The sequence below is a fragment of the Benincasa hispida genome, chromosome 9 (genome assembly GCF_027475165.1).
Source record: "Benincasa hispida cultivar pf3 chromosome 9, pf3_genome.v1.1, whole genome shotgun sequence".
NCBI classification, from domain to species: Eukaryota; Viridiplantae; Streptophyta; class Magnoliopsida; order Cucurbitales; family Cucurbitaceae; genus Benincasa; species Benincasa hispida.
The window spans coordinates 51,120,838-51,192,926 of record NC_143486.1 but is presented as its reverse complement, the minus strand read 5'-3'; the positions used below and the strand labels follow the sequence as shown (position 1 = coordinate 51,192,926).

At 34.5% G+C, this 72,089-nt stretch overlaps 1 protein-coding gene and 1 pseudogene across 1 annotated transcript; one reads left to right on the top strand and one right to left on the bottom strand.

Moving 5' to 3' along the window:
* Positions 1-17,596: 17,596 nt before the first annotated feature.
* SRT1 (sirtuin 1) lies at positions 17,597-44,718 on the top strand. Its single transcript, XM_039044107.2, has 14 exons — positions 17,597-17,955; positions 21,891-21,920; positions 22,127-22,219; positions 22,390-22,509; positions 31,494-31,594; positions 36,678-36,786; positions 38,109-38,188; positions 38,668-38,746; positions 39,317-39,370; positions 39,616-39,712; positions 40,456-40,538; positions 41,846-41,913; positions 42,369-42,471; positions 44,001-44,718. The coding sequence occupies exons 1-14, from the start codon at positions 17,623-17,625 to the stop codon at positions 44,301-44,303; spliced, it is 1,653 nt and encodes a 550-aa protein (XP_038900035.2). The 5' UTR covers positions 17,597-17,622; the 3' UTR covers positions 44,304-44,718.
* LOC150033888 (uncharacterized) lies at positions 25,307-30,949 on the bottom strand (annotated as a pseudogene).
* Positions 44,719-72,089: the final 27,371 nt, after the last annotated feature.

The following is a 72,089-nucleotide window of genomic DNA, read 5'->3' as shown; positions in this document are numbered from 1 at the left end:
AACGTTTAAATTTAATGCCCATATAGCAGAATTTAGATTGAAGGAATTTTATTTAATAATTGGATCGAAAGGCCACAAATTCCCTTAATTAGATTTAGGAGAAAGAAAAGTGTCTGAACTTAGAAATGCATTTTTTGTTCATGATGATCATATAGCTAAGAGAGATATAGAGAGAACTTTCAAAGCACTATGCAATGAGGAAGACTCATTGAAAGTTAAATTAGTCAAACACTACATCCTAGAAACTCTTTTAATCCCCAAACAACAACACAACCATGTCAATTTAAAATATCTAGACATTTTGGACGATGAACAAGTCTTCAAAGACTATCCTTGGGGAAGATTGTCTTACACCCTAACCTATCAATTCTTTAAGAGAACATCATATACTGAGACGGATGTTATCCACCTTCGAGGATTCTCATTAGCATTAGTTTATTGGGCTTTTAACACAACCCTAAAACTTTTTGATTTAGATGTTGGATTCGGAAGAAAACTTGGAATTGAAGGTCCAAGAATCATCACATGGGAGTGCTTAGAGTCAAATAAGTGGAGGACTCTAAATGAGAACATTTTCGAAACAGAAGATGTAAGTAATTCATTAAATGAGAACATTTTCATTGTCTATCACTTTAAAGATAGACAGTGATAGAGTTTTATCTCTGTTTCTCACTGATAGACAATGATATACTTTCATTGTCTATCACTTATGATGTTAGTTTTTTCTCTAATAATTTAACATCTGTTTACTTGTAGTTTTGTATGACATCACTGAGTCCAACAGAAGAAGAATCTCAATCAACTTTCAAATATTTCATAGAACTTGAGGTAGAGGAGGAGAAAGATAGGGAAAAATAGAGGGAGAAAGATAGGCAAATGAACCAAGAAAAAAATGAACAAATTGAAGAAAGAGGAACAAATAGAATAATGAAAGAAATTAGTGAACTAAGAAAAAGCCAACAGATAATAGTAGAATAACAAAGTCTTTTGAAACAAGGCCAAGAAGAAATCAAAAGAATGTTGAGTTCAATTATGGAAAGTCTGAATGGTAGACTTCCATTAGAAATCTTCCACAATAACAACAACATAAAGAAAAAGAGCATGAAAAATGTGTGGAAAAAAATAAACTGCCTTCTTGTAGCCTTCGATTTTTGGAAGAAAGTGATGATATTGATACAATGGTTGATTATGCAACAACATATTTATATGGGGTAGGTATTTACATTGTTGTATACTATTTTATTTTGTTCAAATATAACCATACATTTATTAAGTTGTAGATTTAAGTTGAAAATGAGACACACGTAAGATAGACAGTGATAGAGTCTTATTAGTGTGTATCCCAGATAGACAGTGATAGTCCTCTATCGCTGTCTATCTTAATATTATGTTTTTTAAGTTTCTTACTTTCTTTCTTTCTTACATTTAAATAAATGACATTTACTAACTAAAATTTCTTTTCCTCATAGGTCCAAGTTCAAAATGAGAGACAAAGATGAAGAGAGGTTTATATGTATATTAGACAGTGATAATCCTCTATCACTGTCTATCTTAATATTATGTTTTTTAGGTTTCTCACTTTCTTAGATAGAAAACAATAAATTATTATATAGAAAACGATAACAGATTGTTTTCTAGTAGGAAACTAAGATGCAAATACAACAACTTTAAACACAAGATAATTTGGATCTGATTGCAACTATAGATTTGGAAACACCCAAAACACAAGTGTTGTCTGAGGTTTGATTCTTTTCTTAAGTTACTTTTTGTTTAGACACAAGAGTTGACAGAAGAGATAGACTATTATTAGTGTCTATCGTGGATAGAAATTAATAGTAGCCTATCGGTGTCTATCTGTGATAGACAATGATAGTCCTCTTTCACTTTCTATATGAGATAGACAGTGATGGCCCTCTATCCCAACCTATTTGAATATTAAGTTCTTTTTTAAGATTCTTACTTTCTATCATATGCTTGCAGGTAGATGAAGTTGAGAAGACGCTGGAACTGAAACAAAAAAGGAAGAAGATGCTAAAACTGATAAAGAAGAAAAATAAGTTGAAAAAGAAGAGAATCAAAAAAAGAGGAAAAAAAATCAAAACATAGAAATAAGAAAAAGCTAAATATCATTGTCTATATACATGATATCATTATCTATCATTTAGTGTTCTTTTTATGAACTCTAATATTTTCTTGCAACAAATCAATGAAGAAAAGCAAATTGAGAAAGAGAAAGAAGATGAAAAACAAGAGAAAGTTGATGAATGGCAAGTAGAAGAAGACCAAGAGAAAGTAGAAGAGAAGAAAAATGAGGAGGAACGGGTTCAGAAAGAGCACGATGAAGAGGAAGATACTGATAAGGATGAGAATGAAGAGATTCTCTTTCAAAAAGAGATAACAAGAGAAACCTAAAGCGAAAGCAAGTTGTTGATGAGGAAGTCAAAATAGAAGAAGAAACTGATAGTGAAGAGGATGCAGATGAAGAGATTCAAATAAAAGGGAAAAAGAGAAAACAAATAGGAAAGCAACAAAAGCAGGGGAAGCATAAAAGGTTTAGACCAAAGGTGCTAGAAGACACATATTTTCAAAAGGAGAGACCAAAGATACGACAAAAACCAACCAAAAAAGCATTAGACAACCAAAATAAGAAAAATGTCTCTCTAAAGAAGAAATCTGAAAAGAAGAAAGAAGTACAACCTCGAACTTCAATTCAAGAATATGTGAAATTGATGATGGACACTGCTTCAAGCTTCAGCTTGAACATTTTTCAAACTCAACGTCACCAAATCCCAATCTAAATCTCAGTCTCAATCTTGATTGTAGAATTACTTTGTACAATTTGTAAGGCTTCAAGTTGAACATTTCTTTGTACTTGGTTTTCTACTTTATACAGTTTGCAAGTTTCTTTTTACTTGTTGATAATGAACTACTTCTGGAATTTATAAAATTAACATGTTTTGTTCATTGTCTTGTTGTACATCGATGCTTATTTTATAATGTACTTGTTTGTACATAGATTCTGAGTCTATCTACTGATACATGGTGATAGACTACTATCACTATCTGTCTTAGGAACTTTAACAACTATAGAAAAACTTTAACATCAATACATGCTTGTCTACTTCGAATTGAGATAGACAGAGATAGAGTACTATCATTGTATATCTAGGATAGATAGTGATAGTCCTTTATTAGTGTCTATCTGAGATAGACAGAGATAAAACATTATCAGTGTCTATCTAAGATAGACAGTGATAGAGTTCTATGATGGAATACACAAGTATGCAATAGAAGCAAACAAAAAGCACTCTAATTATATTTAATTTGAGTTCTAAAATCATGCTTCAATAGGAAAAATGAAGAGGGTTTCAAGTTCAACATACCTTTGATGATATCTCCCAAATCCAAGCTGCTTTTCACTCCAAATCGACAGTGAACCACCAAAAGATCTTCTCTATTATTCTCAACCTTGAATTTGAGTGGTAGAACTTGAATTTGAGTGGTGGAACTTGAATTTGAGTGAATTTGGTGAAGGATATTGAGGGTTCTTGTGAGGAAGAAGATGAAGTAGCATAAACTCTTTTTAGCTCAAAAACCACTTTTTAGCCTTCTAAATTCAGCAAATTGTGGGAGTTTTTTATATTTCTTCAGCATGCAAGCACCTTCAAACTCATTGATGGCGAGCAGCTACTTCCCAATTCAAGTGGGATTTGTGTTTGTGCATGAGAAGCACCGCATGCTTTAGAAAAGTGGGAAAACCCACTTTCTCAAAATTTCCAATTAATTTCTTAATTTCCAATTTGTTTTAATTAATTCTATAATGAATTAATATTTGATTTAATTAATTCTCAATTAATCAAATCTAAAAAAAATACGAAATCCAATTTCTTAAATTGAATTTAAATTTGAAAATTAATTTTATTTTTAATTAATTAAAAATAAATAAATAATTAATTAATTTAACATATTTAATTAATTAATTAATTTAATATCAAATATTAAATTAATCACACAATTAATTTTAAACATGGATCCTATTCATGCAATTAATATTTAAATCGATATTTAAATATTATATACTCTCCAATTTCATTTAATTTCACTAAATTAAATGTTAATTATATCGAATATAATTAAAGAAACCCTAATTTGATTTTGAACTTATTCAAATTCAAACCCTAATTCTATTTGAACAATTCAAATTGATATCATTCTAAATTCACTCAATTTAATAATTCAAGATGTTAATGTTTTACGAGCTATTAGAAGGACCTTATGGACCTACAAATCATGAGGAGCTCCAACGATCAAGATTAATTGGCTAAAACTCTTTAGACCAAATTAATCAGTATTCGTTAATTATCAAGTCACACCACTATAGTTCAATAGTTGCACTCTCCTTACTGTAGATATATTTGTGTCCACATGATTTAACCATAACCAGTAAGTTGACCCTTCACATGTTGTTCGTAATAACGGATGGGTCAATATGATGTTTTACCCCCAATATTACGTCTTGTTCCTTAAGTTTCTACTGATCCTCCAATGAACAATTGGTTTATGATCTAATCACTAAATTGGATCCCTCTCAAGCCAGTGAGAGGGTGGGGCCCCTTATTCAAGACCTGGATTCAGTACTTGAGAGAACAATCTTTCTCCTATCCCTAAATTGGGCAGGCGTGAATTCCGTCTTGCACCCTATGTCCCCAACTGTCTACTCGGTCTTACACTTGAAATAGGAGGCTTGTTGAGCCGACGCTATTAAGCCAACCCTCACCCATGCAAATATAAGAATAATCTCAAATAGACAGGAGTTCATAGTTAGCTCAGGATTAAGATCGAATTACCTAGGTCATCTAAGCGAAATAATCAGTCTTAAACAGTAAACAACATTATAAAGTAAGAGTGACTTATTTCTTGGTCCGATCTTATGCAAACTCATTGCATAGGATGCCTCCACTCTGCATGTCAATACATGAACGAAGTATCTTTACAACAACTTATAACTGAAGGAAATCTAAACCGAGATCTCCATGAGCGGAGTAAGATCTTTCCAAGCCCATTGTGCAAGAATACAAAGCATTCACAAACATACAGAATAGTTATGCATTTTATAACAAATTACAACATGTTATCTTCAATAAATACAAAAGGAGAGAGACATGCCTTTGAAGTATTCTTCTTCTGGAAGTCTCTCGCTGTCGTTGTCCAGCCAAACCTATGGCTCTCGTGGGCAATGGAACAGTGATCTCTCGCTATCGCTCCAATCGTCTGGCCAGAAATCTCTTGTTGTCGCTTGCACTCACAAACAGACTTCTCCACGAACAAACACCCTTCGACACTACCACTCGGCAAACTTGGTATTCTCGGAGTGAGAATCCAGGAGGTGTGGGCTCTATGTGAATTTGGTAGAGGGAATGAAGAATCCAACGACCGAACTACATGACCAAGCAAATGGGAAAAGGAATCTGTCTATCGCATAGATTGAGAATGCTTGGTCGTTTAGTAAATCTCACTTACGTGAGAATCATCTAGCCGATTTTTTAGTCTCACGCTCAATCGTTTACACGATCGCTTAGTATCTCACTTATACGACCGTTTAGCAAATCTCGCTTACACGATTGTTTAGCAAATCTCACTTGATTGCTTAGAATCTCGCTTACGCGATCGTTTAGAAAATCTCGCTTACACAATCGTTTTGCAAATATCTCGCTATCGTTTAGTCTCTCGTGAGGGCTATCGTGTAGGCTCTCGTGAGTAAACGATTAGTGAATTACTTAATAAAGCGATCCTTAAACAAAAATAAAAACTCTTTTCATTTTATCCTTCAGTTATCAAAAACTGAAATTAACCTCCTACTTATATGGTTAATGGAGAAAAGAATAACCAATTCAACAACTATGTCATAATTGTTTAGATATAAATAAATATAATAACTAACTTATCATATTATATTTATAACTTATAGTTTTAATATCACATCATATGTAATATTTAAACCATAGTTATTTTCTCCTTGATATAAATCATGCTTATATCAGTTCCTTCAATTAATGTATCTCATACATCAAATCAATTATATCACATATAATTGAACTAGTTTAATTATATCATATATAATCAAACTTTCTCTTGTCAATTCGAATACTTCAAACTGACCCAAAAACTAATTCTCAGCTTGAATCCATTGAGCCCTTATAAACCTGTAGTTTGTAGCTCCAACAGTACGTAAATAATTGACTAAATTCTTTAGTCACGAGATCTACAAAGATAAAGTATTATCAGTGTCTATCTGAGATAAACGGTGATTGATTTCAACAAATGGGTTTTTAAAGGATGTGTGACTTCAATGAATGATAAAGTTCTATCATTTAAGGATTTGACTTACAAGAGGGAATGGGGGGAGGGAGGACGGGGGAAGGGCATTATTGCAATGAATGTGTGATGTACACTTAGGAAAACAATCATGGTCTGTATATTTAGTGATAGACAATGTTTCAGCTATTTAAATTTATCTACTGATAGATTCAGATAGATGTCATATCTATATACATAGTGATAGACACATATAGTTGTCTATCTATGTCTATTTTTATTTATTTATTTTTTTTTGCTGAAATTCACCTACCTGATATCAGTAGATAGAGTTAGATAGACATTGTGTCTACCAGTGATAGTTTTTGTGCTTCTTCCAATTCCATTGAAAAGTGAAGGTGTTATTAAAAATATTCACAACTCAATAACAGAATACATTAGAAAATATCATTCATAAACTCTAATGTCAATCCATCTGTCTATAACATTACACTGCAAAAATAATGATTACATTATTTGATTTACTTATACAAGTTTGCAAGTCCTACTATTGTGACCTTTACGATTACAACAGGTACATTTTGATGAACTTTTAAATTCACCTACAGATGGAATTCTTTGTTTTCTAAGTCTTCCAGCTTGACGTTTAACAGTAGTAGGTAATGTTTTCATGACATTATCTATAGCTCTTCAATCCAAATGAACTCCAACAGGTCGAACACAACCACTGTAAAGGTGGTAATTCAAACCGCAAAAATCGAACCGAACTGAACTGAAAACTCAAGGAAACTGAAAAATACGGTTTCGATCCGGTTTAAAGAACTTTTGAAACCGAATTAATTCGGTTCGGTTCGATTTCACTTTCGAAAATCGAATTTGAAACCGAACCGAACTGTTTTTAATACACACACACACACATATTTATATTTATATATTTAAAAAAAGAGTAAAACCAAATTTAAAATCGAATCGAACCGAACCACATATATGCGGTTCGGTTTGGTTTGACCACCAAATCGAACCGTTTCCACCCCTGTATGTTACAAATAATGTTCTTTTATAATAAAAGTCAGTCACATAAGAATAGGTATCTAAATTAAGCATTCGGAGAACAACAAGTGCATGTGCACATGGAATTTCCTCAAAATCTCATACTCGACAACTACAAGATCCCAAGTCTAGCTTCACTACGAACTATTTATCTCCATCCATTGTCTTGTATTCAGAGTTGCTAATGGGATTAACCTAATAGATAAATACCAGAAAGGTAATTAGTATCAACAAGTATTCAAGAAAAAAGGTAATCACTATCTATCTAAGATAGACACTTTACATACTTGTCTATTTGAGTCTATCTAATAATAACTTTGAATTGAGATAGACAAAGATAGAGTACTATCAATGTCTATCTAGGATAGATAGTGATAGTCCTCTATCAGTGTCTATCTAAGATAGTCAGAAATAGAGCACTATCAATGTCTATCTTAAATAGACAGAGGCAAAGTACTATTTGTGTCTATCTGAGATAGTCAGTGATAGATAAACAATAAGAAAGAGACAGAATTCTTACCAAGAAGCTTATTGAGTTTTTATGTTCTTGTCGTAATATATTCTCAACCCAAGAAGTCAAAAGAGTTTTCATTGCAAAAGCAACTTTACTTCGATCATAAAACCACTTTTGTAATATATCTCTAATTGAACTAAGCAAACTAGTCACAAGTAATTCTCTAACATCCTTAATATCTAAGTTTATACTTTCTGCAACATTTGATGTTATATTCCGTACCTTCTTCTTTGTGAATATGCTCGCAGTGATAGATGTCTATCGTTGTCTATCTAAGATAGACTGTGGTAGACAACTATCACTATCATTGAAAGACAGTGATAGTTGTCTATCACTTTCTATCTACGATAGAAAGCAATAGAAATTTGCTTAGGAAAATGGATCATACCTGGATCCATACCATTCAACTTTTCAAAAAAATCTTGGAATCAAGGTGTATGATTCAACTGCATCACCTTTTAATATCTTTACTATGTGTTCTTTTTTCCTCCAAGCTTTTTGATAACTTACATTAACTCCAAGTTTTGTACAAGGCTTATGGATCACGTCTTTAGGAATGGATTGATCAGTAAACATGAACCTAAACTCATCTATCAAGCGATTGCGAATTATGATGAAGAAGTTTGCCTATGACAACTCGAGTTGTATTCAATAGACAGTCATAGTCAGAAATGTACTTCCTAAGCAACTACAACTCACTGTTCTTATACTGAGATACCCTAACATACCATTTGTATAGCCTTCTTGCAAACATTTAAACTCAATAGACTTCGAATTTGATTTTCTAGTCCTAAATTGAAAATTATTCTTCACTGCATTTGTGTAAAAAACACTTTGAAAGTACTTCTTTACTTCCAAATACATTTTTTTCCCTTCAAATCACCATAAAAAAATATCTCTTATAACTTCATCATTTGAATAAGAAGAAGAAGAACCTAAATATAACATTCTATCACCATGGTCACCTACATTACTAATAGCAGTAGAAGACCCTTCCAAAGAATAAACATTTACATGAGCAACTAATGGATGTCTACTGATTGCATTTTTAGTCAAAGTCAGATACCAAAAAAACATTTTTGTCTTTTTTTTTATTGGAGCCATAATTTGAATACTATTTTTACCAAAATCCAATAAAACTGACAAATTTACCAACTCATTCAATTGAATCTCTTCATATATTAAACCAACTAAACCATTGAAGTCTATCTGCCATCTACCAAAATTCCACCAACCTCATAATTCTCATAGAAGTGATGATCATTCCACCATCCTCCATAAAAACAACTACAGAAATAAGCATTTTATTATGCCAAATGAAAAAAAAAAGATTTTATAAGAAACTCATGATGAAAATACCATTAAGATTATGTAAGAAATTCATAGTGAAAATATCCAATGGTAATAGATAGAAATAGAGTTCTATCTTTGTTTATGAGTGATAGACAAAGATAGAACTTTATCATTGTCTATCAGATAGATTGTTATAGACTTCTCTCTGTCTATCACCGATAGATTCAATCATAATGATGAGTGATAGATAGAGATAGTGATATATGTCATCTATCAATGAATAGTTCTATCTCGCTGATACAATACAATACAAAGTAGTGAATTCAATTCAAAACAAAGAGATAGGTAAAGATAGTCGTCTGTCTTTGTTTATCGAGGATAGACAAAGATAGAGTTCTATCTTTGCCTATCACCGAAAGACAAAATGATGAGTGATGGACAGAGATAATGATATATCATTGTCTATCCACCACTGATAGAAGTCTTTCACAATGATACAATACAAAGTAGTGAATTCAATTCAAAACAAAACAGGGACAAAACAAAGAGATAGACAAAGATAGGCATCTATCTCCGTCTATCTGTGATAGTCAGAGATAAAGTTCAGTGATAGACAGAGATAGAGTTCTATCTCCGTCTATCAGTGATAGACAAATAATAATTATTTTAAATAAAAATACATAATCATTTATTGTCAATATCTGGAAAGAGCCCTAATATATCCAACAAAATTTTGTGAAGAAAAAAAAAAGAATATAGTCACAAAATCCAAAAAAAAAAAACTAAACAATTGATATGAGCTGTGTATGCAATCGCATCTTGTGGTGTCTTATCGTGCAAACATCTGAGCTGTGTAGCAATATTCCAGGATGGACGCTTCGTGGCTGCTTGAGAGGTGAATTCTATATATATATATATGGATCGAAGAAGAAGAAGAAGCGTACTTGAAGAATGAAAATCAATGAAGAAAATGGAAGAAATTGGTGATCAAATCAGATGCAAGTTGCTGTTGAAGATATTAGAGATGCGAGCATGGAGGCGAGAAATGAGGGGTAGTCTTGGAATTTTCAAAAAAGTGGAACCTGCTTTTCCGTTGGTCATTTTTTATGCTATAGTATGTAAATGGTTTGCATATTTTTCCATTTTTGACAATTTCCTGTTGAAATACAAGTGATAAAATGTATAAGAAAATTTAAAAAAATTATGAGAAAATAATATAAATAATTTCCATCAAAGATAAAGTGAAAAAAAAAATCTTCCATCGAAAACAAAGATCCTACAAATTTGTTGGATTAATGCTGATAAGATGTTGCACCATTTAAATTAATAGTATATTCATATTCCTTCATATACTTAACGATAAAAAAAACTCTTCACTAAAAATTGATAAGAGATACAATTTCTAGATGGAAACAAATTTCTCGGCTTTGAAGAAAAAAAATTATAATATTCAATTTGTAATTTGTGTTGTTTGACATAAATGTAATAAGTGTATTTTGTGTTCATATTTTTCTAAAACGAAGAAGAAGACAATTTATTGTTTTTTAAAAATGGACTATTTTTAATCTTTGTTTTTTAAAATAAGTCTAACAAACACATTTCAATTGTTGTTCTTTTTTTTTCTTGTTTTTAAAACATAAAAATGAAAATGAATCACGAACCAAACGTTTTCATCAAATGTATGTTTTATTCTAATTTTAAATAGTGATCATGTTGGTGAGCTAATGAGTTTTAAATTGTTTGGAAATAAATTTTCTTTGGTTACAAGGTGAATGGTTTATTCCCATCACTTGCCTCATTGTGTACCCTCCAAAATAAGTTAGCATACTTCAATAATCAACATATGCTTTGAATTGTGAGACTAAATTATTATTATTATTGAGACTAAATTACTTGTTAGAAGACTATGTTATCGATCTTTGGACCATGATTTACTACAAAGTTATAATATATAATACTTTAACTACCTTCTATCTATAAATTTTGAGGGAATATTTAGGGTTCTAAACTGGAAAATGTTGAGTAGGCTATTATTAGCCCACTCAATGTTTGGGAAGTGTGTTAAAAAAATGTTCGATAATTGTTATTTTAGCCCTTATTTTGTTACAGTAGCACTATTTATAAATCAGTTGTTAAAACAATGTACTTCCTTCCATTCAGTGACTCCACCCACCATCAACCACATCTGTTGGCCACCCTAAACCTATACTTAGGAATTCTATGTTAAATAAATCAGCAATCCAAATTATATGCGTACGCAATATTCTCGTGCTTACTGTTTTGTAGGTAGAATTACATATATTGACATTATTGAGAAAAGTTTACTTTAAACATTATATATATAAATAAATGGATGGCACATCTTTTTTCCTTTCATGCATATGACAACCAAGCACAAACATATCTCCATTGACCCTTTTAAACTATCAATAACATTGATAATTGAAAGATAGTTCATTAGGTTATTAAAATTGGTTTAAATTATACCAAATAACCTCCATCATTGAATAAGTAGCTTTTAATTATGCCTTTAAATTTAAAAAATTTACATTTAAAAAAATCCAGAAACTTTGAAACTATTTCAAAAAATAAATTTTCTATTAGAATAACAAATGATGCATAGAAATTAAAAGGTGTGCATGATATATTTATAAATATGTAGAATATTGAGATTGTTGTCAACTCAATAAATGTTGTTTAAAGTACTCACATATGTAATGTTTACCTATCTATTAGTTGCCACATCAATTCATATATGAACAGGTTGTTGTGAATGATGTCATATTTGCCTTTCATTTTTACATATTAACCGTTCCATCAATTTTTATCTTATTTTAATGAGAAAAGAAAAATACGTGTCAATAATATATTTAAAATTAATATAATTTCACAATTCAAAGATTAAAAAATGAATCTTTTCAAAGTCTATAAGAATATTTGAAACTTGCACCAAAGTTCAAGAGAATTTTGTACAATTTAACCAAAATTCTAACTCGTCTTTTATCACTAATACTAGCTCACTTATAGAATGTGATAATTTATATATATATATATATATATATATATATATATATATATATTAAAAAAAGATTAAACTTGTAAACATTACGTTTTTGTAAAAGAAACTTATAAACGTTACTTATATCTGTAAGTTTCCATGATTTGTTATCCACTTTAGTTTTCATGATTTGTCATCCACTTTGGATTAATTTTTTTTTAAAAAAAAAAAAATCAAGTCAAGTTTTGAAAAAATAGTTTTCAAAAATTTGTTTTTGATTTTAAAATTTAGTTAAGAGTTCAAGTGTTTATTTAAAAAATGTGAAAATCTAGTTGAAAAAAGAGAGAAAGAAAACAAACATAAATTGTAAAAGGGTAGAAATGATGTGATTTCTAAATAAATTAGATCATGAAATAAATGTAGATAGAGAGATTATAAGAAGATATGAAATTAGAGTGAATGTTAAGAAATAAACACACAAATAATCATCTATTAGTTTCTAGCTTCATTTGAAAAAACTAACCATGATGAAATTTCTTTATTTATATTTGATCCATCATAGTTCGATAAGATGCATGTAAGATATAATGTCTAAAATAAGATGTACGAAAATAAGATATCTAGAAACCAAAATTGTTGTGTTTGTTATCGGATAAGGATGTTATCGAGATTTTTAATAAAACTAAATATTTTGTATTTATTTTAAATAATAAATTATCCCCTTTTTCTATTATATATATATATGAACTGTTACTAAAAGGTATACCAATGAACTAATTAATGTCAATTCAATTAATTATGGAAAAATTTTCACAAATAGAAAAATGTGAAATATTTATAGAAATAGTAAAAAAAATACTATGGATATGATAGACTTCTATCAACGTCTATCAAAGAATATTAAAAATTTGTTATTTTGTATAAATAGTTTCTGTTATTTTTCTATTTTTGAAAAAAAATCCTCCAAAAATATATTTACTATATTAATTTAAAATTAATCTTAATATCCCCTCCAATAGAAATTAATCTTAATGTCGTGTTATCAATCATAAATTTAATTTAAACATGCTAAGGTTTAATCTTAATGTCATGTTATCAATCAAGTCATTTTTGCTCCTTTTAATCGAGGGTAAGTAAAGTTTTTCTAGTCAATTAATTAAAAGTTCTTGTACTAACAGTAAACATATACTACTTGTATTTTATTTAGTGATCATTGGGTACTATTGGCTATTAATGCATATGATGATATTGTCTATTAGCTTGATTCATTATGAACATCATCTCGAATAGATATCTGATACATAACAGACACATAAGTTAACTTATTGTCCTATGATGCTTTTCGTCATTTTAAAGCTTACTTTATTTGACTGTTTTGTGGGTATTTCTTGGCAATTGGGCTATTGCGATCTTTTGATCCCAGAAAAATATTCAAAAAGGTCAGAAACAAACATTATGGAAAACTGTAAAGGCAAGTATAAACATATTTATTCATTAATTAAGTTATATATATGTAGGTTATTCCTAGCGTGTATGCAACATGAATTATTTTAGTTTATATATTATTGCAATGTCATGATGAGATGCATGAGAGATATTATCACCAAATGGAGCAAAGTAGTCATAGATTCGGTATGTTGTTAATTTAATACCTATTTGCATTATTCTCAATAGTTCGAATATATAACATTTGACAGAACAAGTATTGACTTCAATATTTGGGCTTTATATTAGATTGATACGAGGAACTCGTATAGTCAATTTGAGTTGGACGGGGTGCGAGTAGAACTAGCTGAATTTTTTGATCCCCACATGTAATGGTGATGATCTATGTAACTTACAAATTAGCTAGATTGTTCATATATGGACTTTGTTGTGAATTTTGTAAACATTTTATGGTTGTAAGTATATATGTGACAACAACTATGTTCAAGGATATATATGCACTTTTGTTAGCTAGGTTGGTGGAAAGTTTTGAATGATTGAACAAGTTTAAAGAGTTCAATATATGTGTTGTTTGTTTACTTGGTTAATAAAATGATCATCCTTTATATCATTGTTGGACTTCAAAATAGAAAATTATACAGGTAATTTCTAATAGTACAATTATAAAAAAATAAAAAAAAAGCTTGACAAGTAAAACGTGTCAAGTATTCTTTAGTTGCCAATTTTTGGGTGTTATGAAAAAAATTACATTTGACAGGTAAAAATTGTCAAGTAATGAAAAACTTAATCCATAATAAATGTCAATAATTTAGATACTTGACACTTAAAATAAGTCAAGAAATTTCATATACTTGACAATTATAACGTATTAAGTAAATTATAGCTTGACGCTTTTAGGTAATAAAAAAAATTTCTTATTCTTGACACTGGATTACTTGACGTTTTTAAAAACATCAAGTAACACTGATATTTAACTACGAAAAAACGTCAAGTAATACAACTTTTGTATTAGTGATATATATTTTTTAATTAAAGTAATTAAAAATATAAATAAATAGATCAGATTGATAAAATGACAAGATAAGTTAAAGCGACTACAACTCAATGGCATCTGATACATGTTAACAACATGAGTTTCATGGTTCAAATCCCCCACTTCTTATACATAAAAAACGACAAGATAAAATAAAAGGGAAACATTCACAGAAAGAAAAATCCAAATATACCTATTAAATAATATAAAGACATATGACAGAATATATTCACATTCTAAGGTTGAAAAACTTATACCAAATAACTAAGTTGAACATAGTTTTATTGTTGAGGCATAGGTCTCAACCAAAAAAGGTTTGAGGATCGAATCTTCAATTCCAACTTATTAGTTGATGTTGAATTATATATTTATGAAATAGAAAGTTTGGTAACAATTTTGATTTTAGTTTTCTACTTATTTATTTCTAATTTTTCTATTTTATTTTTCACCTTTTTTTTAAAAAAAAAAAAAACTTGAATTCTTAGTTAAATGCTAAAACTAAAAACAAATGTTTAAAACTACTCTTTTTTTTTTTTCATTTTACAAAATTGACATACTATTTGAAAATAGTACAAAAATTGGAAAACAAAACATAGATACTTATAAGTGTAAGCAATATTTATAAGTTTAGTATTTAAAAATCAAATAGTCGTCAAACGATGTCTTATTAATGCATTTTATTTAGAAGGGCATCTTAATAATTATGATATGGAAAATTGCACAAACCATCATTCGACTATGAGATTTGTTACAACTACACCTCTCGACTTATAATTTGATCATCACCCCCTAAATTTTGTGCTTTGTTAAAATTACATTACTTAACTTAGATCAATTAGTCTATGTAATTTGTTTATTGCAATCAACCTTTGTGGTTTGTTAAAATTCTACCTTTACCCTTATTTATTTATTCATAAATACATACATATTAACTTGTTTCATATCGAGGTAACATAAAATGAATTGAAACATTGCAATTAAATAATAATTAAAAACATTTAGAAATTATGATTAAAATTTTATATTTATCAATGTTCGTAAATTTTTAATATATTTTATTATTATTATTTTATTGAAGCCACGTTGGATGTAAGTTAAAATTTAGAAAACAATGAGAAAATGAATTGAACTACAACGTAAGAATAAAATAGAACATTTCGAATTAAATAATATTTAAACCTTTAATATTAAAGGTGAAGTCTAAGTCAATTTTTTATGCGTATTAAAAAGTTAGTATTAACATGCAAGAAATTGATGGGTTCCACATCACTCTTGAGGATAATTCTAAATCAAGGATTATTAATTTTACAAATATATCGATATCAATACTAATAAATAAGATTCGTCGTTTGAGTAATTTTCACATTATAATATATAGGAATTATATTTCAATTATTAAGAATCTTGTAAAAATATCTATGACTTAATTGTAAGTTCTAACTTCGTATAACCTCTAATAAAAAGTCAAAGCGATAATAGCTTAATTTGACAACGTGTTAACGATCGGGAGGTATGTGGTTCAGATCTTCCTACCTTGTACTAAAAAAGAACTTTGATAGAAGAACAACAAATATATTACATTTTTTGTTGTTATTGATTTTATTCTAATTAATTTTCATTCCGATCTCAGCTCATTTTGATTTTAATTTATGATAGATCGATAAATTAGGCTAAACTAACTTTATATAAAAAAAAATTGCTTCGTATGTTAATCAAATGCTTTAGAAAGATTGAATAAAAAAAAAACAAATGAAACAGAAACAACCGTTTGTATAAAAGAAATAGACGTTTACAATTAATAATAATTAATAATATGTTATTAAAATCTGTAACTTTCCGAAAATTTAAGTCCAATACAAATCAAAACTTTTCATCATTTAATTAGGGGATTTTTTAAATATAGAAAAATAAGGGAACTATTTACATAAAATATCAAAATTTTAATATATTTGATAGAGATCGATAGAAGTCCATAATTGATAGACACTAATTTTTGTAAACTAATTTGATATTCTTTCTTCGTGTGAAAATTTCGCTTTAACTAACTAAAGAAAAATATCCTTATATAAATAGTTTTATCGAGAGACAAATTTTATAGGAGTGTTTGGCTCCAACTTCAGACTGAGCTGTTATAGTCCACTCTATGTTTGAGGCTCGAATTATAATAGTTGACGTGTTTTCAATGATTAGAATTTACCATAAACTAGATTATTACTATTTCAAATCATTCATTGTTTATCATTTTATATCAAGACTAAAATATTATGTACCAAAATACAAACTATTATAATCTAGACTAAAATAGTCCGTACTTAAAAAACATATTATTGTACCCCACAAACTACAATGACCAATTAAGCATTGACTATAATAACTAACACAGTATCCCAAATATCTCAAAAGTTATTTATCATGAATACAAACTTTTATTCACCTCATACTTAGATTAGATAGAAATGTGTATCGTTCAATTGACATAAACTTATACTCTCTCGATATCGGAATTTTAAATTTGATTTCCCTACCCCATATATTATAAAGGGAAAAAAAAGAGATTAAATCCCCATTTTTGTTTAACAAATCAAAAACATATATAAAATATATATCTTATCCTAACCAAGATGTCAAATGTCCGGATTAAGATAACATGCACTTGAATGAAACTTAAAAACCTTGGACCCTTCAAAAATTTATTTGTCAAGATCTCCCAAATCTTTTATAAATTAATATCTTCATTTATGTTGTCAACTAAAACTATTTAAACTCACATCTCAATTGCCACTCCACTTAATCTAATCTAAACAATTTATATCATCAAACAACCACAAAAAAAAAAAACTATATCACTTAACATATTATCAAATATATATAAAAGACATCTATAAAATTTTAATACGTGACAACAAATAGAATTTTCATTGGCATAAAACATATCATCTAAAAAATTGTAATTAACAAACAACAAATTTTGACATGACAAACCTTCAAACAAAGATGGTTTCAAATTCATACATATATAATGATAAACTTTGTACAATATTTTGGGTCTGCCAAAGAAGTAACATATGCTTCAAATACTCAGAAAATAGAGGAAGAGGAAGCGGAGGAGGAGGGGGTCCTGACTTTCGTGTCTGGAACTTCTCTTTGATCATCTTAGCTTTTGGGGGCGAAACTAAGAGAAAGTGGGTCAGAACAGGCAGCTCACTCATGTCTCTGGGCTACGCAGAGAAGCTTTCGTACATAGAAGATGTAGGACAAGTGGGAATGACAGAACATTTTGACCCACCTCACGTTTTAGAAGAAAAGGTGGATATTTCTTTTCCTTTTTTTCTCATGTGTAGTTTCGTTTGTGGGGTTTTGTTTTGGACTTCTGATCTTGTGTTTTGCTTATCGTAGTAATTGGTAATGTTTTGCGATCTTTTATAATTGTTGTGCCGATCAATGTTACTTCTGTTTGGTATTTTTGAACATTTAAAGGATGTTTTTGGGGCATTTTTGTAGCAGGGGAGTCTTGAACTTTTTAATTGTATGAAAATGTGTTATTGGCGAGATCTTGAATCTATGATATGGGTTTTGTGTTGTGTGTGTGTTTGGTTTGAAGTTGCTTTGTGGATAATTGAATTGATGTTTGTAAATCCGTATGAAAGATAACAGCAGATTGTATTTGATGGGAAATGCAGCTTGTTTTCTTGGCAAAACCATCAATGTTTGCCATTAGTAAAAGCATGCAATCAGTGCATATGTGAACTCAATCGAAAGGGAACGATGGAATGAAGAAAGAAGAATACGTTTAATACCTCTCTACTTTAACGATGTTGTTAAATTATCAAAATGAAACGGTATTTTGTGATCAACTTTCTTAGATTTCAAGAGCTCAATAGTGTCAGTAAGAAGATTAAGAAGATTGTTTTTTCTTCTAAATTTTATTTCGGGTGGGGGGATAGGCTAACTTGTAGAGCAGTTCCTTTTGTATTTGTGAAATGGTCTCCTCACGTTGGTTAGATTGAGTATTGGTGTCTTGAACAACAGGAATATTTTACTTGCTTGTCTCTAACTGTTTATGGAGGTTTCCTCTGGAAGAGACAATGGTCTAAAATCAGTCTGACCGAAGCTGTTGCCAGTGTGGCGATATTGCTCTTGGGGTTGGATTTTGGGTGGTTGTAATCTTCCTACTTCAAAAGGTCCTTTTTGGAACAAGAAACAAACTTTTTATTGATATAATAAAAGATACTATAGTTCAAAGTACAAACTTTATGAATGAGTGAAATAATGGAAATACATATAAGGAGCAAATAAAAGGTTTATCAAACAAATTTAAGATGCTAAGAGGGATAAATGAAGGCAGCCCAATTGAGACTAATGTCTTTCATGGAGAAACCCCCAAACTGCTTGGAAAAAGAACACCACAGGGAAGCCTTCAAACGAGCAGTTTCAAAGCGATAAAGGTATGAACTTTTCTTTTGCTAGTCGGAAAAATGAGGCTTCTGAATAAGTTCTTAATGATGAAGCTTTTGAAGAGCTTTTATGCTCTCTTTGCCGAGAGGAAGTTAGATCTCCTTCAAGGATTTTTTATTTATTATTATTTTTTTTTGGGACAATCTCAATCTCCTTCATGAAAGTACTTTGGATGAAAAAGAAAAGGTTTCTTCTTTTTTAAAAGATCTTGGCATTGAATTATATGAGAGCAATACAAGCCCCCTCTCCAAGGTCTTCTTTGGCATGAAAAACCAGAGGTTTTTCTTAGTGGAGAGCCAAATCAAGGGGGTTTTTTTTGGGAGACTGTCAGGATTCATTCTTCAAGCTGGTGCTTTCTTTCTAATACTTCTTGTAATTACTCTTTTCGTCCAGATTTATGCCGTTGCCAATTGGGAAGCTTTTTGTAATTACCTTCACTTGGTGGGGTCACCTCATCTCAACCCTTTTGTACTTCCTTTCTTTTGATAATAAATGTCTTGTGTCTCATTAAGTTAAAAAAAAAAAAAAAAGAAAAAGAGAGAGAAGGATCTAAAACAATGTCTAAAAAGTCAATAGAATATTCTTTGAAAATGGAGAATGACTTGGAGAAGGAAGAAAGAAACCAAAACCACTTATATCTTTGGAACAACCTAACTCAGAATCAATGATACATAGTCTGATTTCTAGATCTTCATGAAAATATGAAAATGGATCTTCTTGAATCCCCTCTGAACAGTCATAAGAATTCCGAACAAATCTTGAATTATTGTCAAACTAATCCAAAGTAACATTATTAGAGAATATTACATCCACCTCTAAAATATTATTGAAACGACTCTCGCCGATAATAAAAGGTGAAGACTTTTCTTTTCCATGTCGGGGATAAGAAACCTAATAAACTACCCCAAAAGGGAAAGAAACGACCTAAGCTTGGAGGAGATAGAACCTCTTTCCAAAGCTAGCAAAGAGGAGCTTTCCAATCTCGATAAAATCACGGAGAAGCTATAATTACAAAAGTTTTTTTTTGTTTGTTTGTTTTATTTGTAGCACCACTGAGAAGAGGTGGTTTTTTGAAGTCATGTTGGGCCTGAAGATCAATAGAAGCAAAATGCCAGATTCTGGGCTTGAACAGTGATCACATTAAGGTGAGAGTGTGGGCTAACATGTGGGGTGTGAGGTGGATGTCTTTCTGACATACATCTTGGCATTCCTCTCGGAAACAACCCAAGGCAAATTTCTTTTTGGATTTCGGTGGAGGACAAGGTGAGAAAAAGGCCGACCTCTTGGAAGAGATGTTTTTTCTCAAAAGGAAGGAGACTTACACTAATTTGGTTGGTCTTAAGTGGTATCTGCATTTACCTTTTATCCCTCTTTAGAGTCTTGTGTTCCATGTGTTAGCTTGGAAAAGCTCATGAGAGATTTTTTTCATTGATGAAATGAAAAGAGACTAATGTTCGAATTACAAAGAGACATAATAAGCATTGAAAGATAGAATCCGGTGAGATCAGCAGGCGCACCCAGATATCTCAACTAGGTTGACACACCCATAGCACCCTCATCATATCCCACTACAAGATACAACATTAAAGCAAAATACAAAATGACATATCAATTAAAGAACAAAGTACATAATTAACTTGAATAAATGAAAGCATTCCAATTTAAACATATATACTTGATGGAGTAATCGTCAAAAGCTTTGGCTTGGGAACAGCCATTCATTTGGGAGGGTTAGAATTAGGGAATCTAAGGGTTTGTAAAAGGGCATTATTGGCAAAATAGTTATGACGCTTTCCCCTTGATTCATATTCCCTGTGGTCTAGGATTATCGTGAACAAGTACGATCCTCATCCTTTTGATTAAAATGTCGGGTAGGGTTAAAGGCACATTAAAAAATCTGTGTAAAAATTTCTATCGAGCTCCATTCTTTTTCTGATCTGATTCAGTGTGTGGTGGGTGATGGGCTTGGTTTGGCACTTTCTTTTGGGAGGATAGATGGTTGGGGGATCACCCCTCATGCAGTAGATTTGCTAACCTTTATCGTTCAGTTATGGTTAACTTGTTTTTGTGGTTGCTAATCAGTGAAAACACAAAATCTCTTTTTGTACCCATATAGTCTTTGATACTTTCTCCGTCAATTGTAAGCCGATCTTTTTGTAAATTTGTTTGAAAGTTCTATTTCCTTTCCAAAAAAAACAAAAATTGTTTGTTAGGGTCAGGGCTCTCCTCCCACTCTATTAATTCTTTCATTTCATTGAAGGAAATATTTATTATTTATGTATAGTTATAAAAAAACTCCATCTTGACGGTCTCAATCAAGAAAAATGACTTTGCTCACTCAACTACTACTGTTAGCAAGGTTTTTCTTGCAGTGCAACTAAAATCCCATCAACCCAGTTGTCGTTTCAAAATTCTAATATCTTCACTTGGGAGTTCCTCCATTGCTGTAGAACAAGAATTGATGAGGGGATTTGAGAGAGTGAGGAAAGAGTAGAACTATATGCTTTCACCTATTTGACCTTTTCTCGCAAATCTTCGCGCTGTTGGTTTCATATCTTCTAAAGCTTTCTTATTAATGCAGCGTTCTTATCAATGAAATTGTTACTTTTCTTTTTCTTTTTTTAAAAGGAAACATGACTTTTTATTGATGTAATGAAAAGAGACTAATGCTCAAAGTATATAAATTAATGAACTGTTCTTTCCTGAAACCATTCTTATTAATTTAGTTCATCACGTGGTTGAAATGTTTGATTTTTGGTATTTTAACATAATTTTGTTTGTGGCAGATTGAACGACTAACTATGATGATACAAAAGGTATAAATCTATGTTATAAAAATCTCATTTGTGATATTTAATTACTTCTAGTTTCCTATCAAAAAAAAAAAGAAGAAGAAGAAGAAGAAGAAGAAGAAGAAGAAGTAGAAGAAGAAGAGAAGAAATGAAAAGAAAAAAAAAAGAAATCTAATTAATTCTAGGTTCTTGCTGATCAACCTCTTGAGGAATTTTGTTTGTACTTGCAGAGTAAGCATCTAGTGGTGTTTACCGGTGCTGGAATTTCAACCTCTTGTGGCATACCTGATTTTCGAGGTCCCAAAGGAATATGGACTCTTCAGGCGAGTTATATCTCTATGCTATGTGTAATAAGCTACGTGAGGCTTGAGCAACCTTTTTTCATCTTCAGTTGAAACTTATAATCTGATGTTTTTTAGAATAAATTTTATCAAAATTTAGGTCATGCATGGTTCATAAACAAATGAATTAGTTACATGATGTAATTATACAGCGTGAAGGTAAAGCCTTACCAGAAGCATCATTGCCGTTTCATCGCGCAATGCCAAGTATTACTCATATGGCTTTGGTTGAGTTGGAGAAGGCTGGTATATTGAAGTTCATCATTAGTCAGGTAGTGCTTATTTTTTCTCGTTAATGGATGCTTATTTTTTCATCTACTTTTCTTTGAAGGTTAGGTTGGTATCCCATTATGTAAGATTTTGTAGCAACCTCACTTTGGAGTAGACCAGGAGAGTGGTTCAGAAGGTTTTTTGTAAACTCCTGTTATTTTTGGAAAGATTATTTTTCTTATCCTGAAATTGACCGAATAATGGTAAAATTAAATATAAATACAAGAGAAGACCCAACCAAGGAAACAAATTATAAAAGGAAAGTATTTAAATGAATAATATTTTAATTCAGTTGCAACAATTCTATACACAAATCTACAACTCCCAACCATGGATAGCTTCTAAAAGTATTTTTTTCGAGAGAGCTGGGCGGTTATTAAGCGCGAATCGTGATCCACTTGGTCTCCAAGCTCTGATTGTTAAACTTTCTTGCGTATGCCCCTGCATGTGAATATTATATGGTAAGCTAAAATTCCAAGGATTATGGAAGTTTTCCTCCGAATTTTTGGTCCAGAAGAGCTCAATATGTGCCCTAGATTGCAAAAAAGGCTGCCCACAACTTCATTACCTCCTAATTGGTGTAGTTTATGTTGAAAGGATGGGGAGGATAAGATGGGTTGTTTTTGTCTGTCTGCTGCCTCTTGTTGTTCTAGTCCATTAATTTTTTTTTGGATAGGAACTGTTGTAGTCCATTAAAATCTTACAATCTTTGCTGGGTTTCCCTATGAGATGCACGGAAGCCTTCTACCAGCTTATAAAGCGAGGGTTCTGGTTCTGCGCTGTGGTGGCGCTTGTCTGGGAACTTTGGAATGAAAGGAACTAGAAGATTTTTCAGGGAGTGGGACTTGTTGATGATCTTTGGGACCAAGCTGGTTATTTTCTTTTATTTGGTGCTCTCTTTGATGAAAAATCACACTTTTATTGAGATAAAGTGAAAGAATACAAGGAGAGTACAAAAAAGCCACCCTAAAAAGGGGCTCCAATCAAGCAAATTAAGATCTGAAGAGTAATTGTTGAAATCTTTACATATGGAGACCCAAAGGGAAGTGTAAAATCTAGTAAGGGACTAGACCTCGCCCCAAGGTTGCTTAAACCCTTTAAAGATTTTATTGGTTGTTTCTTGTTCTATGACATTGTTTCTTGTTCTACAACCCCATAAAATAGCACAAAAACAAACACACCATGAAAAACACCCTTTTTTCACGAAAAAGAGGATGAAAAAGAAGCTCCTTCATCCTAACAAACACCATTTAACACCATAACAAACAAGCACACCATGACGAACACCCTTTTTCTTACATATTGGCGTTCTTTAAATCAATGTCTGGGCATAAAATCAGTAGGAGTAAGTGTTAGCTTTTGGGCATAAAATGTGAGGGGATAAACTTAATAGGTGGGCCGAGAGGGTTGGGTGTGTACTTTGTACTTTTAGAGAATGAATTTCTTATCATTTAATTAGATAAAAGGTACATATATATAGGAGAATGAGAAACCCTAATCTTGGATATACAAAATTACAATAAAGGTCAATTGTACAAATTAATTTAAATATATCTTATAACACTCCCCCTCAAGCTGGAGCAAATATATCAATCATGCCCAGCTTGTTGCGTAAATAGTTTATTCTTGGCTCCATTTACAGCTTTGGTAAATATATCTCCCAACTGTTCTCCAAGTCTTCACATATCCTGTAGATATTAACCCTTCTTGTATTTTCTCGGGAACAAAGTGACTATCCACTTCAATATGTTTTGTTCGTTCATGAAACACTAGATTGGATGTAATGTGAAGTGCAACTTGATTATCACACCATAATTTAGCTGGATAGTAACGCTGAAATCCATCTCAGATAAAAATTAGTGTATCCACACTATTTCACACACGGATTGTGCCATAGCTCTATATTCTGACTCAACACTCGAAGAGAAACTACATTTTGTTTCTTACTTTTCCATGACACTAGGTTTCCTCCTACAAAAACACAATATCCAGAGGTTGATCTCCTATCCTCTCGAGATCCAGCCCAATCAGCATCCGAAAAATATTCAACCCTTGTATGATCATGATCTTTATATAAGATCCCACGTCCAGGTGTAGCTTTTAGATAACATAGCATTTGTTCTACTGCAGCCCAATGATCCACTAGGAGAAAACATAAACTAACTCACCAATACTCACAGAATAAGCAATATCTGATCATGTCATTGTTAAATAGTTCAACTTTCCAACTAATCTTCTATATCTCTCAGGGTCTTTAAATAATTCTCCTCTAGCAAGTTACAAATTTGGTATCGTGGGAGTACTACATGGTCTGACTCCTAATTTTCTAGTCTCAGACAAAAAATCAAGTACATATTTCCGTTGTGATAGATAAATACCTTTCTTGCTTCTCATTACTTCAATACCCAAAAAATACTTTAATTGTCCCAAATCTTTAGTATGAAATTGACCTTGAAGAAAAGTCTTGAGAGAAGATATACCTAATATATCATTTCCAGTGATAACGATATCGTCAACATACACAAGCAGCAAAGTAATACCATTATTAGATCGTTGATAGAATACAGAATGATCAGAAAAATTTTTCTTCATACCAAAACATTCGAGTGCTTGATTAAACTTACCAAATTTACCAAACCATGCACGAGGACTTTGTTTCAGTCCATACAAAGATTTTCGAAGACTATACATCTTATCACTCTCCCCCTGAACAACAATCCCAAGTGGTTGCTCCATGTAAACTTTCTCTTGAAGATCACCATGCAGAAAAACATTCTTAATGTCAAGTTGATGCAAAGGTCAATTATGAGTAGCAACCATGGATAGAAATAGTCGAATGGAAGTTAATTTAGCAACAAAAGAAAATGTATCAGAATAATCAATCCCATAGATTCGGGCATAACCTTTGGCAACAAGACGAGCTTTCAAGCGAGCTACTGTTCTGTTAGGATTGACTTTGATAGCAAACATCCATTTACATCCAATAGCCTTCTTTCTTGCCGGACGCGAGACTAAATCCCAAGTACCATGATCATCCAGTGTAGACATCTCCTCAATCATTACACTATGCTACCCAAAATGAGATAAAACTTCATGAACAGAGTGAGGAATAGAGATGGAATCAAGAAATGTAATAAAGGAATAAATGGGGGAAGACAACCGGTTATACGAAACAAACGAAGAAATAGGGTAAATTGTAAGGTTCAACCCTTAATTTCTTATATATTCACACAGAAAACAAGCTCTCATTGAGCTCCAAACACTAAAACAACAATCCACCAGCTAAGAATACTAGCCAAGAGAGGTCACTCCTCTTCCAAATACACGATTCAAAAGAAAAGACAAGATAACTAATCCTAATCCTAACAAAATGATTTTATACCACCCCCTCCCGGTCAGTAGATGTAATTCCTCTTTTACCCTTCCTCTTGTACACATGCTTGATATGAGGCCTAACAATACCTCCCTGAAGAAGAGTCACCTTGTCCTCAAGGTGGAATTCAGGGAATTGGGTGGTGAAAGCGGCATATGATTCCTAGGTGGCCTCTTGTGCGGGTTGATCCTTCCAGGTGACTAAGCACCCCCATTCATGTTCAACATCATTCCATCGCATTTGATCGACTGTGGCCGGTTCCAAAACCCAGTCCAATTGTTCGTTTAGCATCGAGATATCGGATTGCACCTTGTGGTGACTGCCCACGACTTTCTTCAACCGAGACCATGGAACACCGGATGAATCTGGGCTGTTTTTGGAAAATCGAGGAGATACGCCACCGTTCCAACCCGTCCCCTAATGCGAAAAGGTAAAAAAAAAAACTCGAGATAACTTCTCACAACGCCGTTTTGCCAACAACTGTTGCCGATAAAGCCAAATTTTTAGGTAAACCCAGTCTCCGGATTTGAATTCGACATCCATTGGTGGCAGTCAGTGAACTTCTTCATCTGTTTCTGTGCGTGAGTGAGGTGGTCTTTCAAGATTGCCAGGGCCTCATCCCTATCCTACAACTGTTACTTCACTGAGTCATTCGAGGTGGTTCCTGTATGTCCGTAAGAGATGATTGGTGGTGGAGGTTTCCCATAAACGACTTCATACGGAGTGGTCTTAATTGAGGCTGATACGATGAATCATACCATAGTTCTACCCACGTCAGTTTCTCACTCCAATTTTTTGGCTTCTCTAGACAGAAACAATGTAAATACATCTCGACACTTATTTACAGCCTCCGTTTGTTCGTCCGTTTGGGGGTGGTACGCCGTGCTCTGTTTCAGCTGAATCCCCTGTGCATGGAATAATTCCCTCCAAAAATGACTTAGAAAAACCCGATCTCGATCCGATACGATGTAACGAGGGAAGCCATGGTGGCGCACCACTTCCTTAATAAACACCGTGGCCACTATTTTGGCCGAGTAAGGGTGGCTCAGGGCTGTAAAATGTGTGTACTTGCTTAACCTATCCACCACAACCAAAATCACCTCGAATCCCATTGTAACGGGGCAGCTCCTCCACAAAGTCCATCGAAATATCTTCCCACACCCAGTTTGGAATTGGCAAAGGCTGTAACAGCCCAGCTGGAGACAAAGCTTGTATTTTGTTTTGTTGACAGACATCACATTGTGCCACATATTGCTTCACATCCGATCGCATACCTTCCCAAAACAATTTAGCAGCTATCCTCTTGTAAGTCTTCAAGTACCTCGAGTGACAATCCACAACGGAGTCGTGAAATGTGTGAAGGATGGTAGGAATCAGTTCTAAGGAGCGTGCAAGAACTAACCAACCCTTGTAGAATAGTCTTTCTCGGTGCACTGTGTAGTGGGAAACTGTTTCCTCCCCTCGGGTCACCTTGGTAGTCCTCTTGAACTTCTCTGTCAACCACCCCTCGTCCTCTTGAAATTCTCGTCCCTTCGGGTCACCTTGGTAAAAATTTCTCTAAATTGTAAGGTTCAACCCTTAATTTCTTATATATTCACACAGAAAACAAGCTCTCATTGAGCTCCAAACACCAAAACAACAGTCCACCGGCTAAGAATACTGGCCAAGAGAGTTGTGGTATTTTAGGGCGTATAAAATCCTTTTGTTGGGATTAGGGTTAGTTATCTTGTCTTCTCTTTTGAATAGTATATTTGGAAGAGGTCAGCCAAGAGAGGTCACTCCTCTTCCAAATATACTGTTCAAAAGAGAAGACAAGATAACTAACCCTAATCCCAACAAAAGGATTTTATACGCTCTAAAATACCACAACTCTTTCAGCCTATACGAACCCATGGTCCCCCTCCTAATCATCAGTAGATGTAATTTCTCTTTTGCCCTTCCCTCATACACATGCTTGATAGGAGGCCTAACATAAATACAAGTGCATTTACCTTTTTGAAGGGAAATAGGTAGATCATCACTCAATTTCAGATCAAATATTGAAGAAACCATCGATGTGGGACATGTGTCTGAAGGTGGCTGTGGAGGACGCCTGGAGTAAAATCGAATGACCAGTGGATGAGAAGGAAGAGATGCGGAAGAAGGTTGAGTAGGAGATGATGTGGAAGAGGTAATCTCATAGATAAAAAAATCCTCCTCCTCTCCTTTACAATGATGGGACGGTGAGGGACTAAAAGGTATATCTTCAAAAAAATGTAACATCAGGAGAGACAAGATACCTGTTAAGAGTAGGACAATAGCAACGATAACCCTTTTGAACACGCGAATAGACTAAGAAAATGCATTTCAAAGATTTTGGATCTAATTTGGTACGATGTGGACGAATATCCCGAACAAAACAAACACAGCCGAAGATCTTAGGGGGAATAGGAAACAAAGATTTCGTAAGAAAAAGAGTACGATATGGAATCTCTCCATTGAGGACAGAGGAAGACATTCTATTAATCAGGAAGCAAGTAGTGGACACCGCCTCGGCCAAAATTGCTTTGGAACATGCATTTGAAAGGACAAGGCGCGGACTATTTCAAGGAGGTGTATGTTCTTTCTTTTAACAACTCCATTTTCAAATGGAGCGTTTGCGCAAGAGGATTGATGAATGATGCCATTATCACATAAGAAAGATCCAAGTACATGAGAGAAATATTCACCAGTATTATCAGTGCACAAGGTTTTGAGAGAGACATCAAATTGATTTTGAATTTCAACATGAAAAGCACAAAATGAGACAATAACTCATAATGATTTTTCATTAAATATAACCAAGTCACACGAGAATAATTATCAACAAAAGTAACAAAGTAAAGAAAACCTGTTTGAGACACAACTGGACAAGGACCCCAAATATCAGAATGAACTAACTCAAAAGGAGCGTTGGCTCGTTTATAGACTCTAGGACTAGAACTAAGACGATGAAATTTAGCAAACTGACATGAATCACAATTCAAAGACGATAAAGAACGACATTTAGGAGAAATTTTCTTCAACATGGACAAAGAAGGATGACCTAGATGACAGTGAATTGCAAACGGGGATGTAACGCCAGAGCAGGCTACAACTTTTGGTATCTGGCGATAAAAAAATGTAAAGGCCCCCCGACTCATGTCCTCTACACCAATAATCTTCTTCGTCATACGATCTTGAAACAAGCAATAACTAGGAAAAAACGAGACACAACAATTAAGGTTGTGTGTAAGCTGGCTAATAGAAATTAAATTAAAAGACAACTGAGGCAAATGTAATACAAAGGACAAAGAAAGAGATGGGGTGAGAGGGATGGTGCCGGATCCAAGAACACAGGAGGTGGATCCATTTGCCAAAGTGACAGATGGGGATGGGGCAAAGGACAAAGGTGTAGAAAATAAGTTAGAATTACCTATCATATGAGTGGTGGCACCTAAGTCTATGACCCACTTGGTAGATGATGTAAGAAGACATTTCAAATTACTTGTCTTAGCAATGGTGGTAGTAGGGTTCGACGAAGAAGATGTCTGCAAGGATTCTTGAAATACTTGAAATTTAGCAAAATCGTCAGCAGAGATGGTAACAGATTTTTCGGCCATATCATTAGTGGAAGCTATCTGAGCATGTTGAGATTGTTGAGCCTTGTACAACAACTTTCGACAATCATATTTCAGATGTCTTGTCTTACGACAATAGTGACAAACAATCTCTTGAGAATCTGATTTTCAATTATCATAACTAGGCTTTTGAAAATTGTTGGTCATTTTTGGAGTAACTTGAGAGTTATTATTCTTGCTTATAAGAGCACTTCTAGGATGGGAAACAAACGAACTAGATTGAGAGCTCTCAATACGAAGAACACGATTGAAGGCCTCCTCTAACGACGGAATCTCAGAATCAGAAAGAATCTGTGTTTTAGCCATTCCAAATTCAGGTGAAAGTCCTTTAAGAAATATCATAACACCATCTTTTCTTGCTGGGCTTGTTGAACTTTGACATCTGGGCTAAAAGGTAACAATACGGCAAGTTCGACTGCTGTCTTTTTAAGCCTCATAAAATAGCTTGTAACATATTTTGCTTTTTGTTCGGCTCGAAAGAATTGCATACAAACTTCAAACATTCGACGGACTTGTTCTTTTCCCGAGTACAAAAATTCTAAGAACTCTAGGAGTTCCTTAACAGAATTACAATGATCTACCAAACCAACAACTTCACTCTCAATGGAATTCTAATCTGAAAATAAAGTCGAGCGTCTTCTCGAAGTCAAGCCTTTTTCTTATCATCTTGTAGTGGATTTTCAGTCACATAATCATCCATATGAGTACTAAGTAAATAAAACTGAATAGTGCGACGCTAATCATAGTAATTAGCTCCATTTAACTTATGCTCTGTTATTTTTGATGCTAAGGGAATTACATAGGATACAACCGTATGCTTCATCTCATCCATTAAGAACCAATACACAATCCCACAGGCAGAATTAAACAAATCAGAATCGAAAGCAAGGTAAATCAAAGAGCGAAACAGCCCCAAATTAGATCAAAATAGTCACAAACCCTAGGAACAAAAGGGTATTTTCCCAACAGCCTCACACTCGAGTAGATGTTGGTAGAACTAAAGTCACAGATGGATCGGAAAAGCTAACTCGAGACGAACCCAACCGACGGAAGTGAAGAAGACAGCCTCATGCGCTTTCATGCACTGGCGTGTGGCGATGGAGCGATTCTAAACTGGCGGCGCGTGTGACTCATGTGTGGCTGTTTCTGGTGAACGGCGACGACGCTCCTCTTGAGGTGGGCAATGTCGTCAAATGGCCACTCAAAGTGATGACCCAAATTCAAATCCTAACTCACAAAGCCGTCAAAGAATATTCTAAACCCTAAACAAAGAATGATTCTGATACCATGTACTCTGTACTTTTGGAGAATGAATTTCTTATCATTTAATTAGATAAAAGGTACATATATATAGGAGAATTTCTTATCATTTAATTAGATAAAATGTACAGATATATAGAATGAGAAACCCTCATCTAATATACAAAATTACAGACGACTGTACAAATTAATTTAAATATATCTTTTAACAGGGTTACCATTGGTGAATCTTCTAAAGATTGTTCTTTTCATTAATTCATTGATAGGTTTGAACTTTTGCTAAAAAAAAAAAAAAAACCCACAGAGAAATTGTAGCACATTCTGTTAGGAACCTTGGTCCTGATCCAAAACATATTGAACTGTTGAAAAAATGAATTGCTATGCCAGTATTTACACAGCATATGAACATTGAAAAAATATATGCCTTTGGTCTTCACTTGCCTTCCAACGAAGAATACAAATTGACCGGTTCAAGGCCACAAAGACATCTTTCTTTTCAGCCTAGCTGCTGAATTAAATTTTGCAGATTCTTGGGGTCAACCCTACAACCTTGCGATTGTTACAAATATTTAGTTGTAAAGGAATACTTCTATTTATTTTCCTTTTAAAGAGTGGAGCGCTCTTGGGTAGAAACTTTTGAATGACACCTTGATTAGATAATTTACTTGCATTCTCTACATTAAGAATGCTTGCTTACCGAGATATTTCATTATAGAATATTGATGGCCTCCATCTTCGATCTGGTATACCAAGAGAGAAACTTGCTGAATTACATGGGAACTCGTTCATGGAAACTTGCCCGTCATGTGGAGCAGAGTAAGTTTCTATTTTATGTGTTTTTGTTTATTTCAACTTCTGAATCTATGATGTTTTTGTCTTCCCCATGCTTTGTTTTCTTACTGTAACAGTGATTATGATATTCTTTGAGGATTTCTGCTTCTTTTCATTAATCAACGAAAAGCTTGTATCTTGTTTAAAAAAAGGTACTATTTAGTTGAAAAGAAATAGGGAAACATTTGAACACATCCCAAGTCCGTAGGGAATCTTGAGGTGTATTTATTTGTTTTAGAAGTTCTTGTAATTATACCTCTTTTGATATGTGAAATAAGTAGAGCCATTTGCAACTCCTTTTGCTAGTTGGGAGTGTTTTCTTTAAAGGTTGTATAAAAGGAAGGCTGTAAAAAACCTCACTTTTTATTTTTTTCTCCAATAGAAAGTTGAAAGTGCTCATTTATGCTTTCATCTCTTCTTTTCAATTGCTCTCCATTTGTATAATTTCAGTTTCACAAGAAATTATACGATAAGGAGGCTTAGATATTGCATTTCTCTTACAAATTATTTTTTGGGTTGTTAAGTGTAGACACACATATGAAATTTATTAGGGTTTGAATATATTTGTGAGTATTTTTATACATTTCGACAGTATTCATATTCGAATCTTGGAAATTTATTTTGATTTTTGACGTTTATAATTGAAAGAAATTGAAAGACAAGTGTGATTGAAGAGTATGAATCTCATTGTTAATTGTCCAACACTTGTCTAACCAGTGTTTGACATGTGCCCTACAAGTCTTTTAGTGTAAACATTTGTCGGCACATATTTAACATGGATCTTTCACTCATCCAACAATTATCAGAGTGTTGGAATTCCTGATAGATACAAGTAGGGGTCTTCACTGGTTGGTTAGAGTCAATTTTGGGCAACAACTGACGCCGACCACCAACATGTCGGTCGATCGGTGGTAAACGATTCCAGGATGGACTGATCGAATACATGGTTGGTTGGTTGATTTGATCTGGTCGGTTTTGGTGGTCTGGGGATGCTAAAAGAGTGAAATGAAGGAAAAAGTTGAGGAGAAAGAAGAGAGAAGAGAGATGAAGGAGAGAAAAAAGAGTTGGACTGATGTCGATTCAACACTTTATGAAAACCGACCAACAGATGTCAGTTTGGTCGGTTTTTTTCGGTCGTATCAGTTTTCAGCCTTCTCTTGAATGCCCCTAGATTTAAGGCATATACACATCAACCAACTTGTTTGAGCTTGACAGCCATGGGACGATTTAAGACACGGGGGTTTGAAACTTGCTTCCATTGGCAATTCAACTTGTAGTAGTTTCCTTGGCTGTGGAGATTTACCCAGGAGGAAAATGCTTGTGGAGAGGAGGCATTGACGCTATTTATGGGACGGATTCTGTGGGTTGGACTCTAAAATTACCAAAAAGAAAGGATGATAGCAGTCGGAAAATGCCTTACGGAGAAGAAGCATTGGTGCTATTTATGAGATGGAGTCTGCGACTACTAAAATTAGCAAAAAGAAAGGAAGATAGTGGTTGTGGTAAAAAATCTTGAAGGATAAAGATCAGTTCCTAAGTTTTGTGGAACGGAAAACGAATTGAGTTGTGGGAAGATAAGTGGAGCAGAGTGATGAATTGTTGGCTACCAAGTTCCCTGACATTTATTTGCTTACAACAAAAAAAGGGGCCTCCATTGCTGATTGCTAGGACTGTGAACAACAAACTTGGGACTTGGGGATTGGGAAAATCCTTTTTGATAGAGATAGGAAATTTTGCCAACTTGATTGATGTCCTGAATGGTGGGTTGTGGGTAGTGATCATGACGGAATAAAGTGGAACTTGAACCCATCCAGATCTTTTACTGCAAAATCCACCTTTTATGAGGCTAACAAATAGGGAGGCAAAGTTGCCCTACCCCTTGATGAACCAAATCTGGAAGTTCAAGGTCCCAAAAAAAGATTGAAGTTTTCCTTGGCTTATAGAAGTTTAAACACTCATGAAAAACTCCAAAGAAAACTTTGAAATTGGGCGATGTCTTCTTCGGTAGGCTGCTTCTGTTTACAAGAGGAAGAAAATCTTGATCACTTATTTCTCTATTGTCCTTTTGCGGTTAAAGGGTGGCAAACGTTATTTATGGAGTTCAGAGTTGCCTTGTGCATGCTAAAGAAGATTGATATTTGGCTTTTGTAGATGCTTGATGGGAGTTTGTTGGTAGTAGATAAAGAGTTCTTTGACGTTGTGCTACGTGGACCTTCCTTTGGGACCTTTGGAAGGAAAGGAACAACTGGGTGTTTGAAGATAAGTCCTCTTCTTTGGAGTCTTTTTGGCTTTTGGTGCAACACAATCCTTCGTGGTGGTGTACAAATTGTATAACATTCTTTTATAACTACAACCTTTTGATGATTATTAACAATTGGTAGACTTTTCTTTGATAGTTTTGTGGGGGAGGGGTTTTCTCAACCCCTTGCCCTTAGGTTGCCCCTTGGTCTCTTTCTAAATATATATATCCATAAATCAGGGAAAAAAAACTTGTAGTTCTTTCCTTAATGGACAATGTATAAGTCTTTAATTAATTTTTCCCTGCTTTCACTGGTGAAATAATTGATAGTGAATGGGTCTGTTGAGAAAATGAAATCGATAAAAAATAAATATATTGCGGAACCAATAATCAAATGTCATTGTGTGTTAAACAAAGAGAAGAAAATGGAAAATGAGAGAATGAAATCAGAGAGACTTCCAAGATAAATCATTGGTATGGATGGATCGTTTTCAATTTGCTAGGTCCAATGCGTCTTCCTGGTGATCTCTTTGACCAAGTTTTTTGCAGATTTTTCTATTCAAGATTTATGCTTAAATTGGAATGTTTTTGTCTTTCTAGCTTAGCCTATATATTTAGAAGGATGATGTCTTAGTACTTCTTTTGTATTTGCATATGTACTTGTTATCGTTTCCATGTACTTTGAGCATCAGTCTCTTTTCATTTATTTAATGAAAAGATCCGTCTCCACCCCCCTCCCCCCCCCCCAAAAAAAAAAAAAAAAAAAATCAACATAAGATAATAAACTGAAAATTAAATCTAACAAATCTCAATGGGGTCTGTAAGGAGTGGAGCTTTTTTCTCGATTAGTAGCTTGTGAGAGGATAATACATTGCACATTTTAAAGGTTAGGTTCAACGTGTATTCTCCCTCTGGTGGAGGATTGGGATCATTTACTCTTGAATTATTTCATTGCAACTTTGATATAGTTCAGGTTTCTGCAAACTATTGCAGCCAGCCATGACCCTTCCCTGGTTTACAGGTATAGTCTTTGGGAAGTTCTTTCTAACATCTATTTGCAAATTACCAATTGGCACCCTTTTATAAACATTATAGTTCAGCCCCACTTTGCAGGCATGCCATGCCCATCCACCTTGCACCCCATGCGTGCCCCATGCGCACCCAGCATCCCCAGCCCGCGTGGCCCATGGTCACTCAATCCCACCCTGCGTGAATGCCCTGCCCACCCTGTGCAAATTAAAGCACCCTTTTAAACATTATAGTTTATCCTTCTTAGTTTTCAATTGACAATCTCTCTTGTAATCATCTATAGGTGCTTTGGGGTTTACCCCTAATTTCATTTATCAATGAAATGTCTCTTTATCCAAAAAAAAAAAAGAAAAAAGAAAATTGCAAATAAAAGGAAAACTCTTCACAGGCTGGTGACCTGCCATTTTGGTTATTTTGTAGGGCATTTGGCTCGAGGGAAATGACTTTTTTTTTTTAAAAAATATGAAAATTGGCGTAACTTTTCAGACGTGACATATTATCATTTTTGTTACTTCCATTGTTGAATAGAACATTGGATGCACCTAGGTAATAGAGATTTCAAAGATGTTTCTGATCTTATCACTTTTATGACTTCTTCCTTTTTATTTTATTTGGATAAAATTGAGATTTATCGTGAAGAAAAATGAAAGAATACAATTCTGAATTTTGGTTAGTAATAGGTCACGTACTTTCAAAAAGGTTTTTGTAAATACTTTTGTTTCTTAATCTTTGCCAATATTGGATACCTTTTATAATCCCCTTTGGTCTTCCTTCTCCCTTTAGAGAGTTGGTCTTTTGGTTCTTTGGAAGGTGAAAATCCCGAAGAAGGTGAAGTTCTTTATGTGGCAAATTATTCATGGAAGAGTTAATACCTTGTATAGGTTTTCGAGGAAGTTTTCTTCCTTGATTGGACCTTTTTGTTGCATTATGTGCCAAAGGGTAGAGGAAAATCTGGATCACCTATTTTGAATTGTATTATGTGCAAACGGTTTGGAACATCTTTTTTGAGGTGTTCGGTATTCAGTTAGCCAATCACAGAACTTTCAGTGATATTATTGAGGAGTTCCTTCTCCATTTGTCGTTCAACAGGAGATGAGTTTTTCTTTGGAGGGTGGGAGCGTGTGCTTTGTTATGGGTATTTGATGTATTAATCCAAGAACTCAAAGATAATCTTATTAATAGTGAACAAACAATGGCTGAAAGCCATGCAAGCTTGCGGACCGAAAGCTAAACCAGGCAGCTGGTTACAGGCCAATAAAATAAAAACAGAACTTAACTGCCCTTAAAACACATCAAAGAAGACGCCTACATCACCTATATCAATTTTTGGGGGAGAGAAATAGTGGAGTCTTTCGTTGGGTCATATTTTGTTAGATTGGATACCCTTCCTTATTCTTTAAGGAAGCTCTCTTTTGTGGGCTTGGTTTTTTTTATGCCCTTGTATCCTTTCATTTTTTTTCAATGAAAGTCTTTTTTAATTAAAAAAAAAAAAATTAAGGGGTATTTGTAAATTTTAATTTTTTAAAAAGAAGAGGTTTTTGTCAATACTTTTGTTCCCTTATCTATGCCAATATTGAATACCTTTTCAATCCCCCTTGGTCTCCATTTTCTAACCTTTTTCAAACTCTAAATGGTGGAATACAGTCCTGATAACTAAGGAGTGATTATCGTTATCTATGGCCACTGATATTTTTTGCAGCCTTTTTTCCCCCTTCCTTCCTTTGGACTATGTTGCTTTAATATAGAGTGAGTGGTTGTTTTTCTTATCCGTTGGAGATCTGACTCTAAAATATTCTGAAGGTATTTGAGGGATTTTGAAGTAGAGACTATCGGATTGAAAGATACTTCACGGAGATGTTCTGATGCCAACTGTGGAGCTAAACTAAGGGATACGGTTCTTGACTGGGAGGTACTTTTCTTATCGGCCGTATTGTATTTTTTAGATATGAAGAATGAATTTAGCTAATTACTGGTTTTAGTGTACTCACCGTTCTTTCATATTTTATGTATTTTCAAGGTCTGTTTCTGTTAGTTGATAGTTTTAGTATTCTCAGTCTATTAGAATTCTTATCTATTTGGTGGTCATGTTATCTACATTCTGTTTGTTTTTCTACTGAAAATACTACATTCCTTCCTCTGGTTTGAACTCTCAAGTAAAGTTTAAAGTAACATCATAGAGCACTTAAAAAGACGACTCCTGTTCTTTTTGTTTTTATCATTAAGAGTGTTAAGAGGTAAAATTCAACGAGTCTTTGTTTTTTGTGTTCTTTTCTGTTTTTAGCTTCCACATCAATGTGGACTATAGCACAAAGGAAGGCTACTTGAAACTGTGGCCTTCCATGGAAGTCCAGTTTGGAAATTAAGTGGTTGGTTCTTTTTCAAAATCTTTATACTTCCAGTGGTGGTTAAACTCACTTTCTAGGGCCTCCATTGGAACCTTTTGCAGCTTCTTTGGGAGTTTGGATTGAGAGACCTTTTGTAGAGGAGGTATGCAAAATAGCAAAACATCTTGGTAATTTAAAATCTCTCAGACTCTTATGGTGTGAGTATGATGGAAAAATTCTTGAGAGGAACATATAACCTTTTGGTACCTAATGTACTTTAGGTATTCCACGAGTTTTTCGATACTGATTTTTTCATAGTCATACAAATATGATATATATATGTGTGTGTGTATGTGTGTATGTATGTATGTATATCTTGATGAAAAACCAACGACTTTCATTGAGAAAAAATGAAAGAAGTCATGCAAATATGGTTAATATTTGTCTTATCCAAAGAATTCCAGAGCTTCTGAGGCAAATGACTTGAAACTTATCAGCTTGGTCACTTCCTTCTGCAAGATTAGCCAAGATTTTAGTTCTGTCTGAAGGAAGTGCTACCCTTGTACCTGATGATTATCAACTAGCCCCGTGAAAGGTTGTCATATTCTAGATGCCTCTTTTAATGCTTTTGAAGCAGTTGGAGAGTGTATATTCTTTGAACAAAGTGATTCTAAAAGTGGACTTCGAAAAGGTTGATGATAAAAGTAGATTAGTTATACATTGATCCAACCTTAGATCTGTAAGGCTTCATACAAGGTGGTGCAAACAGATTTGTGGTGTGTGTTTGACTAATTTCTCCATTTTTATCAATGGAAACCAAGAGAAAACCATTTAAATAAATTTTGAACATGTTTCTAGCAAACCACGACAAACTGTTTATGACATCTGACCTCTGTATGAAATGCAGGATGCATTGCCTCCAAAGGAGATGAATCCGGCTGAGAGACACTGCAGGATGGCTGATATTGTATTGTGTCTAGGGACAAGGTAAGTAGATTGTTAATGTGGTGGTTACAAGTTGTAAACAGAAAATTTGGTTCTAACTACTTTGTTTGCTGAAATAAGCATGTGTCTGTCCTTTTCATGTGATAAACAAGACTCTTGTTTCTTCTTTTCTGTTTTCTAAAAGAATTCTTATATTTTAATCACTGACAATGTTGCTAAAGTCCATGATTGGAGATTAGTCTCATGGATGTAATTTTACTTTAGCAACTGATCAGTAGCTCCTTCCTGAAGTCTTTTGAAGAATTTGAGGTGACTTGCAATATTATATTGTCTAACATGATTTCAAAAGCAAATGAGCTTTTAGCCAATGATTTAAATCTTCTCTACAGTATAATTATTAGTACTATTGTGCTTGTATCGTTCTATCATTGGTTGTCTGCAGAGCATTTTGTGTGCCTACTATGAAAATTTATATTTGCTGGATCTTTCTGGATGGTCATAGGTATGGTTACTATGTGCAGTTTGCAGATCACTCCAGCATGCAACCTTCCTCTGAAATCACTTCGTGGTGGGGGAAAGATTGTAATTGTTAATCTTCAGGTACTTGATCTCTTATTTCAAGCGAATGTAGGGCTTGTTCTTTATCATTGTTATTTCCTTTTTGATGAATTTATTATTATTTATTACTATTATCATCAATGTCGTCATCATCATTATCTTGGTGGATAGAAAGCCAATAAATGATGAGCTTTGAGACAGAGAAAGTTGAGACATGCCTCCTTTAGTTGTTAGATGAGAGAACACATGTTATACCAAAAAGAAAAAAAAGGATCACTTGTTTCGGTGCTCCACTTTCTTCTTTGTTCTATGTAAATTATATTTCGTGCATATCTTTAGAAGAATTCTCTGGAGGTTTTGCATTTCAGGTAAACCTGCGGCAAATAGTAACAAATATGGCTACTAGTATCTTTTTTGTAATTAGGCCTAAACTCAAGTGTTATGGCCATAAGAATGTATATGTATTTTCTTTTCTAATATTATGATTTTTTTTAATAAGAAATGAGATGTATAAAGACATATATATCAAAAGAATCCATAAATTTTAAACAGAAGGTTTTATTGCCAACCTATCATTTATTTTAAGAAATTGTCATTTGCCTTTTCTGACAGAAAACTCCAAAGGATAAGAAAGCAAGTTTGGTTATCCATGGTCGTGTAGATAAGGTATTGTTTCCTTTTCTTTTTCCATCCCGAGCACAATAAAGAAGAAAAACTACATTTTACCATTCTTCATGTCATTCATCTGGACTACCAAGAAACATAAAGTTGTTGAATTCATGCCATACGTCACATTTGAAGTTGACCATCTTTATGTCCATATGTTTAAATATCTACTATTCATACTTTAAACTCTAAAGCATCAATCTATTTTATTTAATAGTTTTCTTGTTCAATCTGAACTGCCATAGGTCATTGCCGGTGTAATGGAGATCCTAAATATGCAAATTCCCCCATTTGTTAGAATTGATCTTTTCCAGATTATACTTTCTCAAGGCTTGAGTCTTGGTAACTTCTCTTAAACTTATTCTTATTGCATTGCATATCAGTTGAAAATACATCAGTAGGGTTGACAAGGGAATACCATTAGTCTACTGGACCTCTGCTTTAAGTTACTTTATGACAGTCTATATTTCTAGAGTAAGCATCCGCATACTACTTCTTCCTTATCTATGAGCAAAAATCCCTATGCCGTAAGAAATCTGTTAGCCACCATCTTTCTGTTGCTTTCTGGCTGTCTTTTTCAGATCGTGTTTTAGAATGTTATTTTATTTTACGCTGTTAGACTGAGAAAAGGAGGCATGTAAAATATACTTATTGTGTACCGTAACACCACCACCCCCCCCCCCCCCCCCCCAAAAAAAAAAAAAAAAAAAAAAGGAAAAGTAAAGGGAGGCATGTAGTTCCCTTAGAACTGATTTTGCTAGTGTCACACAATATTTGGTGACCAAAACTTTTTAGCATTCATCTGTTTAATATTGTTCTCAAAATGTAGTTCAATGATTGATTGCGTTTTTTTTTCTTATACCGATTTCCTATTTTTTTTGTGTTACACGTAAGAGTTATGTAGCATTTGATTGTCCAGTCTGCGAGAAAACTTCCCTTCTCATTCTTTCATTGCAATCGATGTTTAACCTTACTTTTAAAATGTTGGAATGATGTTTTATTATATTCTTTTGGCATCTACATGAAGCAGTGAAACCCATGGTTCAGAATGCCTCAACAATATGTCATTTTTTTCCCTTTTGCAGATAAGAAATTTGTTAACTGGACCCTTCGAATATTAAGTGTACATGGACAGAAAGCTCCATTGCCATTCATCAAATCTGTTGAGGTGATTTATCTGAAATTATTGCGTTTATTTCCCTTTATAACACTTTAACTCCAATTCATGATAGTTGAGGACTTGTGTTCTTCTAGAAATATTGTCAAAGCTATGGTTCTCTCCCATTTCTCTTTTTTACGGCTGACCTAGATTTTCCGTCACAATCGTAAAAGGAAACCTTCATGATGACGTGAAAAGGTTGGATTTTGATTAGCCAAGGTGTTGGGTTCAAGCCTCTAGGGTGGGTTATGCTTAATAAGAGAAAATCCCTTCGTGTACTGAAGGTAATGTTAGAGTGCTCAAAGTCTGATTGTAAAATAATGGATTGGGCCTAGACATTCTTGACACTTCTGTGTGACTGAAAGCTTGGTTGCTAGCTTTGTCCACATTTTTTCCCCTATTTTTAAATGTAAAAAAAAAAAATGCGTAGAAAATTTGTTAGGCACGATAGTTTCTCTAAGAAAAAATATGAAGAAATAAGTGAAAATACTTAGCAAAAGATATCTTTCTACACCATTAAAAAAAAGGATCTTGGAAAATAGTGCTGAAAAATCAATTATAAAATCTTGTGGGATGCCTTGGTGGTAAGGGCTCAGATGTTTGGAGATGCAAACAAGATCTCTAAGGTTTTGGGTTCAAGCATTTAAGTAGAAAACTAAATAACTTGAAATACTAGTTTGAGGATGTTGGTTTTGGTGTAGGCGAAGCCCCCCAAAAGTTTAATGGGATTAGTCATGAGCATTGCAAGGAGTAGTTCTTGTCAGTTTTTTTTGTGTTTTGCTCTGTTGGTTTGTTGTATTGGTTCAGTTGTTCTCTTAGCTTCTTCTGGGGTTCTCTTTTCAAGCTTTTGTTGCTTCTTCGTTGTAGCAGGATTTGTCTTTTTTGGCTCGTACTCTTCATCAGTCGTGATTGTCTCTTCTATTTTTCTTTTTGTATTGGAGATCTTGTATTTTGGATCATTAGTCTCTTTTTATTATATCAATGAAAAATTTTATTTACTTTTTAGTATATATATATATATATATATATATATTAAACTTGGTTAATTTATCAAATAAAACTATTTTTGATATTATGAGTATTTGGGTTAGCTTTACATACACACCGACTAATTTCATGAAGTAACCACCTGACCTTATGTCTATAACCTATAGGAACTTAGTATCCTAATTAGGTGGTTGATTTTTCATTTATTATACAGTTTTTAGAAAATACACCCGAGCAACCCTAACAAACTTTCCTATGCACTCATCCCTATATTGATCATTTTGGGATAATGGTAACCCGCTTAACAGCACTTGTCCACATTCTCCCAGGTTTCGTTCTTGGATAACCAAGATTACAAATCAGCTACTTTACAGAGCCAACCGTTTCTCCTTAAAAGGTACTTTTATATTCTTCCCTGTTTTTTCTTCAAGGCATCTCTCTCTTTTTTTTTTTGGTGAAATTATTTAGAACATTATCCGTTTCAGGTATGTTAAATAATAAATGCTTATGTAATCTCATGGGACAACGACATGATGCATTTGGCATGTTAAATGGTTTATCACTGAGTATTGTTTTTTAACAAGACATGCTTATGTTTGTTATCAGTCTTCTTAGTGAGGTATGACTTGATTGCAAAATGAGAAAGTTAGTGTTATAATTAACATCTCTTGTAGCTCCGAGATTATTTTGCACTTTCCGGCCTAATAAATTTGGCCACCTTCATTCTTCTTTATATAATTTTCTTTTGGTCGAATGTTACACTCAGTTTTCGATGATGTCAATATTACACTAGCTTATTACTCTGCCATGCCAATGCTTAATTCGTTCTTTTTACATTTTGACATTTATCAGAAGAACGGTAAAGGCAAAATCATTTGAAATGGTTTTGAGGCTCAATTTCAGTGAAGGTTGTGGTAGTTCGCATGCTGAAATTAATATCCCCGTTGATTTTAAGGTGAGAAATTGAAATGCTTCCATCTACATATATAGACTTGCATCCTTTACTAATGAAGAATGATTTTGATATCCTAGCGTAAGTTCTTTCAACTTATAAGTTAATATTGACCCGAACCTTCGTCCTACATCTTGTAAAGTAATATGATATATGATGGTGGAGGTCTAGAAATGTTGAAGACTAAAAAAGGCTTCAAGATTTTCGGCCGAGCATTGGAGTTTACACTCTATATATGATTATTTAATTGGTATATGAGTCATTATTTGAGATAGTTTAGGTTTTTTTTTGGTGAGAATTATTGATGGGCGAATAAGGGGAGAGATTAGAAAGTGGCATACAATCTCGCAGTTATTGAACTTGAGCTTGCTTTGGAGGTGGGGATATCCAATTCTTTACCCACTTGCCCACAATGCTTGTCTAGATGGATGGGTGATCTTGGTTTATTCTGTTTTTGCTCTGCACACAATGGTTGGGATAGACAAGTAGCAGCTTTGTCAACGTTGACCAATTCGACTTGGATCATCTTTTTAGACTTATATTTCCAGAGCCTAGCCACCAGTTTATATAGGATTCATATATGTATAGATATATTTCTGCAAATGTCTGAACACATCAGATAATCTCATAGAACAACCATCTAACCCTACAGCATTTAGTTTTTAAGGAAACACTTGAGAACTTAAATTTCAAATAGGTGATTTTTGTGGTTTGAACTCATCCCCTCTAGCTTTATTACCTTTTTACTGGATTGAATGACCGCTCAAGCCATTGTTTAGCCTCTAGAGTCTTGGCCATCACTATAGGTACATTTCCATGAAAAATGTCTTAAAATCTTATTACTTCAGATTCTGCTACTCCTTTTGGTTATTAGGAAGAAAACAGTGGAATATATGGAATTCATTCTTCCTTTTAATCGCCTGGACTTTATACTTTATACAAAAGGTTCCGCCTGTGGTTTTGAAACCCCAACTTCAGAGACTTTTTGTTTCCAGTAACCGAATAGGCTATGAAATTTAAAATTTATTACCAAGGCCAACAGCTAGTACCTTAGTTGAGTATATTTTCTTCCTTGCAATTCCACCTCCACTTGACATAGCATGATGAGCTCCCCTGTGATTCTATCGAGTCTTGTCATACTCTTACATTTCCTTCCTCAAGATTTCTCTTTCACGCTTGTATAACAACAATGATTCGTTTCTCACGAAGCTATAACTTGTGCCTGCTCAAGTCTAAATTTCCATCCAAAATAGCTTTCTAAGGAAATTAGCCATCCGCTTTGTAAACTCTAGAAATTCAACAAAGTTTCTAGAATGCTTTGTTAGAACAGAAGGTTTAGACTATGATCATGATGCAACATTCTTTAGTATTCCTCTAATTGCTTTTTGTGCAAAACAAAGATATTTTTCATTGCATGTGTCACTTAGACAATAGAAATTTGATTAGATTTTGGAAACATGAAAAATCTATGCTGTATGTTGGTACCAAGCATCTGTACAAGGATCAATCACTGTACTCTTATTGCTGTGCAGGTCTCTGCAGATTGTATGAATCTCAATAAGGAGGTTGTATTTCAGAGACTAATAGATGAGACAGTTCAAGATTCCTTCTGTGGGAAAAACGCAGTTATTGAGCGAAAAGCCATCATGATCCCAAAGAGTGAGGTCACTGTATATGCAATTGTAACCAACATTATTAGGTACACCAAAAGCTTGAAAACATTAGCAATAGATTCACTTAGCAACGGCGATGTCAAACGACAACGAGAAAGCATAAATGGTTCTGCAACATCTAGGAAGCGGTCAAAACGACAGAAGCGAAAATATAGATTTTAGTGTGCACAGTGTACATATTTTGTCATTTGTCAAATTACCGACAAGAAGAAGTATCACATGAGGACTGGGTGGATTTTGTTAGATATGACACTCAGGTTCCAGGAAGTGACATAGTTAGGACAGTTATTGGTAGGTATCAATTAACCTTTCTAAGTCAAAAATACTTTGGAATCCATATATAGTACATAGGTTAAGTGTGAAGTAATATTGGTGGCTGCGGTAAATTATGTTCATAGCTTTTGGAATTATTGGTACCCTGAGATATTACATTTTGGGGGCTCTGTTTGATATTCAGTGTATCCGGTTACTAGTTCGTGTAGTTATTCGTATTCGTGACGTTATTATCAAATGCTTTATCATTACGTGATACCAGGAAATTGATATGAATTCGAAACATCGGTGAACTCTTGGACGATATTATTCGTGTTTGGTTTCATTTGGAATGGCTTCTGTAGCTTTGATGTATGGATTTTGTGCCTAGGACTTGGCTTCCTTTATAGTTCTCCTGATCAACCCAGCAGCTCTCTGGTTTAAGTTGTTTTCTCAAATCTGAAGATATATTCTTATCATTTATGAATATAAATTTCTAACAAATGATGCAGTTTTACCATTATCTAATTATTTCAATTTTCAATTCATTTAATTATTTTATTTTATTTTGAGATCAACGAATTTCAAATTATTTCTAAGGGGTACATGGGTTGGGTTAGATTGTGGTGGTTTTTTGGACCCATCCGAAAATTTGGGTTGCTCAATGACAACCCAAATGATTCAAACATGGTCTCTAACACAACCCAACCCTCAAAATTTGGATTGTGCTCGGATCATTATTATTATTTTCTTCTTAATTTAAAATACTTAAATTTCTCTACAATACATCTAATAATTAAGATTTCATAAAACTAAATTCTTACATATCAAATATCTATAATATCCATTATAAACTCTATACAAAAACATTCTTAAAAGAAAAATTTAAAAGTTTCACAAATTCATCAATTCTAAAAGATATATATATATATATATATATATATATATATGATTTGAGTTTGGTTGGGTTGATCTAATTTTTTTTATTCAACTCTAGATCCAACCCAACCCAAGAAAAATAGAAAAAAAAAAAAAATTAATCCAACCAAACTCAAAAACAAAACTAATTCAACCTAACTCTTATAGTTTGGGTTGGGTAGTCCTTCGAGTTGTCGAGTCATTTGAACACTCCTATTATTTTTTGTCAAAGTCTTAAAGGTATATACCTTAATGACAATGATGAACTTATTTAACCATTAAACCTTAATATGAAGTTGAACACTTAACTAGAAGCATCTATTAAAAAATTAAGGCAGTTTGATTAGTATTTTGGCTCCATTTAGTAATAATTTTATTTTTTGTTTTTGGTTTATGAAAACTAAGCGTATTTCCTCTTAATTTCTTGCATGATTTGCATATTTTTTAAGTATAATAGTTAAGTTCTTAGCCAAATTTCAAAAACAAAAACAAAATTTTAAAAGCTATTTTTTTTCTTTCAAAATTTGACTTGGTTTTTCAAATTATGGGTAAAAAGTAGATAAAAATGAAAAATTTTTGGAGATGGAAGTAGTGTATATAAGCTTATTTTTCAAAATAAAAAACTTTAAACCAAATTATTATCAAACGAAGCACCAGTGGTTTGTTTTTTATTTTTATTTTTTTCCGTTTTTGGTTTTCTATTTTCTGAAAACAAAAATCATGTATGTTTGGTGGCTATTTTTTTGTATCTGTATTTCAAAAATAGAAAATCAATCTTGTTTAACAATAGTTTTTGAATTTTAGATTTAAGAAATATTAACTTACGAATTAGATATGAAATTGAATTTTATCTTTAATCAGTTTTTCTTTTAGTGGTAAGTTCAAAGATTTTGAAAAATGTTAAGTAAGTTGACTTATGAGACATAAAACTAAACATTTAAATATCTATTAGACACAAAAAAATTAAAATATTAAGATTCTATTAGATATTTGTTTAGCTCAATGACCAGATAGATAGAAACTTGAAAGTTTGTGGATTCAAATTGTACTTTTAACTTATCGTTATTAATAAATTTGTATATTGCATCAATCAATCTAAAATTACATGTATATGAACTTGTGCTTCCTAACCTAAAATCCTGTTTTATTTTTGGGTAGGGGGTGGGATGTTGTAAAGGAAATTACTAATCAATTCTTTTGCATTCAATATTCCATCACTTACTCAGTTTCAGCTTTTTAAAAAATGATGAAACAATTCAACAGATTTGGGATTAGGTTTTGTGGCAAGACATGTTGGAATGTTCTCTGGTTGTTCTATCCATAGTTCATGCTTGATTGTGATTGAATTTGCTTTAAGTTTCTTTGACAATTTAATCATTTGAGTTTCTCCCTTCACTTCTACAGTAACCTGCATAAAGTGAAATATAGACTTAATACCTGTAATTCCAACAAATTATGTGCATGTTTAATGATTAAAATAATTTTTGTTGTGTTTAAGATTACTTTGAAACATACCTTTAATCATTCAAAATCAATTCAATGTTTAATTTTACACTTTTAAATGCGTTGTTCATATTATTAAAATTGATTTTGAATGATTGAAGTATTTTATGCGTGATTTAAAAAAAAAATGATTTAAACTATTTTATAATCACGTCCAAACATGTACTAAGTTGCACAAGATAATAATCTAATGCACAAGAAAATTTCTAATTGCAGTTTGATTGTTTTGCAATCTTGAAATGGTAATTAGGTAGAAAAATCTAAACATTCAGCACAATACGACGTTGAATATTTATAATGTAATACAAGAAAGTGAAACATTCTTGAATATTGAAACACTAAAAAAATTTAATTTATTTATATAGATTAAATTCATAGTTAGAAAACTTCAAATTGAATTGAAACCATCAAACTAGATGATGTTTCATGTACAAATTTAACATATTTGAAAGTTAAATTTGTGGTTTCTTCAACTTAAATGAGTTATCTTTTGTTTTGGTCAAACAACAACTCAATTGAGTTAATTTGACAAATGTTACAATTTTGTATTTATTTGATTTGATTTTTTATTTTGGAGAGTTGCTAAGTTCCAAAGATAATTGTTTGGCCTGCTCTTGAATAACTTGGTCTTCTTCTTATAGTTGGCCTATCAAGGGAATGCCTTTTCTCAAATTGAGACACAATTTATTTCTCATACGGGAGGTTTTCTCACACACTTGGCGATCTATGTTAGCAAAGGATATCTGGGTAGAATATGAAGATTGTAGCTCATTGAAGTTATCTACCCTCTTAAGATAGTTACTCATGAACTCTTAAAGAGGAGCCAAATTGTTTGCATGGATCTTGAAAATGCCAAAAAATACTTTTGTCACTTCTGGTTTAAGCCTTGGGATGTGTTCAAAAAGAATATGAGCAATCATATCATGAATATCCTCCCGTATAGATAAAGTGGCTATCTGATAAAAGTTTGAACCTTTGCTTCGCCAGAATATAGAGATGCTTTAAGGTTTGTAGTGATCAGTTTTCTGTAAGTACATTAGTCTGGCTAAAAAATCTCGAGGAGACCAGCAAAGTGTTGGGCTTTCTCCATTAAGAACACTTTGAAGCAACCGTCTTCTTTGGTTGGAGGGTTCAAAACTTCCACGCTTTCCTCGACTATGTTTCTCTTATCGTGTCGAATATCTTTTGAAATTGCAGAAAGTCGTGAGGATTTTTTAGCTGGTTCAACTACCGGTGCTTCAGAAGTATCAACTTTCTCAATGGATGAATCCAAAGCAAAAGGCCTGTTAAAAATTCATCGCTATGTTGCCCCGCAAGCTCATGAAGATGATTGCTCAAAGGGACTGTAAAAATAAACAAATAAATAATTTATCTGCTAAAAAGAGAAATAATATATATATATATAGAAAGAGAAAAGGGATACGAACTAGGGGTATAGCAATGCTAGGAGCTGCTGAAGTACTTTGAACTCCTTCAAAAAAGTCATCAACGGATATCTTTGCTTCTTTAAGGAACTTTTCCAATGATGATCACTTGTGCTACTATAACCTTCTTCTCTATGAGCTGCAATATCTTTCTAAAGACTGGGAGCCGATGCTTTAATTAAACGAATTTGTTTACCACCTAAGTTACTCCCTTTGTTCTTGGGTAGCTTAGGTTGCGATGTAGGAATAACACTACTTGCTAAATGATGTCTATTGTCCTCAAAATAAGCCCCACGCTTCGCCAGTCACTAATTTCTATAGTGTGGTGTAACATGGTTGCATGGCACCAACATGCGAGCTGGCAGAATTGAAGGAAACTCACTGAGGAGAGTATCCTTTGAATGGAAGCAAGATCGACCCAATGTCCATTTTTCATTGAATTTGAGTTTTACAGTAAAACAAGAACAAGATATGCATTTATATAAATTATAGCATGCAATAAATAAAGGAAAACTTAGGGTTTCAGAAACCCTTACCTGAAGAACACTTTCTTCAAGAATCCCTTGAACAAATCACGAACGGATCTCTTTCTCCAAATGGGACACCACCACTTTAGAACTCTCTGTATTCTCTTGGGACAAAAGATTCAAGCAAAAGTCGTGGCTTTGCTTGAATCCTTGGAAGAGGGAAGGGAGATGGAGAGGAGGAGAGAGACTTTTTCGGGCTTTTCTTGAATCCTTGGAAGAGGGAAGGGAGATGGAGAGGAGGAGAGAGACTTTTTCGGGCTTTTCTTGAATCCTTGGAAGAGGGAAGGGAGATGGAGAGGAGGAGAGAGACTTTTTCGGGCTTTTCTTGAATCCTTGGAAGAGGGAAGGGAGATGAAGAGGAGGAGAGAGAATTTTTCAGAGAATTATTCTCTTCAATATGTTTCTTTTTGGAGAGAACCTTTCTCATAGTCATCTAAGGAGAAAGATGATTCCAACAACAACCATCATTTTCACCCATGTACTTGGTTGAGATAAATTAGGGGGAAGGAGTTGTAACTCATTCCCTTTAATTAATTAGTATTAATTTAATAAAATTAAATTAATAATAATTGTACATATAATAACAACCTTATTATATGTATATAAACTATATGTTATATCCCATATAACACATAATCTATAATTACATATTGTATCATATACAATATAACCTATAGATGTATTTTCTCTCAACCACACATGACATTTAATATAAATCACATTTATATTAAATTCACTTATATGAATCTCATTCATATAATTAATATTTGAATCATATTCAAATATTTAATTCCTCTCAAACTTATTTACGGTATTTAATATAAAACATATTTATATTAAATTTAATTAAATGAATCTTATTCATATAATTAGTATTTGAATCATATTCAAATTCCTCTCATATTACCTTATAGTATAATGTATAAAATACGTTATATTAATTATATCACATATATAATTTATTAATCAATTATATCATAGATAATTAATTCCCTAAATTAATTTGAACACTTCAAATTAATCCGAGAAATACTTCTCAATTAAATCCTTATTGAGTTACAGAGGGGACCTTATAGACCTGTAGATTGAAGCTCCATTGGTAATTGGATAATTAATTAAACTCTTTAATTAATTTACCCAACATCCATTAACTACTGGTCATTCCACTAAAGACCGACAACTGCACTCTTCGCACTATAGATCAATTTATGTGTCCACTGGATATAACCAGTTAACAATGCACCTTTCACAAATTGCTCGTAAGTACAACTGGATCAAAATTACCATTTTACCCCCTGTAGTTACATCTAACTCCCTAAGTACCAATAAACCCTCTAATGAACAATAAATTATAGTCCCACTATGACCAAGTCTCTCTCAGGCCAGGAGAGGGTGTGGCCACTATGTTCAAGACCCGGAATCAGCCCTTAAAGAAACAATTTATCTACTTGCCCCTACATTGGGGAAAGAGTAAATTTCGTCTCGTGTAGCTGCTCCTAGCTCCCTAGTCAGACGAATTTCCAAAATGGTAGGCTTTTTGAGTTGGTAATCTGATCGCTCTCACCGTACAAATAAAAGGTCTATATTATATGGATATAGGAGGAAAACCTTATCCTGGTAATACTACGAATGTGGCCTGCTTTTTGGAATAGTTACAAGTGTTGTGACTTGTCACAGATGGTCTGATCCTGATCATTTGTGTAAGGGACATGCGAGCGGGGGCGTCCTGCACAAATAGTTTGTATAAGACCTGACCACGCAGTGTTAACGTCTCGTTAAATAACACTGTTCATGACAGAGACTTCACTTCACTAGGATGATCATAGGTAATATGACCTCAATCCTGAGTGAGTTAGGAACTCCTGCCATTGAGGGACGTCCTTTGATTTGCATAAGTGCGAGTGGCCAGGCCGTTGACTCAAACCTACCACTTTAGGGATTCGTCGGATTTAGGATTTGGGAACTTAGCTACACAAGATGGAATTCACTCCTTCCCTGAAGTAGGGGTAAGTAGATAAATAGCTCCCTTAAGGGCTGATCCCAGGACTTGAACGATGTGGCGCCACACACCTTCTTATGGCTCGAGAGTTGTTCATACATAATATGACTATGTTGTATTGTTCATTAGAGGAATCAGTGGTACTTAAGGAGTGAGATGTAACTACAGGGGAAAAAGAGTAATTTGGTCCAACTGTACTTATGAGCATCTGTAAAGGATTATCATACTCATGATTGGTTATATCTGATGGACACATTAATATATTTGTGGTAAGAAGAGTTCAGCTGCCGGTCTTTAGTGGAATGCCTGGCAGTTAACAGATGGTGGATCTCGTGGCTAAAGAGTTTAGTTAGCTATTCACATACCGTTGGAGCTTCGAGCCATAGGTTCATAAGGTCCCCTTGGTAGCTTGGATAAAAGTTGAGAATAAGTTTTTGGGATAGTTTGAAATGTTCAAATTGACAAGAGGCAGTTCAACTATATATGATATAGTTGAACTGGTTAATAATATATGATATGATTGACTAAATGTATGAGATACATTAATTTGGAGGAAATTGGATATAAATATGATTTCTATCAAATAGAGGAGAATACACTATGGTTGATATATGATATAAAACTATAGGTTATGAATATAATATGATTATATTTATTAATTTATTAATTGGACAGTTATGAGATAATTGCCCGACGTTTTCTCTGAATTCATGCGTTAGTGGGAAGTTCAATTCAGTTTTAGTAACTGAAGAATAAAATGAAAATGGTTTTCATTTTGCAAGATATACACATAATTGCTCACTGTGTGATTAGCAATTGATCGCACAGTACTTGAGAGCCTATACGATAGCGCATCACATTTGCTAAATGATTGCACACCTGCGCGCACTTTCTCTAAACGATCGCTTACCATTTCCTAGATGATCGCTTAGCGTCTGAGCTGAACTAAACGATCGTATAGACGATCACGTAGCTTTTCTTAAATGATCGTGTACCTCACCTAAACGATCAAACATACCGACTATAAGATAGTCGTTCACTTCTCCCTTTGCTTGATCTTTTGTACACAATAGTCTATCCTCCTCACCTCTTCCAAATCCGAACAAATCCCACCCTTTGGATTGTCACTCCGAGAATACTAAGGGCTCCAAGTGGTGGTGTCGTCCCCGTTCCCTGGTGTTCGTGCGAAGCCGCTCATGGTAGACAACGGGAAAGTTGCTGAACGATTGCCTGACGTTTGAGCAAGAGCGAGAAGAGTTCGTTCGCGGAGAGAGCGAGATTTCAAGTGAAGAAAGTCTTCAATTGGTATGTTCTCTCGGTCTCTTGTTTATTCATCCTTTAAGCATGCCAGTAATTTAGTGTTGTTAATGTATATCTGTATGTGTGGATGTATATGTGGAAATTTTGCCACAATGAATTGGAAAGATCTGTTTCCACTCATAAGTACTCTTGATTGAGAGTTCCTTCAATTGGTATCAAAGCCAAGTTTTTGATATTCCAAATTCATTGCTACAAAGAATTGTATTTGTATTCTCGGTGGGTGAAGCATGTGTTGGGGTTGATGCCCTAAAGTGTCCTGTAGTTTGTAAACAGTTTGTACGAACGCTTGTGATGTATAATATATGATATTTTACTTCACTTCTTGATTTTGCTCATTTGAATGTTTTATTTTCTTTACCACAAACTAGTAAACTAAAATCCCTAGTTATCTTTATGTGACTTAAGCATGTATGTGGTGACATACAAGTGGACCATGTCTTAAGGGACAACCAAAATGGTCTGTAGTATATGGATATAGGAGGGAAACCTTATCCTGGTAATGCTATGAATGTAGCCTGCTTTGTGGAATAGTTACAAGTGGTGTGACTTATCACAGATGGTCTGTCCTGATCATTCGCGTAGGGGACATGCGAGTGGGGGCGTCCTATACAAAGAGTTTTTATAAGACCTGACCATGAAGTGTTCATATCTCGTTATATAACATCGTTCATGACAGAGACTTCACTTCACTAGGATGACCATAGGTAACATGACCTCAATCCTGAGTGAGTTGGAAACTCCTGCCATTGAGGGCGGTTCTTTAATTTGCATGGGTAAGTAGATAGATAGATAACTCCCTTAAAGGCCGATTCCAAGACTTGAATGATGTGGCGCCACACACCTTCTCATGGCCCGAAAGGTGTTCACACATAGTTGGACTATGTTGTATTGTTCATTAGAGGGATCAGTGGTACTTAAGGAGTGAGATGTAACTATAGGGGCAAAACGGGAATTTGGCCCAAGTGTACTTACAAGCATCTGTGAAGGGTTATCGTACTCATGATTGGGTATATCCAATAGACACAGAAATATATTTGTGGTAAGAAGAGTTCAGCTTCCGGTCTTTAGTGGAATACTTGGCAGTTAACGGATGGTGGATCTCGTGGCTAAAGAGTTTAATCAGCTATTCAAGTACCGTTGGAGCTTCGAGCCATAGGTCCATAAGGTCCCCTTGGTAGCTTGGATAAAAGTTGAGAATCAATTTTTGGGTCAGTTTGAAATGTTTAAATTGACAAGAGCGAGTTTGATTATATATGATATAATTGAATTGGTTAATTATATATGATATAATTGACTAAATGTATGAGATACATTATTTTGGAGGAAATTGGATATGAATATAATTTATATCAAGTAGAGGAGAAAACACTATAGTTAACATATGATATAAAACTATAGGTTAAGAATATAATATGATTATATTCATTATTTAATTAATTAGCCGGGTATCAGATAATTGGTCGAGTTTTTCTCTGAATTCGTGTGAAAGTGGAAAGTTCGTTGTAATTGAAAAATAAAAATGAACATTGTTTTCATTTTGCAAGATATCCGAAATTGCTCACGGTGTGAAACCCTTTGATCGCTTAGTGTTGAGAGCCTATACGATAGTATCCGTTTCCTAAACGATCGCACACCTGCCTAGCTAAACGATCACCCACGATTATCTAGACAATCGCGTAGCGCGCTAAGCGGAACTAAACGACCGCTTACTTTTTGATAGATGTTCACTTAGTGTTACCCCTGACCTAAACGACCAAGCATCCGACTATACAATAGTCTCCTCTCCCACTTACTTGTTCGTAGTACACGATTAGTCTTTCCTCCTCCCTCTACCAATTCCATCAAAGTCAACCCTTTGGATTCTCACTCCGAGAATACTGAGAGCTTCGAGTGGTGGTGTCGTCCCCAGTTGTTTCTTGTTCGTGCGCTGCTGAGTATAGACGATCGTGGTGCTGTTAGGGGATTGCTTGCTGGACGAGTAGGGACGAGACAAGTTCATTCATGTTGGATCGAGTTTTAGTGAAGACAGTCTTCAACTGGTACGTTCTCTCGATCTTTTGTATTTATTATTAAAGCATACCAGTAATTAGTGTTTACAATGCATATCTGTATGTTATAATGTTTGTGTGGAAATTCTATCACAACGAAATTGGAAAGATTCGCTTCCACTCATAGGTACTCTTGTATAAGAGTTTCGTCAGCATGTCTACTCTCTGTTTTAATTGTTAATTCGTTTGTGGATGTGTGAATTGATGGAGTTTTCTAGGATGAAACCTTGGTTTGTTAAATTCTTTTACATTTCCAGTTAATTGTAAAGGCCCCTACATTTTTGGGCATAATTAATTGCTATCGAGTTTGTATTCAAAGTAAGTTTGAGTTTTGAGTCGTTTATGAGAAGCTTCGGAGCAAGGGTTACTGTTCTTCGAGGAAGAAGATGATCAAGTGTTGGCCGGGTCATGTAAACGATGAGGTAGACGATCGCTAAGTATAAATAAAATAAAGTCAAGAAATTCAAGAATCGAATCACGCTCTATAGGATTTGAACCTACGACATAAGTCAAAGAATCATCAATAACATCGTATAGTATCGGATATTCAGTTGTCGTTTAAGGCGTGTGCACTAGACGATCATATAGCTCAACAAGTCTCATCGCTTATTTACTGACTATACGATCGCGGAGTAAAAGGCGTGGTCAATCGTTTACCTATCGCATGTTAAGCGATTGTTTAGACGATCAGGCTTTGCAGCCTCGTTGTCGTCTAAGCGATCGTTTAGCATTCACGCGATCGTCTAGTGTGCGTTGCATGATCGTTTACCTGGAGGCATTTACTAAACGATGGAGCTTCACCTGGCGGTTCAAGATCCGATTCGCCTGTGAACCGGTTTGCTCGATGGGAAAATGTAATAGGTAGAATTTTTCATTCCAGTTTAGAGTTGGTTCATCCTAGTCCATTAATTTTTGGTTTAATACATGAAATGTATGGTTTATTTTATATGTCATATGGTACGCACATATAGAAAAATCCCACCTTAGATTATGCATTGGTCATGCATCATCTCTTTATTTTAAATGTTATGATTTAGAGAAGCATGATTTAAATTACGTAAGAGCATGCTCATGCATCATAATAAGAGTTATATTTATACATGCATAAAAAAAATTGACGTGCATCATCTTTATATTATAATTGTTATAGTATAAGGGTGTATGAAAAGCATGTTTGCTTGGTTATTACATGTATATAAATTTTATGTATAGTAATGACCAGACATTGCATGAAGCATGACACATAGGTTATTTTATAAACATTATAAATACCTTGTTGTGTGGCAATGTGTTTTAGTTGTTTCTTTTTAAAGGTTAAAGAGAAATTAGAACTAAAAGCAACAAAAAAGACATGCATGCATACTTAGGTTTAATTCATGGTTTCAAAATGTTTAAAACTTGAATGACATAGACCAAAGATCATGGTTCTATATGATTAGCAGCCCTTAGGCTTTAATCTTTTAATCAGTTTACTAGGATTAAATAGACTAATAAAAGGTTAAAGTGTAACAAATCTATCTATAAGGGACCTTTTGTCTAAGGCGGGTTCTGTCTAGGTTGAGGTATTTAAACTGACGGAAACGTAGCACCCTTACCTGGGAACCTACCTAGAAAAGTGAATTAGATAGATTTGATGCATGCATGCAAGTTAAGGACAATACATTAAAGTGTTTAAATATGACTTCTTGAACTTGTTTTATTTCATAAACAAAAGTTGTTTATGAGCGGACTTAATAAATGACTTAGACTAAAATCAGTGGTCGGATTGTCTAGGTTAATGAACCCCTAGGTAGAACATTCAGTGGGAGGTACGTGGGGCATATGATGCTTCATTTAAACCTTTCACGTTTCTCCCTTATAGTCCACATGGTGAGATCTACCCTCAACCTCGTGGCACTCTGGGAGTGTCCCCCTAAAGGATGGTGTTTAAGTAGGTCAATATCAAGGTGAATGGAGAGAATATTCATAGTAAGAGGGAGCTGGACGTGTGACAACATATCCCACAATCTCTCTCATTGGATTGAATAAAGCTTCTATGCATCACCTCGTGGCACCCTGGGAATGTCCCCCTATAGGATGGCAATTTTGTGCGTTTCTTTATTTGATCTCCTATAAGAAGATAAGGTTACTTAGTCTTTTCTCCCAATCTGCTTCTTCTCTACGATGGGGCTCATTAGGGCGGGACTTTGGCACCGAAAACAAGGGGTCACACTTACGCGAAATTGTTAAGAGTTAACAGTTCTAGACCAAATAAATGGTGGCTATTAGGTTCCATTCCAAGAGTTGGTTCCGTCTGATGGTTGAGAATGTCTCATCCCAGTGAAGGGGCATCTAATCACCCCACTAGTGATGTTTGTCCTACCTCGTCGGGGTATCATTGCAAAATAGAAGTCTTGTCACTTAGGGTACTTGAAAACTGTTTTGCTAAAACTAATTGGTTAAAAAATGTGGTTTAGCAAAGTCTTATAAAAGTTTGTTCGTTTTTCAGCAACATTTTTTAAAATGGCTACAGCCACAATAACTTTGTTTAGTGCCGAAAAACTTACTTGCGACAACTATTCAAGTTGGAAACATATGATCACGACGATACTCATCATCGAGGATCTGATGTTTGCCCTTATGGAGGTCTGTCCTCCTATTCCAGCTCCCAACACCACTCGAAATGTTTGGGAGGCGTACGAACGATGGACACGGGAAAACGAGAAGGCCCGAGGCTATATCTTGGCCAGTCTTAGTGAGGTGTTGGCCAAGAAGCATGAGCCCATGGTCTCAGCTCGTGAGATCATGGATTCCCTATGGGGGATGTTCGAACAACTGTCTGGGTAGCTCAAGCACGAGGCTTTGAAATACATCTTCAACTCCAAAATGGAGGAAGACACTTATGTTCGTGAATATGTGCTTAACATGATGGTCCACTTCAATGTGGTGGAGATGAATGGGTCTAGAATCGATGAGGGAAGTCAGGTTAGAATAATCCTACATTCATTGTTGGAGAGCTTCCTCCACTTTGTTAGCAATGCGATTCTTAATAAAGTGGAATACACCCTTACAACTCTCCTCAACGAGTTGCAGACATACCAATCTTTACTGAAAAGTAAAGAGAGGAAAAGGGGTGAGGCAAATGTTGCTTCATCTTCTAGGACGTTCCATTGAGGTTCGACCTCAGGAATGAAGTTTGCACCTTCTACTTCTAACTCTACAAAGGGGATGAAGAATAAAGGTGGTAAGGGGAAAGGGAAAGCGCCCATTAACCCGCCATCTGTCGCCCCAAGGAGGTGTCCGTCGTCGGTTGAAAAGGAAAAATGTTTCCACTGCAACTAGAACAAACATTGGAAGAGGAATTGTCCTCGCTGACTGAAGGAAAGGAAGGCCATCAAGGCTAAGGCCAAGGCAGATAAAGGTAAATATGATTTACTTATGCTAGAAACATGTTTAGTGGAGAATGATGATTCTGCTTGGATAATTGATTTGGGTGCCATCAATCACAATTGTTCTTCTTTATAGGGGATTAGATTCTAGCAGCAGTTGGAGACTGGTAAGATGACGATGCAAGTAGGCACCGGGCACGTCGTCTCAGCTGTGGCAGTGGGAGGCATCCAATTAACTTTACAGAATAGGTTTCTAGTATTAAAAGATGTTTATGTTGTTCCTGAACTGAAAAGGAATCTTATTTTTGTAAAGTGTTTGTTACAATGTAAATATACACTTTCTTTCAATGTAGATAAAGTATTTATTCATAAAGATAATGTTGAAATTTATACAGCTAAACTGGAAAGTAACTTATATGTGCTAAGACCGTTAGCTTTAAGTTCCTTCCATTACATAGAGTTGTTTAAATCTGTCGTAACTCAATCTAAACGTCAACGAATTTCTCCAAAAGAAAATGCCCAACTTTGGCACCTTCGATTAGGGCACATCAATCTCAATAAGATTGAGAGATCGGTGAAGAATGGCCTTCTAAGGGAGTTAGAAGAGTAAGATGACTAAAAGACCTTTTATTGGAAAAGGTTATCGAGCCAAAAAGCCTCTTGAGTTAGTACATTCTGACCTTTGTGGTTCTATGAATGTGTGAGCCCGAGGTGGCTATGAGTATTTTATCAGTTTCACTTATGATTATTCTACGTATGGGCATGTTTATCTAATGCAACGAAAGTTTGAATCCTTTGAAAAGTTCAAAGAGTTCAAGGCTGAAGTTGAAAATGACTTGGATAAACGGATTAAAGCACTTCGATCAGATCAAGGTGGAGAGTTTTTGGATTTTGGATTCCAGGACTATTTGATAGAACATGGAATCGTTTCCCAACTCTCAGCACTGGGTACACCTTAGTAGAATGGTGTAGTAGAGAGGAGAAATAGAACCTTGTTAGACATAGTTCATTCGATGATGAGTTATGCTTCCTTATCAGACTCATTTTGAGGTTTCGTAGTGCAAACTGCGGTATACATACTCAACTGTGTTCCTTCCAAGAGTGTTGCGAAAACACCTCTGGAGTTGTGGAATGGGCGTAAAGCTAGTTTACGTCACTTTCGCATTTAGGATTGCCCAACACACGTGCTTGAGGGAATTCTAAGAAGTTGGAACCCCGGTTGAGGTTATGCCTCTTTGTAGGCTACCCAAAGGTACACGAATGGGTTATTTTTATGATCCGTTGGAAAATAGGGTATTTGTTTCCATGAATGCTACTTTCCTGGAGGAGGAACATATTAGGGAGCACAATCCATGTAGTAAAGTCGTATTACGTGAGCTTTCCAACGAAACTATTGAGACTTCAACAAGAATTGTTAAAGGGCCTGCTTCATCAGCAAGAGTTATCGATGATAGTTCATCTAGTAGGTCAGTTCCACCTCAAGAGTTGAGGGAACCTCGACGCAGTGGGAAGGTTACAAACCCGTTCGTTTGTTATCTGGGTTTCCTGAAAATCCTTGCTATGGTAGAAAATGACGACGTTGAGGATCTGTTGTCTTATCAGAAGGCAATGGAGGATATAGATCGGGATGAATGGGTCAAAGACATGGATCTTGAGATGGAATTGATGTACTTCAACTCAGTATGGGATCTTGTAGATCAGCCTGATGGGGTAAGACCTATAGGTTGTAAATGGATATACAAGCGCAAACGGGGTGCTGATAGAAAGGTGCAAACCTTCAAGGCTCGACTTGTGGCAAAGGGTTATACCCAGGTAGAGGGAGTCAACTATGAGGAAACTTTCTCACCTATTACCATGCTAAAGTCAATCTGCATCCTCCTGTCCATTGCAACTTATTATACTTATGAGATCTGGAAAATGGACGTTAAGACGGCCTTTCTAAATGGCAATCCTGAGAAGACCATTTACATGGTGCAACCTGAGGGATTCATTGCCCAAGGTCAAGAGCAAAAAGTTGCAAACTGAATAGGTCTATTTATAGGCTGAAACAGGCTTCTCGATCTTGGAACATACGGTTTAATAATGCGATCAAGTCATATGGCTTTGACCAAAACGTTGATGAACCTTGTGTCTACAAGAAGATCGTCAACGCTTAAATAGTTTTCTTAGTGTTTTATTAGACGATATACTACTCCTTGGGAATGATGTAGGTCTACTGACTGTAGTTAAGAACTTGCTAGCAACCCAATTCCAAATGAAAGATTTGGGAAAGACTCAGTTTGTTCTGGGTATACATATCTTTCGGGATTGTAAAAACAAAGTGCTAACACTGTCTCAGGCATCGTACATTGACAAGATGTTGCTCAAGTACTTGATGAAGGACTCCAAAAGGTGCCTACTGCCATTCAAGCATGGAGTCACTTTTTCTAAGGACATGTGTCCTTAGACGTCTCAAGAGGTTGAGGAAATGAGACGGGTCCCATATGCATCTGTTGTTGGCAATTTGATGTATGCGATGCTCTGTACTAGACCAGACATCTGCTATGTTGTGGGAATAGTCAATAGGTATTAGTCTAACTCAGACCAGAGTCACTGGATCGCAGTGAAGAACATCCTCAAATATCTTTGGAGAACGAGGGCTACATGCTCGTGTATGGATTTAGAGATTTGATCCTTATTGGATACATGGATTCTGACTTTCAGACTAATAAGGACTCTCGCAAGGCTACTTCAGGGTCAGTTTTTACTCCTAACGGAGGAGTTGTAGTGTGGCAAAGCACTAAGTAAAGGTGCATCGCCAACTTCACTATAGAGGCAGAGTATGTAGCGGCTTGCGAAGCTGCTAAGGAGGCCGTCTGGCTCAAGAAGTTCTTGACAGAATTGGAAGTTGTTCCAAATATGTCTAGGCCAATCACCCTCTATTGCGATAGTGGTGGTGCTGTGGTGAACTCTAAGGAGCCTAGGAGTCACAGGCGTGACAAACATATAGAGCGAAAGTATCAACTGATCCAGATAGTGCATCGAGGGATGTGATCGTTACAAAGATCACTTCAAAGCACAACATTGCTGACCCATTTTCGAAGGCTCTCACGGCTACAGTGTTTGACGGTCACCTTTAGAACATGGGTCTATGGGACCGCCTGTGGCTGGACTAGGGCAAGTGGGAGATTTTATTGTACTGAGCCTTAGTGCCTTAGTTTATTGTTTTGTACTAGTTTTTGTACACCCCACTTCGCTTTAGGACAAGTGGAAGATTTTTGGGGATGATGGCCTAAAGTCTCGTGTCCTGTAGTTTATAAATAGTTTGTACGAACGCTTGTAAAGTATAATATATGATATTTAATTCACTTCTTGATTTTTCTTTTTCGGATGTTTTATTTGCATTACCACAAACCAATAACCTAAAATCCCTGGTTGTCTTTATGTAAATTAAGCATGTATGTGGTGACATACAAATGGATCATGTCTTAAGTGATAACCAAAATGGTTTGTAGTATATGGATATAGGAGGGAAACCTTATCCTGGTAACGCTACGGATGCGGCCCGCTTTTTGAAATAGTTACAAGTGTTGTGAGTTGTCACAGATGGTCTGATCCTGATCATTCGTGTAGGGGATATGCAAGCGGGGGCATCCTATACAAAGAGTTTGTATAAGACCTGACAACGAAGTGTTAACGTCTCGTTATATAACACGGTTCATGATAGAGACTTGACTTCAATTGAATGACCATAGGTAACATAACTTCAATCCTGAGTGAGTTGGGAACTCCTGCCATTAAGGGTGTATTTATATATGATATGAGACAAAAAAGAAGAAATGGGTCAAATGTGCATTCTGAAGAAATTCCAGAAGAAGCCGAGCGACAAGAAAAATTCCCGCTGCTACCATCGTACGACGAAAGAGGCGAAAGAAGCAATCCATAGAAAGATTTGGCGCCGCTCACTAAATTCTGTGGTTAATGTTATTTGTAAATCGATTCCTTTGATTTGCATGGGTGTGAGTGGCCAGGCCTCCGACTCAAACCTACCACTTTGGGGATTCGTCTGATTTGGGAGCTGGAAACTCAGCTACACAAGATGAAATTCATTCCTTCCCTGAAGCAGGGGTAAGTAGATAGATAACTCCCTTAAAGGTTGATCCCAGAGCTTGAACGATATAGCGCCACACACCTTCTCATGGCCCGAGAGGTGTTCACTCATAGTAGGACTATGTTGTATTGTTCATTAGAGGGATCAGTGGTACTTAAAAAATGAGATGTAACTACAGGGGCAAAACGGTAAATTGGCCAGCTATACTTACGAGCATTTTTGAAGGGTTATCGTACTCATGATTGGTTATATCCGATGCACACAGAAATATATCTATGGTAAGAAAAGTTTAGCTGTCGGTCTTTAGTGGAATGCCTGGCAATTAATGGATGATGGATCTCGTGGCTAAAGAGTTTAGTTAGCTATTCACGTACCGTTGGAGCTTCAAGCCATAGGTCCATAAGTCCCCTTGGCAGCTTGGATAAAAGTTGAGAATAAGTTTTTGGGTCAGTTTGAAATGTTTAAATTGACAAGAGGGAGTTCGACTATATATGATATAATTAAACTGGTTAATTATATATGATATGATTCACTAAATGTATGAGATATATTAATTTAGAGGAAACTAGATATAAATATGATTTATATCAAATAGAGGAAAAAACACTATGGTTGATATATGGTATCAAACTATAGGTTATGAATATAATATGATTATATTTATTAATTGAACGGTTATGAGATAATTGCCCGGCGTTTTCTCCGAATTCATGTGTTAGTGGGAAGTTCAATTCAGTTTTAGTAACTGAAGACTAAAATGAAAATGGTTTTCATTTTGCAAGATATACGCATAATTGCTCACGGTGTGATTAGCAATCGATCGCATAGTACTTGAGAGCCTATACGATAGCGCATCACGTTTACTAAACAATCACACACCCACGCACACTTTCTTTAAATGATTGCTTACCATTTCCTAGATGACCGCTTAGCATTTGAGTTGATATAAACGATTGTATAGACGATCGCCTAGCTTTTCTTAAATGATCGTGTACCTCGCCTAAACGATCAAGCACCCCGACTTTACGATTGTCTTTCACTTCTCCCAATTGCTTGATCTTTTGTACATGGTAGTCTATCCTCCTCACCTTTACCAAATTCGAACAAAGCACACCCTTTGGATTATCACTCCAAGAATACTAACGATCTGGAAAAGGGTCAACTAATTGTTGGAGTTGATGCCCTAAATCTCGTAGGGTCCTATAGTTTGCAATTATATTGTACGAAATTTTTATTTATTTAATAAAATATGAGATGTTTGTTGGGGTTGATGCCCTAAACTCTCGTTGGGTCTTGTAGTTTGTAAACATTGTAATTAACAAATGCTTATGATGTAATAATATACAATATTTTCTTCACTTTTATCCATGGAACATTGGATGTTTTAATTGCTTTATCACAAACCAATAAACTAAGATCCCTGGTTGTCATTGTAACTTAAGCATGTATGTGGAGACATACAGGTGGACATGTCTTAAGTGATAACCAAAATGGTCTATAGTATATGAATATAGGAGGGAAACCTTATCCTGGTAATGCTACGGATGCGGCCTGCTTTGTAGAATAGTTACAAGTGTTATGACTTGCTACAGATGGTCTGATCCTGATAATTCATGTGGAGACATGCGAGCGGGGGCGTCCTATTCAAAGGAGTTTGTATAAGATCGGACCACGAAGTGTTATAGTCTCGTTATATAACGCCGTTCATGACAGAGACTTCACTTCACTAGGATGACCATAGGTAACATGACCTCAATCCCGATTGAGTTGGGAACTTCTGCCTTTGAGGGTGGTCGTTTGATTTGCATGGGTGTGAGTGGCCAGATTGCCGACTCAAACTTACCACTTTGGGGATTCATCTGATTTGGGAGCTGGGAACTCAGCTACACAAGATGGAATTCACTCCTTCCCTAAAGCAGAGGTAAATAGATAGATTACTCCCTTAAGGGCTGATTCCGGGGTTTGAATAATGTGGTGTCACACGCCTTCCCATGGCTTGAGAGGTGTCCACACATAGTAGGACTATGTTGTATTGTTCATTAGAGGAATCAGTGGTACTTAAGGAGTTAGATGTAACTACAGGAGCAAAACGATAATTGACCCAATTGTACTTACGAGCATCTGTGAAGGGTTATCGTATTGTGGATTGGTTATATCCGATGGACACAGAAATATATCTATGGTGAGAAGAGTGCAGTTGTTGATCTTTAGTGGAATACCTGGTAGTTAACGAATGATGGATCTCGTGGCTAAAGAGTTTAGTCAGCTATTGACGCACCGTTGGAGCTTCAAGCCATAGATCCATAAGGTGCCCTTGGTAGCTCAATGGATTCAAGTTGAGAATAAGTTTTTGGGTTAGTTTGAAGTGTTCAAATTGATAAGAGGGTGTTCGATTATATATGATATGATTGACATGGTCAATTATATATGATATAGTTGACATGATGTATGAGTTACATTAATTGGAGGAAAATGATATAAATATGATTTATATCTAGTGGAGGAGAAAATGACTATAGTTCATGTGTTGCATATGATGTGATATTAAACCAAATGTTATAAATATAATATGATTATATTTTTTTTAATTTAAACAATTATGGGATAATTGTTTACTGTTTTTTCTCTTTAACCGAATGAGATAGTAGGAGATTGCATTCAGTTTCGTAACTGAAGGATAAAATGTAAATGGTTTTCATTTTGCAAAGTGATCAGATATTCGCTCACCGATTGAGTACACTGCCTATCGCCTAGCAAACCGAGAACATACACGACAGCTCAAAGTTTACTAAACAATCGTGTACACGCGCGCATTTCCTAAATGATCGCATAGAATTACCTAAGCGATTGTCTAGCTTTTTCTAAGCGATCGCCCTCCCGAGTGTTTTACTAAATGATCGTCTATACGATCAACCCCAGTTTACTACACGATCGTGTACCTCTACCTAAACGATCAAGCATCCGTCTATACGATAGACTTCCGGTTATCTCCCACTTATTTGGTCGTGGTAAATGATCGTTCCTTCCTCCTTCCCTCTACCAAATCCAACAGAGCCCACACCTCCTGGATTCTCACTCCGAGAATATCGAGGTTTTCGAGTTGTGGTGTCCTCCATTGTTGCCATGTTTGTGAGGAGTTCGTTCAGGGGTAGACGAGAGCGAGATTTGGTAGACGATAGCTTGGACAATCTCAGCGACAGCGAGATTTGCTTCCTTGACGAAGGTGAGATTTAAAGCGAATAAGAGTTCTTCAACTGGTATGTATCTCATTCCTTTGTTGTTTATAGTTCAAAGCATGTTGTAATTTATTGTTAAATGTATGACTAGTTTGTTTAATTGTGAATGAGATATTTCTGTCACAGTGAGTTTAGAATGATCTTGCTTCCACTCAGAGGTGCTCTTTGATGAGAGTCTTTTCAATGTTTTATTTGACATTTAATAGCATTAAACTCACAAACCAATAAACTAACCTCCATGATTATCATATATAACTTAAACATGTATGTAGAGACATACAAGTGGATCATGTTTAAGTGATAACCTAAATGGTCTGTAATAGATGGATAAGACTGGATGCCTTATCCTGGTGACACTACAAATATGACCCGCTTTATAGATGTTACAATTGTTGTAAAGTGTTACAAATGATATAATTCTGATCATTCATGTGGAGACATGTGAGTGGGGGTATTCTATACAAACGAGTTTGTATAAGACCAAAGCACGAAATGACCAATCTCATTATATAACGTCGTTCATAATAGATATTATATTTCATTAGGATGACCATAGATGACATGACCTGAATCTTGAATGAGTTGTGAACTCCTGCCTATGAAGGTGGTCCTTTGATTTGTATGGGTGAGAGTGGCCAGATCTTTGACTCAATAAGCCTACCATTTTGGGGATTCATCTGATTGAGGAGCTGGAAACATAGCTACACATGACAGAATTCACTCCTTCCCCAATGTCGAGGTAAGTAGATAAATTGTTCCCTTAAGGATTGATTTCAGGGTTTGAATAATGTGGCGCCACACTCTTTCTTGGCCAAAGAGTGGTTTGGTCATAGTTGGACTATGACTTATTGTTCATTCGAGGGATCAATAGTATTCAAGGAGTTAGATGTAATTACAGGGGGAAAATGGTAATTTTTGCCTAGCAGTACTTTCGAGCAATTTGTGGAGGGTCATCACACTGTTAACTGATTGTATCCAATGGACACAGAAATATATATGTGGTGCAAAGACTGCAGTTGTTGGTCTTTAGTGAAGTGTCCAAAAATTAATGAATGTTGAATAATTTAATTAAATAATTAAAGGAGTTTTAAGTAATTATTCAAGTACCATTGGAGCTTCAATCTACAGGTCCATGAGGTCCCCTCTGTAGCTCAATAGGGATTTAATGAGAATCAATTTTGGATTAATTTGAATTGTTCAAATTAATTGAAGAAATTAATTATATGTGATATAATTAATTTAATTTAATTATATATGATATAATTACTATAATGTATTTGATATATTATAATATAAAGTTTAGTTGAGAGGAAATAAATATTTGAATGTGATTCAAATATTACTTATGTGAATTAGATTCATATAATTGAATTTAATATAAATGAGATTTATATTAAATACCAATAATGAGAGAATTAAAACTATATGTATATGATACAATGTTAAACCATAGGTTATATGTTATATATAATATAACATATATATATATAATAATAATAATAAATTAGTTATTATAAGGGAATTATTTCAAATGATAAAACTGTTGAAAATATTTATAAGATATAACAAAATTTTAGAACTATCAATGATAGACGTTGATAGACACTGATAAACTTCTATTAGTGTCTATAATGTCACTGATAGACACTGATAGAAGTCTAACAGTGTCTATCATCATCTATCATTGATAGTTCTAAGATTTTGCTATATTTTGTAAATATTTTTGTTCATTTTTCTATATTTAAAAACAACCCTATTATATATATATGTGTGTATTTAATGGTTTTAATTTTAAACTAAAATTAATTTATTAATTATATTTTAATTTTGAATTTTAGTGATCTCTCTTAACTCACGTAACGAGTGGGAGGTTACGTGAGATTATTGATGAGGGTTTTCTTTTGTTTTACAGAAGATTTTTTTTTTTTTTACAGAGATTGATTCAGAAGGATTTCTCTGAGAAAATCCCAAAGCCTCTATCTCTCCTCTCAAACTTTTACTCTCTCCCAAAATTCACAAAACCCACACAACTTCTGTGATTCCCATCCCAAAAGAGAATACAGGAGGCTCCAATTGGTGGTGGCCATTTTGAATCGTTTGTAATTGTTCATGACAATTTGGAAGAGGAAATTCGTGAAGAAATGTTCTTGTAAAGCCTTTCTAATCCTATTTCTCTCTTTTTCATTTATTAATGCATGCTATATATATATATTTTGTGATTCTGCATAATTTGTATTCTGTGTAAACTTAAAAATTGGGATGGTCCACGTTTCCGCTCAGGGCTTTCACAGGTTCCTTCATTGATGACTTTTCCACAAGAACACTTTATTCACTTTTAGATCATAAAAGTGACCACCTCTCGTTTCTTTGAAGTAGCCTACAAAGAAGCATAATTTTGAACATGGTTCTAATTTCTTTAGGTTTTCCACAAGCACATATGTTGGACATCTCTAAATCTTGAGATGCCGTAAACTATTTTTACGACCTCTCCATAATTCAAAAGGTATTTCAGAAACATTCTTTGACGAAACTTGGTTTAAAATGTGTGTTGTAGTCTCCACTGCATAATTCTAGAATGAGATAGGTAAATAAGAAAAACTCATCATGGATCGAACGATGTCTAATTGTTTTTCCTTTCTGATACATCATTTTATTGAGATGTACTGGGTGTTGAGAGTTGAGATATGATTGCACATTCTATCATATAGTTCTGGAATCCTATATCTATGTACTCTCTCTCCCTTTGATCTGATCAAAGTGTTTTTATTTTTTTATCCAATAAATTCTCAACCTCAGCCTTATACTTTTTGAACTTTTGTTTATTGGATTAGTTACTTAGGCTCCTAAAGGAAGTTGACATAAGACCAAACAGGAGAATTTTTTTGTTCATGTTAAGTCACTATCGGTGTGGCGCGACCACATAGCTTAAGGCATATCATTTTTTTGGTTGAAACTAGACGATATCCTTATTTATCAATTATTGTTTATTGTTTTCATTTAGCATTCAAACTAACCTATTGGGATTTGTGCCCTAAAGCCTCGTAATTAATTTATTATTTAATGTAGAATTTAATTTAATTATTAAATATGCAATAATGAATTATTCATTATAGTAAAAATCTAAAGTTATTCCTGTTGGAATGTATCATCGTGCAGTGAAAGTGACCAGGATCCATAAACACTCTAATTCATTAATTTTGGCAGAAATGAAAACATGCTTCAACAGAAATAAATGAGTTTCGTGACATACGTTTGTAGAACTTCCTCAAAACTTGAATTTAGCTGCAAATCTCCTCTAACCTTGTATTTAGCTGCAAATTTCCTCTAACCTTGTTGTAGACCACCCCAAGGTCTTCCTTACTATCCTCTTGGTACTCTAGATTGGGTAGTGGGACTCAAAATAAGTCTGAATTAAGGGAATATGGAGATTAACTCACTGCAGTAACCCAAATGAAAAACACCTTTCTTCACCCGAATTTTTCAGAGAAATTCTTTCCGTTGCTTTTCTTCAAAACACTTAAATCTCTTCAATATATTGCAGACATTTATGCAAAGAGATCTGTTGCATGAGATGTAGCTCGTGCTTGGAGTTAATGAAGACTTAAGAAGATGGGTTGTTAGTGAGATACTTGGAAGAAGACAATGGAGAAAATCAATTTTCCATTATGTGTTTTTTCTTTCTTTTTCAATTTATCAAATATTGATTTCATAAATCAAACCTTTTAATAAAATTAAAAACATTATTAATTTTACAAAATTTTATAAATTAATTTTCTTAATAAAATTAATAAATAATTATTTAAACAATTTAAATAATTCTAATTAATTTGATATCAAATATTAAATTAATTTTTGCACAATTCCATCTTCAAATATTTAAATCATATTTAAATATTAATTCTCTAATTTCATTTAATTCTAATTTGAACACTTCAATTAACTTATCGCTATTCTAGAGCTAATCCATTTATGAGCTAGTAGGGGGACCTCGCAGACCTACAGATCATGGGCTCCAACGATCCAAGATTAATAGGCTAAACTCATTAGACCGAACTAACTCCCCTTCGTTAACAAATGGGTGATTCCACTAAAGCCCATAGCTGAACTCCCCTCACTGTAGATATATTATGTCCACTCGATATAACCATGATTAGTAAGTTAACCCTTCACAAGTTGTTTGTAATAACGGCTGGGTCGAATCTCTATTTTACCCCCGAAATTACTTCTTGTTCCTTAAGTCCCACTGATCCTCTAATGAACAATGGATTTGTGATCCAATCAACAAATCAAATCCCTCTCGGGCCAATGAGAGGGTGAGACCTCTTGTTCAAGACCCAAAATCAGTACTTGAAGGGAACAACCTCTCTACTAACCCTAATCGGGTAGAAGTGAATTCCGTCTTGCACCCTATATCCCCAGCTATTCATCTGATCTTATCCCCAAAATAGGAAGCTTATTGAGTAGAGACAATTGGTCTACTCTCACCGTTTGCAGATAAAAGGATAATCTCGAACAAACAGAAATTCATAGTTAGCTCAGGATTAAGGTCAAGTTACGTAGGTCATCCCTTTGAAATAGTTAGTCTTAAATAGTAAACAGCGTATAAAGTAAGAGTGACTAGTTTCATGGTCCGATCATGCACAACTCATTTGCATAGGACACCCACACTCCTCATGTCCCAACATGAAAAAATTAGGATCACTTTGTTTGTAGCACTTTACAACTCTTTATAACAACTACATGTTGGGGTTGATGCTCTAAAGTCTCGTGTCCTGTAGTTTGTAAACAGTTTGTACGAACGCCTGTGATGCATAATATATGCTATTTTACTTTACTTCTTGATTTTGCTCAATTTTTTGTTTTATTTGCTTTACCACAAACCAATAAACATAAAATCCCTAGTTATCTCTATGTAATTTAAGCATGTATGTGGTGACATACAAGTGGATCATGTCTTAAGTGATAACTAAAATGGTCTATAGTATATAGATATAGGAGGGAAACCTTATCCTGGTAACGCTATGGATGCGACTCACTTTGTGAATGGTCACAAGTGTTGTGACTTGTCACAGATGGTCTAATCCTGATTATTCATGTAGGGGATATGCGAATGAGGGCGTCCTATGCAAAGAGTTTGTATAAGACCTAACCATGAAGTGTTAACGTCTCGTTATATAATACTGTTCATGACAGAGACTTCACTTCACTAGGATGACCATAGATAACATGACCTCAATCTTGAGTGAGTTGGGAACTCCTACCGTTGAGGGCAGTCCTTTGATTTGTATGGGTGCGAGTAGCCAGGTCGTTGACTCAAACCTACCATTTTGGGGATTCGTCTAATTTAGGAGCTGGGAACTCAGCTATACACGATGGAATTCACTCCTTCCCCGAAGCAGGGGGCAAGTAGATAGATAGCTCCTTTAAGGTCTGATTCCATGGCTTGAATGATGTGGCGCCACACACCTTCTTTTGGTCCAAGAGGTGTTCACACATAGTTAGACTATGTTGTATTGTTCATTAGAGAAATCAGTGATACTTAAGGAGTGAGATGTAACTACAGGGGCAAAACGGTAAATTGGCCAAACTGTACTTGCGAGCGCCTGTGAAGGATCATATCGTACTCATGATTGGTTATATCCGATGGACACAGTAATATATCTGTGGTAAGAAGAGTTAAGCTGTAGGTTAAGAATATAATATGATTTATATCAAGTAGAGGAGAAATTACTATAGTAGATATATGATATCAAACTATAGGTTAAGAATATAATATGATTATATTCATTTATTAATTAATTGGTCGGTTATGTGATAATTGACCGAAAATTTTTCTTAAATCGTGCGATAGTGGGGAGATCAATTTCGGTTATTGTAACTGAACAATAAAATGAAAATTGGCTTCATTCGAATCTCAAGGTGTGGAAACGTCACGATCGCTTAATTGAGAGCCTATACGATAGCGCTCATCGCCTAAATGATCGCACACCCAACGTATTAAATGATCGCATAGGTTCTCTAAACGATCTCTCACCTTCACTAAACGATCGCTTAGCACGCCGAGTTTTTCTAAACGATCGCTTACTAATTACTAAACGATCGCTTAGTAAAACTTACACGATTGTGTACCTTTCTCTAAGCAACGAGCACCTGACTATACGATAGTCACCTACTATCTCCCACTTGCTTGTCGTTCTACACGATCGTCCTTTCCTCCTTCCTTTACCAATTCCATTAAAGTCCACTTTTTGGATTCTCACTCCGAGAATACCAAGGGCTTCAAGTGGTGGTGTCGTCCCCGGTTGCTACTTGTTCGTTTGCTGCTGTTCGTGTAGACGAACGTGCTGTTAGGCGACTGAGTGATGGGCAATTTGGACCGTGGAGCAGTCGCTTCTGCTGGATTGAGTTCGAAGTGAAGACAGTCTTAAATGAAATGGGCAATTTGTTGTATTTTATTTGTCAAAACATGTCTATAATTAGTATTAAAATACATACCTGTTTGTTAGAATGTGTGTGTGGTAATTCGGTCACAATGAAATAGGAAAGATCCGAACGTGCTCATGGATACTCTTGTTTAAGAGTTCCTTCACTACAAAGTAGGTTGCATCCAATAGTGTTACCAGAATAAGGCACCCAGCCTTATTCATATACTATAGATCATTTTGACTATTTACTCGAACTGATCCACTTGTATGTCTCCACATAAAATTCAAGTACTCATGTAATAGTCAAGGGGCTTAGGTTTATTAGATTTCTAAAAAACAATTTATTCGATAACATCTTATTGAATTTTCAAAATAAGTTCTATTGTTTACAAACCACGAGTTTTAGGACATAAAACCCAAAAATTCTATGTAACCTAAACAATATGGTTGACATAGAAGTGGATAATGTTCAAGTAATAACCTAAAAGGTCTATAGTATATGGATAAGGTTAGGTACCTTATCCTAATAACACTAACAACCCCACTTTGTAAACATTACAAACAATTTGATTCAAATCATTCATGTAGAGACATGCAAGTAGGGGTATCCTATACGATGAGTATGTATAAAACTAAACCAAGAAATATTTAATTTCTTTGTAACAATGTTGACTGTAGGGATTAATATTTCAAACAATGACCATATATAACTCAATCTCAATTCTGAGTGAGTTATAAACTCCTGTCTATAAGGGATCGTCCTTTTATTTGTATGGATGAGAGTGACTCGAGTCGTCGACTAAATATGCCTACTATTTTGGGGATGAAACTTGAGACC

Excerpts from the sequence above, each read along its gene's own strand:
- SRT1 (XM_039044107.2), top strand. The coding sequence starts at position 17,623 with ATGACAAACCTTCAAACAAAGATGGTTTCAAATTCATACATATATAAT. Across the intron at positions 36,787-38,108 it reads ATACGGTTCTTGACTGGGAG|GATGCATTGCCTCCAAAGGA; the intron begins GTACTTTTCTTA and ends TATGAAATGCAG. Across the intron at positions 38,189-38,667 it reads GTATTGTGTCTAGGGACAAG|TTTGCAGATCACTCCAGCAT; the intron begins GTAAGTAGATTG and ends TACTATGTGCAG.